This window comes from Prunus avium, chromosome 7, assembly GCF_965620075.1.
Source record: "Prunus avium chromosome 7, drPruAviu1.hap1.1, whole genome shotgun sequence".
Lineage (NCBI taxonomy): Eukaryota > Viridiplantae > Streptophyta > Magnoliopsida > Rosales > Rosaceae > Prunus > Prunus avium.
The window spans coordinates 1,986,620-2,058,708 of NC_142290.1; the positions used below are offsets into that span (position 1 = coordinate 1,986,620).

The window sequence follows — 72,089 nt, forward strand, 5'->3', positions numbered from 1 at the left end:
ACAAGATGATGTGCGAACTGTCCAAAATAGTGGAGTTTATTTACTTGCACATACTATGCAAGTTGCTAGTGTGAAGGATAAAAACCCTACTGTCTCCAATATGGGTTTTTATGGGGTTATTCAAGAAATTTGGGACCTTGACTACCAAAAGTTTAGAATCCCAGTCTTGAGGTGTGATTGGATAGATAACACTTCAGGCCTTGTAGTCGACGAACTCGGATTTACCCGTGTAGATCTGAGTAAAATTGGACATAGGAATGACCAATTTGTTATGGCTTCTCAAGTCAAACAAGTATTTTATGTTGACGACCCAATGCATCGTGGTTGGTCGGTAGTGTTATCAATGCCTAATAGAGAATATAATGGTGTTATTGGTGATGATGTGCTATGTGATATTAGAATTGAGTGTGAGCCATTTACTAGAGGGATACCAAATGTTGACACATTTGATGACCTAGTGGGTGAGTTTGGGAGTGAGAATATTAGAGATGGGTGTGAAGATATATAGATTGATTAATTGTTATAATGTATGACATTAGTTATGCAGTTAATTGTATGACATTAATTAATAGCTATGTATATCATTTTAATTCCGATCACATTTTCATTCTGCAGGCTTTGGGCACGACAAATCAACAATTAAAAATAATGGGTTAAAGCTGAAAATACGACGATCATGTTACAAAAATCGCAAAAAGAGACGTCTAAAATATAACCAACGTCGGGATTTCAAAAACAACCGCCATTTGAAAAAGAAAACACGTCGGTTAATTCAAATTAATTTAAACAAGGTTAATAAATATTAACAACAACGATGGTAAAGAAAATAATCAAAGACGTCCAATAAAGAATAACATGACGGAAGAGAGCTCAAACCGAAGAATTTAGGATACCATCGATTGATGATTACCGTCGTAAAAACAATGTTGCACGTCAGTTATAATAAAACAATTGACGTCTCGGAGAATACACACGTCAAAAAAGGTTATAAAAGAGACTTAACAAAGACTAGCCACATCATGGAATAAACAAATCACCGACATAGTAAGTTATATAACAACGTCGAATAATTGGATTCCTGGGACATAGTAAAGTTCTAACCACGACCTTCATTTTACAATAACCGACGTCAAATCCATAATTCAAGGCGTTTACTTACTTCTTAACGACGGTTAGGCTAAAAGCAATGACGTCTCAGAGATTACACACGTCTAAGTGGCTCACAAAAGAAACTTTTAAAATGCAAACCACGTCAAAGCCTATAACAACCGACGTTGTAAATAATTAACCACGTTCCAAAATGTGACTCCTAGGCCATAGTAAATGGGTTAAACATGACAGATATTTTAATTAACCGACGTGCAATATTAAATACACGTCGTTTATTTCTCTGTTCAAGCCGTCAAAACCATTTTCAACGTTTGTGGTGACCTAAAGGGTCGTGGTTATTTCGTTTTTTACGTCAGTCCAAGTAAATATGTGCCATGTTAAAGCTTTCAAACGTCACTTTTTTGTAACAAAAGTGACGTCTAATTTACCATGTTATATGTTTTAGACGTCAGTTTTTTTATTTAGTGAACGGAGTATATGTTAACCACGACGGTTTCTACGTTTTACACGTTGGTTTTCTTTCAATTAGAGACGTTGATAATCATTTTTACGTCCGCTTTGTAATTGTTCTTGACATTTAACATTATTTAAACGTCTGTGTTTTACTATAACCGTCATCTAATATAGTCGAAGTTGTCTTTTGAAGCTATTTATTTATGAATTAGACGTCGGTTTTATTTGTTTTGTGACGTGTAATATATTAACGACGTCGGTTCTTTTCCGTAGTATATGTTAACCACGACGGTTTCTATGTTTTACACGTCTGTTTTGTTTCAATTAGAGACATTGATAATCATTTTTACGTCCGCTTTGTAGTTGTTCTTGACATTTAACATTATTTAAACGTCTGTCTTTTACTAAAACCGTCGACTAATATAGTCGAAGTTGTCTTTTTAAGCTATTTATTTATGAATTACACATTGGTTTTATTTATTTTGTGATGTGTAATATATTAACAACGTCAGTTATTTTCCATCGTTATTTTATGTATTAAAAGATGGCGGTCGATTTCACGTCGGTTTTAAAACATGCTAGATGACGGTGGATTCCCGTCGTCTATTTCAATTTCTGTAGTAGTGATCTCAATCAAGCAGTTGCTATTTTCCATAATTTGAATTTGGTAGAGACCATCGATCATAGTACATTTACATATGATTCGATTGCCTTGTTGTAAAGAGCATCTCATTCTATTGAATGTGACAATTGAATCTTCATTTAGCAATGCTGAAACATATACTAAGTTCTTTAGGCAACTTGGAAGATAAAGACATTCTTTAAGTTCAAGTGTCTTCTCATGTGGTAGCTTAAGATGGAAAGTGACTACTGCTTTTGCAGATATTTGGGTACCATTACCGACACGTAGCATTATTTCCCCTTTTGACAGCTTCCTATGATCTAGTAGACCTTGCAATGTATTGCAGACATGTCTGCTAGCTCCTGAATCCATTATCCAGGTGGAAGTTTCAACTGCCATTACTGACTCAAGGACAAAATTGCTCTCTCTTCATAAGTTTTGCTCCTTGTGCATGAAAGATGTACATTTCATCTCTTCTTCCTTATAGCATCCTTATGGAAGCTAATCCCTTTCGACATTATATGATTCATTTGAGGCTTGCTTTGTGTAATGTGTTATGAATGAGGTTCTACAGAAGTATCTACAAACATAACATAAATAAAATTAGATTGTTTTGGTTAAGGCCATAGATTTAGGGTCTTTAAATTCTATGGCTCCTCCCACTATTTTAAACGATTTCCATAATCCCTCAAAAATGGAATACGAGAGACTTCTGTAAGATGTCTCTTAGCAGGATGGGAGGCTCCTTATTATTTGGATCACCACACCATAATAGGATCTAGGGATAACACAAATAATAAAGAGAGAGTCCTTCTACTCATTCACATCATGATGTGAGTTCCCATATAATTTGGCCTCTAGCAAATGTATACCACCAAATATTATCGTGAGGCACCATTGTACTAGTTAAGTATTAACCCACCATTCTTGCAAAGTATAGTGATACAATCATGAACCTCATCTTAATAGAATGTTGGTCCATGTTTGAGCTTATCCTTGCAACATCCAATGTATAAATGAATTCTTCCTAAGCAACAACATCTTGTTGTTAGCCCCTCATATCTGAGGCAAAGCCTTCACAAGGGTCAAGCCTATTCGGAATTCACCATGGTAGAAGGTCACGACTAGGCTTTCAAAAAGTCTATCGTTTTTTCTACTTAATTTAATTAATTGAGGATTTTAAGGTCTCATTATAAACATCCTTAATCCAATTAAACTACTTGGCCTATGACAACTATTATTCTAAATCATATTAGTAGTTGTACGATACTCCCACTATTTGTTTTGTAAATCAAATCAATTTCATAAAATTCTTTTATTTGAGATTTGGGAATATGCACTACTACTAACGGAAAGCCTTTGCATTTCCTTAAGTTTAGATAAATAGTCATCTATAGGCTTATGGATGATTATGGACTTGATTTTGATCTAACATGTAGCCAAGATGTCGGATCTAAGGCCTTTGGAAGGAGGTTGATTTTATTACGTGTCTTAACTACTTAAAACATTCATGGTTGTTATTGGGCGTTGGACCCATGAATAATTCAAGTAATCTTAGCTTGATTATTCCTTCTCTTAACCTTCCTTCTTCCCTATAACTATTTGAGAATAGAGAACTCGAGATAGAGAACTTAAAGCCCAATGGACTTTAAGGGAATTACATTTGAGATTAAGAGAGAGGAGAGGCATGCAAGCCCCTATTTAATTTACAAACCAATAAATCAAACCTATTCCATTCATCTAATGAATAATCGGCCAATCACATTGTGTCATGTATTTGTGTTCAGAAATCCATAATCATCTCTTTGATTATTTAATCTCATTAGATAATTAACTTAGAATCTAATTCTAAAATTTGTTATTGGATAATATGGGCTTAATTTCAATAAAACATTTATTTCAAACAAATAAACAATTTTCACAAAAGGATGAAAACACTTTGTCATTTAGTGAAACGGGGCAAAAACCGCAATTAATTAAAGTTTCGGGAAAAACTGTAATTTTTCAGCAATTGCATAAACAGCCCCTAATTTACAAAAATTGCATGAGGACCCCAAAATGGATCCTAGGGTGGGGCTGACTGACAGGACCTGACCCAAATTCCATTTTGGAATCCGAGCCGAACCTTGTGCGTGTCCAACACCTGGCGGGTGTCGAGCACAAATGCCCAAATTGCCCTTCTAATCAAAATTCACATAAACTTTAGGTTCGACTTCTGCCGAAAATTCGGTAGAGTCTCCCCTGTAAATTGACCAATCCCAAAATTTACACCTGTCAGACAAGCACAAACATACACAACCCAATTGCCAGCATGTATACAATTACAAACCAACAGTTAAATTTGAATCCTAGGGCAAGTTATCAGAGCAACAACTAAGAATTTATAGAGGAAAACAATCTGTTTCCAAAAGAAATCCTACTTCAGATAAGGATAAAGTGTGGGAAGTGGAACTGCCCTGTGGTGGCTCACTGGCGCACATCTACTGCCTGGGGGGGCAAAATATTAAAAATGTGAGTGGAACAAAAACAAAGTTGTAAGAAAATAGCATATGAACATACTAACCCCTCTATAAAAACAGTTAGAAAACTCGGTTAGGTTGCATACTATTCTCGTACAGAAAACACACATGCATATTTATATTTATACATTAATCACATGCTTACAGGAATCGTCAAACCAATTTAATTATTAAAAAGAAATAAAGATTCTCTTCCACCTAGGTGTACCCATTACATTTCCGTCAATTCCTTAATTTTCCGTCAATTCCTCGTGCCACCGTAGCGACATGTCTTCGTAGGCCTTGGGAAACACAAAGTCACCTGAGCCGCAATCCTCGCAGGATTCAGGGGACGTCTAGTCGGCTTAATCTGCATTCCTCGCTCATACGGTCCGGATATCCTTAAGACTAGTCAAGCATGCCGACATATCCGAAGGCAACAATGATAATCACGGTAAATATATTCCCGAAGGCAACATTATTATTCCGAAGGCAACCAATTTTTTTGAAGGCAACATATTGTTACCTAGGGTGGTTTGAAATAGATATTTATATTCCTGTAAGATTAATTTTAAAATGATTCCTAAATTATCTTTAAACCTTGCTGCCACTTAATCTGATAAATATTCCAATCCTTGCTTTCTATATTCATTTAGTATTTTCCCACTTGGCAGCACATAAATAAATATATTTAAAATCAACAAATCATGCTAGGAAAAACACAAGTCATTAACTACTTATTCAAGATCAAATAATGAAATTTAATTGCATAAAATCATTTAGAAAACTAAAAGTCCACTCACAGCTGGTCCGAGCTAGCTGGACCTTTTGAAGGTCCCTCTTGCGGGTCTGGCTGAGCCCGTGTGCCTAATTAAACCATCATGAATATTTTATTAATAAAATTGCTCAATATGAATATTTAATTAAAAACCTTGACCCCCGGCTCCTAGAAGTACGTGCATTACTTTTAAGGTTATTCCTATGCCCACATTAGTTTTTCCAAGGTTTAGAACGGTCTAAAAGTGCTTCGGGACTCAAAAAGCGATAAAGTCCCAAAAAGTCAACCCGGGACCCCATGGGGTCCACAACCTCAAAATTCCGATCCGAGAGTTCCTAGTGGTTCTAACATGCCTAGGGCATATGTCCCGAGAGTTTGGTCTCGATCGGACAATCAGATTGCTCACGATCGCACGATCGGTCGGTTACGGTAACCCTAGCCCTAGGGTTGGCATTTTCGACGTATCAGGGACTCCGATTCACAATCCATCGAATCCTATACGATCCTGGAATTATCTAGATCAACATAAATGAAATTGACTACGATCCAATGGTTCAAACATATTGAACCCGGAAATCGCACAATAGGCGAGATCCGTTCGAGGTTCAAACGTTGTCCGAATTGAAGTCTGAAAGTACTTACGCGCACGTGAGGACCAGGGGATCATTCTGGAACCTAAAGCCGGTCCAAATCCTGGCCCATGCACCGCCGCACGTGCCAGCAGCACGTGGTTACCGTGAGTAATTTCCGGGAGCTGGAAAAACTCCAAACCGCCAGTCAAGATTCCTACCCTAGGTGTAAAACACCATTTGGAACCACTTTTGTTTTTGGACCTACTCCGAAAAATGACCGGAAGTGGCCGGAATCTCGATTTGAAAATAGCCAAAATTCAACTCGAAAATCGAGTTGCCTACGGAACAAATTGATCAATTCCTACCCAACCATCAGCTAGAACATGAAAAATAGGTGGAAATCCATACATTATTCATCAAATTTGGTGGCCGGAGGAGGGAGAACGACGACCGAGAATTTTTTGTCAAAACCGGCGATTTCGAGCTCGTTTTCCGGCGGGTGATGTCGGGTTGAGGCGGGGAGGGTGTGGCAAGTCAAGCCGGTCCGGTCTAGGTCTGGCCAGCATCGATGGCGATGGTTATGGGGGTTTTGAGGTGGCGGCTGGAGAAGAAAATAATAAAGGGGGGCTGTTTTCTACCCTTTTTTTTTTTTTTTCTAGGTTATTACACCGACCATGTAGGAGAGAGAGTGTGTGTGTTAATATTTAAAAAAAGATGGTGTGATTTTGAGACCACAAGGTGGTACCATCTTTTTTACCCAAAAAGCATCTTCATTTTCATTGGTTTCTTTTTAAAACTTTAGGGGACAAAAACTATATACCGAATGAAAATGTCAAAGGATGTCATAAAATATTTTTTACTAACATTCAACATACAGATGTCAAGTATTAAATAAGATAAAAAATCATGCTTGACAAGAACTCCTATGAACATATCATGAACACCAAGAACATTTCAAGAACCTTCTTCAAAACTTTATGACTCTTTATAAATCACACAAAAATCCTAAATTCATGCAAAAATCATATCCATACTTAGAATTTCAAGACTAACGCAGCTATGTAAACATTTCACACATGGACACACACAAGACCCAAAAAGGCCCATCCTTGCAGCCACTCCCAGTTGTGTCATCTCTTGAACTTTTAGGCATGTGCACCATTACCACCTGAACTTTTAATTTTTATTTTTAACCACCTGAACTTTGTTAAGTGTTGTAAACCACCACCTAAGTCTAACTCCGTTAAAGTTTCCGTTAAATATGAGGGCATTTTCGACAATTCAATAGAACTAAAAAATAAAAAATAAAAAATAAAGTAAAAAAGAGAGTTAACCTACGCCACTTCCCCCACCCTTCCCTTTTCCAACGCCACTCACCCCCACCCCATCCTCCCATTTTCCAACACCACTCCCCTCCAAAACACCCTTTATATACATATAAGTCATTTTATACCTATATTCTATAAAATAGGAATTGCAAATCTTCCTTATGCATACTTGCAACTTTGTTTGGATTAGCATGAGGTTGTTGCTGTCACAATTTGGTGCCTCCCCAGTAAATATATGAAGTTATGATCCATTTCATTTAAGGCACGCCCCTTCAATTTCAACAACCCACTCCAAGAGACGGCCAAAGACAAAGACAAAGAGAAGTTAGGGGTGTATGCAGAGGGTGGGGGATTTGGGGAGAAGTGGCTTTGGAAAATGGTAGGGCTAAGGGTAGGGGAAGGCGTGGTATAATTAGGTTAACTTTTATTTATTTATTTATTTTGTTTTAAATTCTATTTTTTATTTTTTAGTTCTATTGAATTGTCGAAAATGCTCTTATATTTAACGGAAACTTTAACGGAGTTAGACTTAGGTGGTGGATTACAACACTTAACAAAGTTCAGGTGGTTAAAAATAAAAATTAAAAGTTCAGGTGGTAATGGCGCACATGCCTAAAAGTTCAGATGGTATTTATGCAAATTTCCCTTTTCTTTAATACTCCTACTCATTCATCCTATATCCCATATCCTATGAACAAGTGACATGAAAAAGAAAATATAACACATATATCACGTAATTTTGAAAACAAGCCCATATTAAAATCAATAACCAAAATAAAAGGCTCAAAGAGACTAGACCTTGGCTCTTGATACCACTTGAAGAAGGAAACATGCATCTAATACTTTAGCCACAACCTATACAACAAAAACATTCTAAATGACGGATTCATTTTGTTTATACTAGTTGAGCTAAACCTTTTTCATTTTAACCCAAGTATCTTAGCCTAGTCTCTTTGAACACAAAAAGAAAAGGGAAAAAGGGAATAGATCTTTACCCTTGATTACCTTTTCTTGATTTCTATAGAATGAACACCTTTGTTGAAATGACCTTTTCTTTCTCTTGATTTTGACTCTTTCACCTTAAGGCTTCAAGATTAGAGTCCTCTACCTCACCACACCAAATGATCCTAGAGATGAAGAGAAGGCAATCAAGAAGTATTGATGCTAGTGTACTTCTTGATTGGACCAATTTTTGGTTTATGGAAGATGAGATACAAAGATGATGATCATTCATCAACCAAAGTAGGAAACCAAAAGCCCTATCTAGGTTTTCTCCAACACTTAGCTTATATAGGACAACACAAAAAGGCAATGGGTGGGTATTTGGGGCTCCATTTGGTCCATGGGTCATGTCATTTTATGCCACTTATCCCTTGGGCCCAATAGCCTTTTGGGCTATTTTGTCCCTTTCCCTTTAAATCATATTTAAAAGCCCAATCCAATACTTTTATATGTCAATATTAATTCCATAATTAATCTTTTAATTATAATTTAACTATTAAATTATAATTATAATTTTACTTAATTGACCCGGTCGAACTATTTGACTTTGGTCAATTGCTTCGGTTCGCATTCCTCGCTCCGCACGGTCCAGGTACCCCTAGGACTCGTGGGGCAAATGTCAAGTGCGTTGACTTATCTTAAGGCAACTATTTATTCCGTAGGCAACATTTATTCTGAAGGCTACATTTAATCCGAAGGCAACATTTATTCTAAAGGCAACCTTGGGTACCTATGGTGGTTTTTAAAATAAATATATTTCTGAAAAAGATTAAAGATTATAAAACTATTTCGCAATTATCCTTAAATCCTGCTGCCATTCATGAAAACTATAATTTTATTTCTCATCAAACCATTCAATTCGGTAATCACCTCATTTCCTACTTTTCAAGCCCTTTGCGTTTCCACATAGCAGTGTATAAATAAAATATTTAAATCTAATTAAACATGCTTGGAAAGCCATAGTCAATAATAACTTATTCAAGATCAAATAACAAAACTTAATTGTATAAAAACATTTATAAAAACAAAAGTCCACTCACTGGGCTTCCGAGCTAGCCTGACCCTTCGAGGGTTCCTCTTGCGGGTCCAATGGAGCCCGAGTACCTATTTAAACCATTACAAATATTTAATTAATAAAATAGCTCAATATAATCATTTAATCCAAAACCCTGACCCCCGGCTTCTAAAAGTGCGTGCACTTAGTTTAAGACCATTTCTATGCCCACTTAAGCATTTCCAATGATTAGAATGGTCTGAAAAGACCCGAGGCTCGATAAGCGATAAATTTCCATATTAGTTATGAGAGGACCCGACCCAAATTCCACTTTGAAATCTGAGCCGGACCCTGTGCGTGTCCGATACTTGGCAGGTGCCGGACACAATTGACCTTATTGCCCTTCTAGTCAAATTTCAACCAAAACTGGGGTTTGACTTCTGCCAAAAATTCAGCAGAGTCTCCCCTGAAATTGGACCAAACCCAAATTTACACCTGTCAACAAGCATAAAAATATACACCAACTGCCAGCATGCAAAAATTTACATTCTAATAGTTATACAAGCATTCTAGGGCAATATCAGAGCATCTAATCAGAAGATTACAAGTATAATTTAATTATACGAAACCCTACATTGGCAAAGGATGTGGCAGAAGGTGGTCTCGGCCCGGTGGTGGCACGCTGACACACGACTACAGCCTGGGGGCGCAAAACATTGAAAAGGTGAGTGGACCAAAAACAAAGTTTCAGAAAATAGTATAGGAACATACTAACCCCACTGTAAAATCAGTTATGGACTAAATCATTTCTTATATATATATACTCGTACTGAAATCAATGCATTCATATTTATATCTATAGAATCATTCATACACTTAATCAAACATTAAATCTTGAAAGCATTGAAATCAACTTTAATCTACCACCTAGGTGTACCCATCTATTATTTTGTCATTTCCTTATAAAACGTCAATTCCATCCTTGTGCCATCGGAGTGACACATTCTCGCAGGTCTCGGTGACTCAAGGTCAGCCGAACAGCAGTGTCGCAGGATTCAGGAGACACTGGGTCCACCTGATTCGCAATCTCGCACCTCACGGTTCGGGCGTCCCCGAATCCCATGGGGCAACTGGTAAAACCGAAGGTAACCGGTAAAACCGGAGGCAACCTTATTATTCTTGGGTACCTATGGTGGTTTCTAAGAAAATATAATTTCAGAAAGTTAATGAGAAATAAAATGAATTCTTATTTATCTCTGAACTCTGCTGCCATTTGATCTGTTAATTATCTAAAACTCTAGTATGCCATAATCTCTAGGCACTCTCAACTCGGCAGCATACAAAATAAAACATAGAAAAGCGATAAATCAAGCTAATAAAACTCTGATCAATGAACAAACTCATTAAAGATCAAATAATGAGATTAAATTGCATAAATTCATTTATGAAAACAAAAAGTCCACTCACTGGTGATCTGAGCTAGCTGGACCTTTCGAGGGTACCTCCTGCGGGTCACCTAATGCTCGGGTGCCTGAATAATCATTATAGTAATTCATTAATAAATCTGCTCAATACTATAGTATTATATTAAATACCCTAACTCCCAGCTCCTAAAAGTGCGTGCATCCTAATAAAGGTCATTCATATGCCCACACTAACTTTCCTCTCAGTGGACATGGTTTAGAAGTAACTCGGGACTTAAAAACGATAGAGTCCCAAGTAACTCGAGACATGGTTTCGCAGTATGTTCACAATGAAGAGAAAAACCAGTTTTATTATGAATTATTCTGGTCCAACAAATTCATCTCTTAAAAAAAGTATTCCTTTCATGGATACACAATTTATATAATTTATCCTTTTCTACACATGCATTTACATAAAAGAAGTTACTTATAATCGTAGGTTTGGAGAGCACTAATAACTAAGTAATGAAGCTATATAGCTTGAATATGCACCTGATTATACTAGGCATCAAATCGCAATCTTATTATACTAACTCATTTACCATTATAGTTCGATAAATTGATTTGTTTACAAAATCCATGCATGAACAATTCGTTGAATCCAACCTCACCGAAATGTGCAATCATAGAAAATATTTTTCAAATTCGCCTATATATATTGTATTCTTTTGAAAAACTAGTGACTCCGAATTCAAGTTTTATAGCACGTAGAAACATATAATCCTTCCTAGCTTTCAACAAATTGAATATATATGGAGAAGGGTTCATTCAAGTCAGCTTTCCTCATTGTGCTCTTTCTTGTTTCATATGATGGTAAAATACTTCTCTCAATTTTTATTTTTGTTACAATGAAAGAGAAATTTATTCTTGACATACTATAATCCTAACGTTAAACCTAACAACCTAGACTAACCCCAAGGGCTGACTTCTTTGAACAATACAACTGCATATAGGAATTTTTTTTTCCTCCGACGTGGTTGACTTCACTTTTTTTTTAAATGTGGATATGTCGTTGATACATCGTTAAAATTATATACTTTGACCTAACAATTGTCGATATTTTCAGCCATAAACTCGAGTTTAAGTATATATTTTTGTAACGTCAACTTATGCATAAAGCAGTATGTTCACAATGAAGAGAAAAACCAGTTTTATTATGAATTATTGAAATCTTAATTGTGGTAGGTGTGCAATTTGGAGTCGAAGCAAGGGGTCCAATTGTTCGTTATCGGTGCGAAACATCTATTGTATGCGGCAAATGCTCATGCGTCGGGGGCTGGTGTAAGTGTCACCCAGATAAAACATTGAAGTTCATTCCTCAAGACTTCTCTGCACACCCGCAAGCACAGAAGGAAATGCCATAATCAATGCTACGTTATACATACAATATATATCATATACTTAAGATGTGCTCCAAAAATCTTATGTTCTCCCAATATGTTCTTCAAATGTTTGAATGAATAATAAATAACTTCGCCTTCTTACTTATAGTTTGCTTGGTTTGAATTTCTTGTCATAATACTGTGACGATAAAAGTGTGGTACCCGAGCAAAAAGTGAAGTGATTCTAAATTACCCAACACAACAAAAAAAAGTAATTGAAATAGTGTAACACCTAACAATTTTCGCTAATTAGGCGCCAACATGAAATTCTAAACTTTATAACAAATAGCCTTCTATTCTCAAACTGTTGTAGTAAATATAGTAAATATAAGTGGTGGTTCTAATTGACCTCTTTTAATCACTTGAAAAACAGATAAAGTTGTACATATGTGGATTACAAAAAGGGTAAATAAATAATATGAAGTTATTGTATGTTTTAGTCTCAAGCACGTAGTTCTGAATCTCAAAACAAGTAAATATTACTAATTTATTTAGTGCGTGCTAAATATTATTATTTCTTACTAGTTTAGTGTTCGATCCACCGAATTACACGAAAGACCTAAATTTTAGAAAAACCAGTATCTCTTTGGTTGTCATTTTTATTTTATTTTATCGCCACGTAACTCTGTTTTTAAAAAAACCAGTATCTCTTTCGCATACAAAAAAGTTGGTAAACAAGTTCGGCCATGTAGCGTTATTGTATTTTAAAAAATGTACCATCCAGGTCCATTAATTCGATAACATATTGGGATTTGATTATGACCTTAGTTTCAGTCAGATAATATTGAGAAATCAAAATTCCAATCTACCGTGGTTTCATCATAGATTTACTAAAATTCATACGTATGTACCAACAAACAACGCCGATATTGGAGTCATATATACTTTAATTGCAGGTCGTACTCGTTAAGGTTGCCAAGTTATTTATGGCATGAAACATAATATGCCAATTAGTTACAGTTTTGTTCAACAAATTACTCTCTTAAAAAAATCCTTTCATAAATACACAATGCATTGGATTTATACTTATGTACGCATGTACTTGTGAAAAATAAGTTACATGTATATAATCGTCGGTTTGGAAAGCACTGGTAACTTAGAAATTAAGTTATATTGCTTCAATAATTTTAAGCCACTAATTATATAAGGAATCAAATCGCAATCTTATTATGCCAATTTATTTACCATTACAGTTCGATACGTTAATTTTTTTAGAAAAGCCATACATGAACAATTCTTTGAATCCAATGCGTTCATCACGGAGTTGCTAAAAGTCATACTTTTGTACCAACAAACAACGCCAATAATAGAATATATATATACTTTGAATTTAGGTCGTACTTGTTCTGGCTTGAAACCTAATCTGCTAATTTAGTTACCATTCTGGTCCAACAAATTCATCTCTTAAAAAAAATATTCCTTTCATGGATACACAATTTATTTAATATATCCTTTTCTACACATGCATTTACAGAAAAGAAGTTACTTATAATCGTAGGTTTGGAGAGCACTAATAACTAAGAAATTAAGCTATATAGCTTGAATATGCACCTGATTATACTAGGCATCAAATCGCAATCTTATTATACTAACTCATTTACCATTATAGTACGATAAATTGATTTGTTTACAAAATCCATGCATGAACAATTCGTTGAATCCAACCTCACCGAAATGTGCAATCATAGAAAATATTTTTCAAATTCGCCTATATATATTGTATTCTTTTGAAAAACTAGTGACTCCGAATTCAAGTTTTATAGCACGTAGAAACATATAATCCTTCCTAGCTTTCAACAAATTGAATATATATGGAGAAGGGTTCATTCAAGTCAGCTTTCCTCATTGTGCTCTTTCTTGTTTCATACGATGGTAAAATACTTCTCTCAATTTTTATTTTTGTTACAATGAAAGAGAAATTTATTCTTGACATACTATAATCCTAACGTTAAACCTAACAACCTAGACTAACCCCAAGGGCTGACTTCTTTGAACAATACAACTGCATATAGGAATTTTTTTTTCCTCCGACGTGGTTGACTTCACTTTTTTTTTAAATGTGGATATGTCGTTGATACATCGTTAAAATTATATACTTTGACCTAACAATTGTCGATATTTTCAGCCATAAACTCGAGTTTAAGTATATATTTTTGTAACGTCAACTTATGCATAAAGCAGTATGTTCACAATGAAGAGAAAAACCAGTTTTATTATGAATTATTGAAATCTTAATTGTGGTAGGTGTGCAATTTGGAGTCGAAGCAAGGGGTCCAATTGTTCGTTATCGGTGCGAAACATCTATTGTATGCGGCAAATGCTCATGCGTCGGGGGCTGGTGTAAGTGTCACCCAGATAAAACATTGAAGTTCATTCCTCAAGACTTCTCTGCACACCCGCAAGCACAGAAGGAAATGCCATAATCAATGCTACGTTATACATACAATATATATATCATATACTTAAGATGTGCTCCAAAAATCTTATGTTCTCCCAATATGTTCTTCAAATGTTTGAATGAATAATAAATAACTTCGCCTTCTTACTTATAGTTTGCTTGGTTTGAATTTCTTGTCATAATACTGTGACGATAAAAGTGTGGTACCCGAGCAAAAAGTGAAGTGATTCTAAATTACCCAACACAACAAAAAAAAGTAATTGAAATAGTGTAACACCTAATAATTTTCGCTAATTAGGCGCCAACATGAAATTCTAAACTTTATAACAAATAGCCTTCTATTCTCAAATTGTTGTAGTAAATATAGTAAATATAAGTGGTGGTTCTAATTGACCTCTTTTAATCACTTGAAAAACAGATAAAGTTGTACATATGTGGATTACAAAAAAGGTAAATAAATAATATGAAGTTATTGTATGTTTTAGTCTCAAGCACGTAGTTCTGAATCTCAAAACAAGTAAATATTACTAATTTATTTAGTGCGTGCTAAATATTATTATTTCTTACTAGTTTAGTGTTCGATCCACCGAATTACACGAAAGACCTAAATTTTAGAAAAACCAGTATCTCTTTGGTTGTCATTTTTATTTTATTTTATCGCCACGTAACTCTGTTTTTAAAAAAACCAGTATCTCTTTCGCATACAAAAAAGTTGGTAAACAAGTTCGGCCATGTAGCGTTATTGTATTTTAAAAAATGTACCATCCAGGTCCATTAATTCGATAACATATTGGGATTTGATTATGACCTTAGTTTCAGTCAGATAATATTGAGAAATCAAAATTCCAATCTACCGTGGTTTCATCATAGATTTACTAAAATTCATACGTATGTACCAACAAACAACGCCGATATTGGAGTCATATATACTTTAATTGCAGGTCGTACTCGTTAAGGTTGCCAAGTTATTTATGGCATGAAACATAATATGCCAATTAGTTACAGTTTTGTTCAACAAATTACTCTCTTAAAAAAATCCTTTCATAAATACACAATGCATTGGATTTATACTTATGTACGCATGTACTTGTGAAAAATAAGTTACATGTATATAATCGTCGGTTTGGAAAGCACTGGTAACTTAGAAATTAAGTTATATTGCTTCAATAATTTTAAGCCACTAATTATATAAGGAATCAAATCGCAATCTTATTATGCCAATTTATTTACCATTACAGTTCGATACGTTAATTTTTTTAGCAAGGGGTCCAATTGTTCGTTATCGGTGCGAAACATCTATTGTATGCGGCAAATGCTCATGCGTTGGGGGCTGGTGTAAGTGTCACCCAGATAAAATATTGAAGTTCATTCCTCAAGACTTCTCTGAACACCCGCAAGCACAGAAGGAAATTCCATAATCAATGCTACATTATACATACAATATATATCATATACTTAAGATGTGCTCCAAAAATCTTATGTTGTCCCAATATGTTCTTTAAATGTTTGAATGAATAATAAATTTTCTAACTTTGAAGCTTGACTTTCTGTAGCACTTGTCTTTGTAGTTTAAGCCTCCATGTACACATCAATCTGCCAGTATAGGTAAGACATAAATTTAAAGAATTAAGAGATACAACCAATGAACACATCAACCTTGTCCAACACCAATAGTCTCATGTCATGCACATATTCATTACCAAATATAAATGCCCACTTCTTTTGATTCAAATGTAGAGAAGAACTTAAGAGGAAACTCCAATTTGTGTTGTTTAGAAAGTTATTTGGAATTCTATAATGAGAGGAAACTCAAAATTCTTACCAGCGAGAAAAATTATCAACACAATTAGCAAAAAAAGCATAAGTCCAATTCCCTGAGCTTTCTTCTTCATGCAAAAGTTGGGTACCAGCAAGGACTGGAAAATTAAAAGCCAATTTAAATATTGGCACAGAGAGTATTATAACAACAATAACCTCTACATTAAAGCATTCATAGAGAATTATAACAACAATAACCTCTACATTAAAGCATTCATTTATGCAAATGCATGAATGTTTCTCAGTAGAAGAGAATGCCAAGTTACAAGAAACGATCCTATTGAGAAATCCCAAAACCAACACATAATATCATTTAATCTGCTTAGAAACAATATAACTCTCAAGCCTCAACAACACAATCGTCATTGAAACTGAACAGAGTTTTTACACTTGAGCTTGTTGGTGATTTGGAAGCAATTAGATACTGCTGAAGTGAAAAGAAAGGGATTAGTCCCACTCATCCCCTCTTCAGCATCATAGTTTGTTGCAAGTCAAAGATCAAGAAGGATTGGCGTTGTTCTATAAACCATATCTATCGTGAGCAGAATTTTGCTGCTGATGCTTTATCTGCTAGGAACATTGATTTTGGTCCTGGGATTCATCTCTATGAGACAGTTCCTGACTTCCTGAAAGATATTTTGTATGCTGATGCCATGGGTGTGTCCAGGCATTGTTTTGTTGCTGCTTAGGTGTTGCTGTGCTGGGCTTTTAGCCCCCCTTGTTACCAAAAAAAAAAGAGAAAGGGATTATTCAATTTCTCCATCTCATATAGTCACTCTTCAAGATTTTCCTGTCTTGAGGCATATAAAATATTAAAGCATTACCCTGAGTGATACCTAGATTAGCATCTGCATGAATGTCAGCTACAACATTCGCATCATCTAAAATCTGCAAAAAAAACAAAAGTGAAAAAATTCTTGCATTATTAGAATAAAAAATCAAAAGTGGAAAACTTATTTCTGAAAGAAAATTAACAGCTCATTGAAAAAAATCCCAAAACAGCTACTTTTGCATTTTCTAAAAAGAGCAAACAAGACCAACCGTAATAAACATGAAAATGCATCTTCATCTGTGATACCCAAGGCTTCGGTTGCTTTACAACTTAATTTGAGAGTGAGGGAAATTATATGTAGCCCACACCATCTTATGTCTACGATTCTCTCTCATGACCCTATTCCTATTATAGGACAAAATGCAAAATCACTTACCAAACTTAAACAATTTCAATTCTCAGCCATATACTTGTTGGACCCAACAAATAATGAAAACTTTGAAAAAAGAAAAAAGAAAAAAAAAGAATGAGAACTAAAATTAAAAGAGGAAATGGAACCAAATCTAAAACATAATAAATTGTGAGAAATAAATAAGTTTCCTGTAATGCATTAGGGATTACCTCAAATCATTTCCATAATATTGATTTGTTGCCTTCCCAGCAAGACCTTGGAAATTAAAAAAATAAAAAACAAAACTGAAATTCGTGAAAAATATATCAACAACAATACTACCCAGCATGAAAAGAAGAATCTAACCCCCAATTCTGTCCAAAACACAGAGAATCAAGAAGAGACATGCATCAAAATGAAAAATTAGTTTTATAAATGATTTGAACAGCAGTCCCTTTTGCAAGCAATAGAACCCTGGATACATAAAAAAATTGAACACCTATAAACATCGAATTCATATCAGTGAATGAAAGCAGACCAAACATTTCAAGTGCTCTTCCAATTGGGTATAAGAGTCCTCAAACAGTAGAAATTATGCAAAGAACTGGATGTATACAAATTCATATAAGTAAAAGATAGAGCAAAGGCTAGATAAGTGTAAATGGCTTCATCTAAAACTGGATGACCGAGAAAAGAATCACAAGCATCACCATTACCACACTCTTCAACTTCAAATCCATAAAAATTAAAAAATTAAACCTAAAAAACAAATCATATTCCCAGAAAAAGACCTAGAAATTCTTTTTTTAAAAACTTCCCCAATTTCTATATAATTCGAAAATAGATATTACAAAAAACATAATTAGGGCTTACAATGGAGGAAGAGAGACTGAGTGAGGGGTGAGCGAGCCACTGAGAGAGCACGAGCTAGCCATAGCGATAGAGAAAGAAAGGCAGAGCAAGAGTGAGAAAGAAAGAGCGAAAGAGAAGAGAGAAATCGTGAGAGTGAGAAGGAACGAGAGAAGAGAGAGAGAGAGCGATAATGAAAATGAAAGTGAGAGAGCGAGAGTGCGAATGAGAACGAGAGAGAGGGCTTTTGAAAAATTGGGGTTTCACTGGTGAAAAATCAGATCCCGCTTTTATTTTTAGCGCCCGCCCACAATCGCTTCTTTTTTCTCTTATAGCGTTTCCTCTGCTATAACTTAATGCTATCTTCATTTTTTATTTTTTATATTTATTTATTTTTGGTCTGAGACTAGATTGTTTAAAGTGTCAGCTTTTGTTTTCTCTCTTTTTCTCTTTTTCTCTTTTTCCTAAGGGTGTTTTTTAGAGTGTGTCAAGTATACAATGATTTTAATTGACGTTTTTTATAAAATGTCAAGAAAAAGTGATATAGAGTTGACGTTCTTTATTAAATGTCAAGGAAAGTGATATATAGTTGATGTTTCTTGTAAAACGTCATGAAAACCTACTATATAGTTGATGCTTTTTAAAAAGCGTCAAAGCTTCATAGAATAGGTGATGGTTTTACAAAAAGCGTAACCATGAAGTGTCAACTAAGGCCCATTTTCTTGTAGTGATTGTCATTGTATAGCCCTTTATTGTGTATTGCTACTGAATTGCCTCGTATATCCTTTTTTTTTCAAGTTTATGTTAAAATAAATTTATAGGGGGAGTATGGAGTTTGTGTATTGCCATTGTATAACCCTTTATTGCTTGTGTATTGCTACTGTATTGCTACTATATATCTTTTTTTTCTTTTCAAGTTTGTGTTTGAATAAATTTATAGGGGAGTATGAAGTTTGTGTATTGCCATTGTATCGCCTTTTTTTGCTTTTGTATTCCTATTGTATTGCTTCCATAGTAGGGAAATTGGGAAATTGGCGGTATATGGGTGTAAGAATGTGATTTCATCAAGGACGTCACGTCCTTTGTTTAGAAAACACGTTATATACATTCTGTAACAACCCGAACCTTAAATAATTTTTAATTATTAATTTATTCAAGTAAAAGACTATTTTACCCCGCAAATAATTTATTAGGTTTAAAGTTGATTTTTTGACCGGGAAGGAATTTGGGAATTTCAATTGTACCACTGCGTAGATCACGTCAAAGTGAGTTCGTAGACACATAGTGGGCTCAAATCCGAGTTGTATTGAGTAAAATACGATTAAAATACTAAAAAGGGCAAAACCGTAATTTTGCAAGAAATCAGATTTTTTTAAAACCCCTCTTTCTCTCTCTTCCATGTGACACTCTCTCTCCTCTCTCTCTCTCTCTCTCTCTCTCTCTCTCTCTCTCTCCCTGACGACTCCCTCTCTCACTCTCTCTCTTCGAATTCCGGCCAACCACCCATGGCAAGCCACAAGACCAGTGCCAAAAGGACCGGCCCTACACTGCAGTCAAACCCCAGCCTTCTCCCGCCACCAGCTACCACATTTCTCGCCGGAAAACGTGAAAAACCACCTGGTTTTTGACAGAGATTTCGCCGGCTTCGTTCTCGGTCCTCCGGCCACCGTTTCCGACGAGTGAGGTATGCTTTCTCACCTTTTTTTTTTCGAGCTCTAGCTGATGGTTGAGTAGGATTTGATCAATTTCTAGCCTAGGTGGTTCGATTTGTAACTCAAAGTTTGGCCAGATTTCCAGTTGAAATTCTGGCCACTTCCGGTTATTTTTCGGGGTAGGTTGTCCAAGAACAAAAGTGACTCCAATCGATGTCCTGAACCTGTGGTAGGAATATTGGCCCTAGATTTTGAGGTTTTTCAGGCAGCCACTATTGCTTAGGATACTCACGCACTACTGGCGCGTGTGGCGGCTCGTGGGTACTGTCGCAGAGAGGCATTGTGTCCCGATGTGGTCCCCTAGTTGTCACGAGCGCGCAGGTGTGCTCAGATTCCAATTCGATACCATTTGAGCCTCGAACGGGTTTCGCCTATTGTGCGATGTCTAGGTTCAATATGTTCAAACCATTGGATCGAACTCAAACTCACGTATGTTGTACCTCATATTTTTAGGATCATGTAGGATTCGACGGATCGTGAATCGGAGTCCTAGATACTCCGAAATCGGGAACCCTACGGTGAAATTAACCATAACCGTCCGATCGTACGATCATGATCAATCCGACCATCCGATTCGGACCAAACTTGCAGGGTATGGTTATTAAAATATGTAGAACCTATAGAAACTCTCGGATTGTCAGTTAGAGGTCGTGGACCCCACGGGTTCCCAGGTTGACCAATATGGAAATTATCTCTTTAACGATTCTCGGGTCTTTTTAGAATGTTTCAATCATTGGAAATGTATATGTGGGCATAGGAATGATCTTAAACTAGGTGCACGTGCTTTTTGAAGTCGGGAGTCAGTCTTTTCAATTAAATGATTATGTGGATCTATTTTATTAATTAAACATTTGTAATGGTTTAAATAGGTACTCGGGCTCCATCAGACTCGCAGGAGGGACCCTCAAAGGGTCAGGCTAGGTCGGACGCTTAGTGAGTGGACTTTTGTATTATAAATGATTTTATGCAATTGAATTTCATTATTTGATCTTGAATAAGTTTTATTGGCTATGGCTTTCCTAGCATGATTTGTTGGATTTAAATATTTATATTTATATGTTGCCAAGTTGAAAATGCTAAAAGGGTTTGGAAAGTAAGAATTGAGATAATTATCGGATTGAATGGAAGCAGGATTTAAGGATAATTAAGAAATAGTTTTATAAATTCTAATATTTTTTAGAATTATATATTTATTTTAAACCACCATAGGTACCCAGGAATTATAAAAATGTTGCCTCGGTATAAAAGTTGTCTCGGAATGAATGTTGCCTCAGATAAAAATTGTTGCCTTCGGTATAGTTAGCGTGCTTGACTTTTGCCCCACGAGTCTTAGGGATATCCGAACCGTGTGGAGCGAGAAATGCTGAACAGGTTGACCAAATGTCTCCTGAGTCCAGCGAGGATTGCAGCTCAGGTGACTTTGTGTTCCTGAGGCCTGCGAGGACGTGTCGCTTCGGTGGCACGAGGAATTGATGGAAAATAAAGGAATTGACGGAAATGTAATGGGTACACCTAGGTGGAAGGAAATTATTTCTTTTTCGATGTTTTCCTTTGGTTTGTTGAAATGTTGAATGACGGGATGTTTATATATATATATATGTTAAAATGTTGAATGATGGTATGTTTATATATATATATGCATGCTTTATTTTTGTACGAATATAGAATCTTGAAACAATTGAGTTTTCTAACTGTTTTTACGGAGGCACTACTACAAAAAGGGCAAAAGACGACCAGTAAACAACGACGGTAGATCAAAAAACCGTCGTTGTTTTTTAAAAGACGACGGTAATAGAAACCCGTCGTAGAAACATACTTTAAACACCTAAAAAACGGCACACGTATAGATATTTTGAAACCACGACGCACCAAATTAAAAAAGCGTCGTCTTATTACAAAGGTATTTTCAGAGTTAAAATCTGAACCTAAAAACAACGACTGCATCTATGAAATCACCGCCGTAGAAAGTAAAGACAACGATATAAAAATAAGACGCCGTGTTAATTAATTAATAAACACGACCCAATTTTCTTAGTCAGCGACGCATAAATTCAAAGGAATCTACGACGGTTAATTACAAAAAAAATCGCCGCTTTAAATTAAGTTACCACGACTGTAAATATAAATTTATCGACTTTTTAATTATAATATACTACGACGGTATCCATAACTCTACTGTCGCATAATTGTACTAACCACGACGGTTTGTTAAATTAACGACGTACAAATTTTATGCCATTATTCGTCTATCATTACCAGAATGAACTCTGTTCCTCATCATAATTGAACCAGAATGAACAAAGGCAATGTTTTAGAAGTGGATGATGTGCCAATTACTCTCACAAGGAGTTTGAGGGCAAGAAGCTTGTCTCAGCCGCCAAGGAAGGTCTCAAGCTTGATGAGAGTGAAGACGAGGCAAAGAAGAAGGAAGAGTTGAAGGAGAAGTTTGAGGGACTCTGCAAGGTTGTGAAGGATGTTTTGGGTGACAGAGTGGAGAAGGTTGTGGTGTCTGACCGTCTGACCGTGCTGGACTGCCAACATGGAAAGAATCATGAAGGCTCAGGCCTTGAGGGATAACAGAGCGGCTGGGTACATGTCGAGCAAGAAGACCATGGAGATCAACCCAGAGAACCCCATCATGGAGGAGCTGAGAAAGAGGGCTGATGCAGACCTTGTTCTCCTTCTGTGCAGAAAGACAATTTTTTAGATGATGTGTGCGTGTTTGTGTCTTTCAGATACACAAACGCGCACACACATCAACATCCAAACTGAAAAATGAAAGCGAGATGAGACAGATAGGTGATGTGCCTCCAGAGAATTGAGAAAAAGTTGAAACCCTAATTGAAAAATGAAGACGACAGAAAGACAGAAAACCCATTATTTATAAACAAATCTTATATACCACGTCGGTTTTTAAAATATTGACGTTTATATATAACATACACGTCGTTTAAATTTAAAATAAGGTCGTATAAATTATTTAACAACGACGCTATATAAAAACGACGTTGTAATTTTTTGGAAAATTAATTTATTGTGTAATTAAAAAAATTACACGTCGGTATGAGTAATTAAAACGACGTGGTATTAATTTTTAACGTCGTTATTATTGAATATAAGGTCGTTGGGTAAATTGGAAAATGACGATTCATCTTTTTTGAAGAAACATGCGTCGTGTAATTCGATTTCAAAACGTCGTTTCATTAAAACATACCGTCGTTTAAAGTAATATTATAGGGCAGTGTTAACAATAGCGCCGTATAATGTATCATACTAGGGCGCATACTATTAATAGCGTCGTTGTTATGAAAAGGTTTTTTATTATTTTAAACTTTTCGCCTTCCTGACCCATACTTGCATTGGTTCCAAACCCGAGAAAAACTTTCAAGCTTTTCTCATTTTTCATTCTCCAAGAACTGTTTCAAACTTTCAAGCTTATCTCCTCTTCGTCTTCATCTCTGAACTGAAACACCAAACTCCAGAAGAAAGCTTTCATCGCAAGCAAAGGGTAAGCATTTCTGGAAGGATTTTTGTTCCTGTTTTGCATACGCATATCATTTTCGTTTTTTTAAATCTTTTTACATTTTTTCTTTCCAAGTTTGATAAAATTTGCAGACAAAGACGAAAAGTTTCCAAGTTTGAACACTACTCTGGTTCTTTTACTTCAACTAAATAAGACGACGGTGGCTTGTTATTTACGTGGTTAGATTTATAGACCACGACGGTTCGTCAGTCACCCTAGCGTCGTGTGAAAGTGTTCGTCGTTGTTTTTTAAAATGATATCCTTTTTTTGTTTTTTATTTTTAAGGATATATTCATCGCATGTTTGATTTCTCTGAACAATGGTTTTTGTTTCGAAAATCTTTTTAATTATTTTTCTGCTGAAAATATTTTACGTTGTTCCTAATTTGTTTTTGTGGTATAGACGACGGTATATTAATATTTACGTCGTTTTATTTTCAATACCACGGCGAATGTTTATTATTAACGTCGTTGTAATATTTAATACTCTGTTTTTATTATATCATAAGACGTCGGTTGTTTATTATTGATGTCGTTGTAATATTTTATCACGTCGGTGATTAATTACCGTCGTGTAAATTTATTATTACGTCGTTTGTTTTGTTCTTACGTCATTTGAAATATTATAATACGTCGTAGTTTATAAATAATCGTCGTGGTTTTTCTTAATTTCACTGATATATTTTCACTTGCAGGTTTAATTTGTCTGTAACCATGGTTTCTCAATCCCAAAGTAAGGAGTCTGGCTTGAAAAAAAATGAATCCTCGAAGAAGGAGCTTAGAGTTGTAAATCCTCAAACCAAGGCCTCGAAGAAGATGAAGTTTGTTTCATCTTCTGAGACAAAACCAGCCAGCACGGCAACTATTTCTGAGGAGGCAAAGTCAGGTCGGGGTATGAGCACAATGCCCCGTGTTGTGCAGAGAAAAATTCAGAAAATCAAGCCTGTTGTTGAGTACAATGAAGAAGGGAAACCTTATGGCCGTGCACATAATGAGATGCAGTCCTACATTGGTGTGTTGGCACGCTCCAGAGTCCCACTTGTGGACAAGAAATGGGTTCAAATATTCTAGGATATAAAAGAGCAGATTTGGGAAGCCGTTGACATGGCTTTTGTGGTTGGTAAAGGGGGCAAGCAAATGGTGCTATCTTCTGCCGCCAAGAAATGGAAAGATTTCAAGTCTACACTAACGAGGTTTCATATCCTTCCATTCATCAAGGAGCAGGATAGATTAAGGCAGCCCCCTGAAACATACAAATTCATAGAGAAAGCTCAATGGGATGCCTTTGTAGCTTCAAGGTTATCTAAAGAATTTGAGGCTGTGCTTGAAGAACAATCACAGAGGAGGGAGAAACTCGAGTACAATCATCGATTGTCTCGAAAAGGATATGTTGGTTTTAAGGAGGACTTGAAGGAAATCATGCCTGGGGTAGATATTGATCGATCTACCTTATGGAAAAAAGCAAGAGAAGACAAACATGGTAACATCCCGGATCCAAAGACTGCAGAGAAAGCAAAATTAATTGTAAGCCTACTCACTCTGTTTTAAAAATTTTATTACGTCTGCTGTTATATTTTTCCGTCGTGTGAAAAGTTTTACTACGTCGAAATATTTTAAAAGGCGACGTTAAAGGTCTGAATCTGGAATCCATGCTCTGTTTTTTGTAATTATATCATAAGACGTCGGTGGATTATTATTGACGTCGTGTTAATATATTAATAACGTCGGTATTTAGTTAGCGTCGTCTTAAATATTATATTACGTCGATTGTTATGTTATTGAGTCGTGTGAAATATTATATTACGTCTATTTTTTATAAATAACCGTCGTTTGTTTCCTTATTCTGACTTTTTATTATGTCTTTTTGTTAGGATGATTTGCAAAAGCAAGTCTCTGAAGGCACAATTTCTCTGTCAGGATCCAATGATGTTTTGACATTAGCTTTGGGTCCTGAGCATCCAGGAAGAGTTAGAGGTGTAGGGGCTGGGGTTTCCCCTAAGCAATACTTCAATTTACCTAGACAACAGAAGGTTAGGTTTGCTGATCAATTGAAGGAAAGTGTAAGACTTGTCCTTCAAGAAGAGACTTTGAAAATGGAGGCTAGATCAAGGGAAGAGAGTTTAAAGATGGAGGCTAGGACGAAGCAATTGGTAGAAGCTGAGAGGGAAAATTTGCTGAGTCAGCTTTCAAAAATCATCCCCAATTTTGATCCAAGCCTGCTGAAACTGAATACATTGTCCCAAATCCAAGGGCAAAGTCCCAAAAATCCAATGTCTGACAAAGCAAGCTGTTCTGGGGCACTTGATGTTAGAGCCCTACAATTTGAGGAGGATACTGCCAAGAATGGGGAACAGCAGGAGGAAATGGTAACGTCTTTGAACTTTGAATTCTCTGTTTCTCTGTTTATATTTACCGCCGTGTTAAAGTTATACCACGACGCTCTTTATTAAACCGTCGTTTGATGTTATTCAGACGTCTGTAATTATTTCATACCGTCGTCTGTTAATGTTTACCACGACGGTTTATTTATTTGTTTTAATTTTTCTACAATGTCATTTATATATTTCTTTATTTCTTATAACAGAAATCAGGGGAAGTTGAAAAGAGAGTAGAAGGAAAGATACTTGAGATAGTTGAACAAGTAAATTCTCATAACTTTGCTTTTTTCAATATTTTTTTTCAATAAAGGAATTACCACGACGTTTAATGAATGTTACACGTCTGCAATTATTTAATTGAATGTTTAAATTGTTGAACAAGCTTAGATACCGTCGTAGTATATGAAATACCACGACGTTTATTATTTACCGTCGTTTGATTAAATATACACGTCTGTAATTCTTAAATACCGTCGTTTGTTATTATTACCACGACGGTTTAATTTAATTTTTTTACTTTTTTTTTTTTGCCCTTTTTGTACTATGTCTTATATATATTTCTTTATTTCTTATAACAGAAATCTGGGGATCGTGAAAAGATTGAAGAAAAGAAAGATGAAAAGGTAAATTCTCTTAACTTTGCCTTTTTCATTTCTTTTTCAATTTTCAGACGTCTATATTTTCTTTCAACCATCGTTTGTTTTAAATTTCCACGCCATTTTTTATTGGGAAATAGCGGTATATGCCACTGATTTTATAATCTCAATTAAAAATACCACTGCTCCCCAATTTTTGTACAACTATCACCTATAAATATAAAATTATTGTCCACTTATTGCTGAATTTTCACAAGTTCAGAAAGTTTGGTCTCTCTTAGGTCACTCAGCTCTCTCTCTCTCTCTGGCACATCTCTCTTTCTCTTAGGTTTCTGTCTAACGCAGCTCTCTGTGTCTCTCTTGGCTCTCTCTCTCTGTAGCGCAACTCTGTGTCTCTCTCTTTGCTCTCTTTCCCATAGCGCAGCTCTTTCTCTCTCTCTTTCTCCCTGTATTCGGTCTCTTGCTCTCTGTTTGGAATCGGAACCCCTCCCTTTAGGTATGTCTTCTGAATAGCTGCTTGCAACCTTGAAGCTTTAGTGGATTGCCGACCTCGAAAAGGTAGTGTTGATGGTTATTTTCTTAAAATTAGTGGGATTATGTGAAATGGGTTATAATTTGATTGTTTGGGTTTGTGTTAAATTCGTTTTGGGTTTAATTGCTTTGGGTTAGGTTTTGTTGAATATTCATGCTCAGTCATCTGGGTTTGTACCAATTGCACTTAGATTGGTCTGGATATGTGAATCTTGAGACTTGGGATTTTCCATTTGATGTAGTATATCTGTATAGTGTGATTGCTGATGTGTTACTGGTGTACTGCTGTTGCGTTCCTCTTATTTCACTGTCGTATTGCTGTTATGTTGACGTTATATTGCTATTATATTGTTTTTATATTGTAGTTATATTGCTATTGTATTGTGTGTTTATTGTGGTTATATTGTGTTAATGAAATGTTGTTTTGTCATGGTCAGAAATGGAGACAATTGTTATTCTCGTGTGCTACAATGGAAAATGGGTCACCTCGAAGAAGATGTGCAAATACGAAGGGGGTGAGTCAAAAGGCTTAATAGTTCCACGGACCATCAAATTTGCTGAACTGTTGGACCGTGTGCATCAGATTGGTAATACAAACAGCAGCGAAGAAAAGGTTAGCTTAAAATTCTCAGTTTTGGTGGCCTCGAATGAGTGGAAGCACATAAAGATTGAGGACGATGATGATGTAAATTTTTTTATGAAGTACAATTCTGAGGTAACACCTTCAAAACTAGCTCCCTTACTCGTGAGTATAGAAGATAAAGGACTGACAAATGATGTAGTTGATAGTATGCATATCACGACAGATAGTAGTCGGATGGGTCGTTCTTCAGTTGCCATTGTTGAAAGCAATGAAGTAACTTGGAATAATACAAATGGCACTGATGTGGGAGGTGAAGTAGGGACAGATTTTATGGATATGATTGATTTTAGCGAGGTGGATCAGATGCATGGTGGTGATAATGGTACTGAAAGAAATGAAGTGTCAGTGTACTCTGCCCCTCCTATTTTGGGCTGCTTGAACACATCTGCCCAACTGCCAATAATGCGTTTAGGAGGAGAATCTGAACCCATTCGTGAACATTATTCGAATGAAATAGGTGAACAGAACCGGTACAATGAAGCCGGTGTAAATGATGGAGAAGCTTATTTGGATGGGGGGTTTTCGCGAAGTGATTGGAATCCGAAAATTACAGTTGGGCAAATTTTCTCTACTAAGAAAGCATTGTTGACGGAGTTACAGTTTATGGCATTAAGAGGCCACTTTGAATTTAAGGTGCAATTGTCTTGCACTAAGAGGTTGGTTGTGGTTTGTTGTCAACGTCCATGCCCATGGCGAGTCCGAGCATCGAGATTTGGAGATAACAGCTTCATGATTGTGAGGTGTACAACTGTCCATGAATGTGATTTGAGGGTTGTAAGTGACAACCATCGTCAAGCAACTGCAGCACTTGTAGCCACTTCATTTAAAAGGAAGTTTAAGGATTCTCGGACAATATACACACCAAGTGACATTATGAGAGATGTGAAACACAACTTTGGTTTCAACATCCATTATTCGAAAGCTTGGAAAGCAAGGGAGTTAGCTCTATTGTCCATTAGAGGATCAGCGGAGGAGGCATATTATATCCTTCCAGCTTATTGCTATGAATTGGAGCGTATGAATCCCGGCACAAAAACACACATCCAAACTGATGAGAACAATCACTTTGTGTATTTCTTTATGGCGGTTGGCGCATGTATTAGAGGGTTTCGTTCTTCCATGCGCCCAGTGATAGCCGTGGATGCCACTCATTTAAAATCCAAGTACAAGGGTGTTATGTTTGTAGCAAATGCATTTGATGGTAATCGAAATATATATCCTCTTGCTTTTGGGATCGGGGATTTGGAGACGGATGCATCATGGCATTGGTTTTTCACTAAACTTCATGAAGCCATTGGTGAGTGTCCCAATCTTGTTATTATTTCTGATCGCAATGTTAGCATAGAGAATGTGTGGAACAAAGTTTTTCCAACGGCGCAACATGGCATATGCTTTTATCATATGAAGGGGAACATGAAACGCACTTGCAAGTTGAAAAAGCATGATCACATACTTATGCACTTTGAGAAGGCTGCGAAATCTTATTCCATTGCTGAATTTGATTGTCATTTTCGCAAGATCAAGCGAAAGGAACATGTTGCTCAATATCTTGAAGAGGCAGGTTTACATAAGTGGTCTAGAGCTCACATGGATGGACGCCGCTACAATGTAATGACAACAAATATTGCGGAGTCAATCAACTCAGTCCTTAGGTTTGCAAGGATGATGCCAGTGGTTCATTTGATAGGGGAAATTATGAATCTCCTTGTGAAATGGTTCACCGAACGTCGTGACTTGGCTTTGAATTGCACAACAACATTGTGCCCCAATTTTGGAGAGAAGAAGTTGAGGAACAGGTTGGAGGATGCTGCAAGGATGAATGTGGTTAAACTAAATAATGCGCAGTATAATGTTTTGGACGGTTATATGGACGGCCTCGTAGATTTGACGAACAACAGTTGTAGTTGTAGAAAGTTTCAGCTTGAGCAGCTACCTTGCAAGCATGTAGTTGCAGTTTGCCGCTTCTTGAAAGTAAATGTATACTCAAAGGCTTCTCGGTATTACACTCGGAAAACTTGGATGGATGCTTATTCGGATAGCATCTACCCGGTACAGCCTCACGGAAGGTGGGATATTCCTGAAGATGTTCGAAGTCAAGTTGTGCTGCCTCCCATTGCAAGGGTCATGCCAGGCAGACGAAAGAAGTTAATAATTCCCTCGCAAGGAGAGGGCACCATTAGAAGAAAGTGCTCAAGGTGTGGTTCCGGAGGCCACAATAAAAGCACCTGTAAAAACAATATTCCATTGCGCAATGTATCTTAGACAATATGATTTGTGTTGCTTTGGTAGGTCATGTAAACTTTACTTTTATTTGTGGTGGTTTCGTGTTATGTTGAATGGGAATTGTTTTAAATTTGCATAATTTGGGTTGCATTGCTACAGCATGCTGTATTGCTTCCAGATTGCTATTTTATTGTACTTTTATTGCACTGGTATTGCTTCCAGATTGCTATTATAATTTGAGTGCGAAATTGAAGGGCCTGGAATGTAATTCCAAAAGGATCCAAAACATTAAAGTTCTTACAATTCCTTTATTACACAGTTACCCTGATACTCCGACTAAACCTTCTTTTCTGATTACAAATTCGGCGGATGCATAGGCCAGATGTGGGGCAAATACAAGGTGAAATGTCCTATGTGTTTGACTACATATAGTTGTTGAAGGAGCATTACGAATGTTAACCCCAATAGATTGCTCATGTCTTGCCAAGAACACTCTTGAATTTATGCAATGTGCCCAAGCCAGTCCCAAACCTGGACTCACCCGTCTGCCTGATGTGTCCAGGGACTCCAACTTTCCCAACCTCACCCCATTCACTCCATCATGTGGCCCAATAAAATCCACCACTTGGTTGGTGACAACCACCGCCAACCCAAACTTATTTGCTAAACCCTTCAATGTCCCAGATATGTTGAAGAACATTTCAGACCGCCGTTTCAAATCGGCCGGTGTTGTCTGATACTGTGATCGGAACAATGCAGCAATGGAATCAATGACAATGAGTTTGACAGGTAGGCGGGTGTGATCAATGACAATAAATGCTTCTATGTCTCCAAGGACATGGATGAGTTCTTGAGCATCATGAACACCACGAACATATATGTCTTCCAATGGCTCCAACCTTATTAAGTTGGGGTATGATGCATGATAAAGGTTGCCTAGTTGTTGCAATCGACGAAATGAGAAGCTAAATTCTGTGAATATGTAGACGGAGGAGCCCCCTAGTCCGCCATGTGAGGGTGGGAGCTGAGCTCGTACCGTAAGTTGGAGACAAAGCTGCATCTTCCCGGAACCACTCTCCCCTACCAATTCTGTTATGGAGTTGCAGGGTATCCCACCCCCCAAGCAGTGATCTAGTATTGGGCATCCAATGGATAATTTAGGGGTTGAAAAAGGAAAGAGCATGAGGTTTTGGGGTGTCATGTTTCTGTAATTTAGGGGGGGATGTGATGGTGCCACAAGGCATGCATTATATATATAGAGTTCATTTTGAAGGTCTGTAATGTAGGCCATATGTCTTTTAAGGGATGTATACTTCATCCTTTTTCCAGGTTGTAATTTTTTTTTTTTTTTTCACCACATTGTTGAGGACCAAATAATTTGAAAAACATTCTGATGCAGTACGTACTGTAATAGGATCATATTGTAACTCTATCATCTCTCTATTGTACTCTTATTGACATAATATTGCCATTATGCGCTTGTTTATTGTATATTTATTGCTGCTATATCGCCACTCAACTGGACACCGCTAAACTGTATACGCACAAATACAAAAAGACGCATGATCATTCCATAAAATCCTATTTCCAAACTTACATAATACAACAAAAGGCCACCCCATGGTTACATAATACAAAAAGAGGCCACCTCATAGTTCCATTTCCCTACTGTTGACACATTCGAAGTTTGCATACTCTTCAAGTGCGGCGACCACGATCCATGAAATTCATGACCCCGCCCACAGTGATGTTGGCCCAGTTTCCTGCCGGATCCACTATTTTTGCAAACTTACGAAATAGTTCAAATCCCCTTTCCACTTGTTCTTGCTTCAACTTGGCCATTTCTTCTGAATCCTTGAATACCATAATTGCAGTGGTAGGGGCAATTTCAATTTTTCCTTTCATTGCCTTTATATGTACGAGATGCATGCGGGCATGATAACGAGAGCGAATTGTGCACTTTTTTATGTCATCCCATCTAGCTTGGCCCTCCACAATTTTTGATACTATGTCTGCATGGAGATTTTTCCAAAACATGGTATTGCCTCGACACTGCTGCATGCCATGGACCAAGTCTACAGTGAGTGAATTGGGTGACTTGGCTTCTGTTTCAGTCTCCCCTCCTTCAGTAATTGAAAGCGTTGGGTTTGGTGTGAGGTTATGGTCCATGGTCTTCGATATTTATTGTAGGCTGGTGTATGACTTAATTGGGAAAAAGGGGGACTAAATGTGATGGGAGTGAAATCAGTGGGGAAGGTAATGGCTGCAAGCAGGAGTTAATGTGATGGAAGCTTTCATTTCAAACAGCTGGGTTTATTAATATAGGCAGGTTTTAATGACCTAGAGTAACAGAGACAGTTAGTGGCGGGAGGGATTAGGGGGAGTCATTGGCGGGAGGGATTGGCGGGAGTCTTAGGCGGGATAGTATTGGGCGGGAGTTATTACCCAGTTGACTGTATGCCTTTTTGTAATATATTTCTATTTTGGATGTTCCGAAGTTGGTAATTTTCCCATTATGTAATCCAAATATGGGATTTGCCTATTTGCATAATTGATCAACTCATTCAAATTGACCAATATGGTTATTGTCTTATGTCTCATTTCAGCAATCTCAATTCGTTTCCATTTTTCCATTATTCATATTTTCCTATTTTCCATGTGTCATCAAATAATGCAATTATGAAATTATCCATTTTTTCATTATTTGTGCCTATTTTGCAATTTCCCAAGTTTCCTTTTCTTCTATTTCCAGTTTTCCAATTTTTCAATGTTCCTATTTTCCCATTATGTAATTAAAAAAAGTTGCCTACTTTGCCTAATTGAGAAAGTAATTAAAATGGTCCAATATGGTCATTGTCTTATTTCCCATTTCCACAATTTCAATTCGTTTCCAATTTTACTTTTTTCCATGTGTCCCTGTTTCCTATTTCCATTTATCCAATTTTCAGTTTTTGTCCAATTATCCAATTGTTCTATTAACCAATTTTCTTTTTTCCAATTGCTCTATTTTCTAAGTTTTCTTTTTTTCCTCTTTCCAATTTTCCAATTTTCCAATTTGCTAACTTTCCTTTTGTTCTATTTCCTATTTTGCTATTTTCCAAGTTGCCTTAGTTGCTATTTTTCAATTATCCAGGTATCGAATAGTCCAATTTTCCAATTTTCCAATTTTCGAATTTGCCTATTTTCCAAGTGTCCTTTTTTCCTATTTCCTATTTCCTATTTCCAATTTTCCAATTTTCCTTTTTTCCAATTTTCATGTTTTCAGAGTTTCCTTTTTTTCCTTTTTCCTATTTTCCAAGTTTCCTTTTGTTCAATTTCGAATTTCGAATTTTCCAATTTTCCAAGTTGCTTTATTTTCCAATTACCCAATTTTCCAATTTCCTATTTTCCAACTGTCCTTTTTTCCTTTTTCCAATTATCCAAATTTTCCAAGTGTCCTTTTATCCTATTTCCTAGTTTCCTCTTTCCAATTTTCCAATTTTCCAATTTTCCAATTTTCCAATTTTCAAAGTTTCCATTTTTTCGTATTTCCGATTTTCCAATTTTCCAATTTTCCTTTTCTTCTATTTTCAATTTTCCAATTTTCCAATTTTCCAAGTTTCCTTATTTCCCAATTTCCAAGTTTGCACTTTTGCACTTTTGCTATTTTGCAATTTTGGAATTTCCCATTAAGGTTTGCTTTTTTCCGTTTGTAAGCCAATTTTATTGTTGTTAATCTAATGCTGTACTGCTGTAAATTACAGCCAAGGAGTTAATGGTGTAGTTTGCAATCCCATCAATTTAATGCACCAACAAAATACCCAATATATGAACCTTGGTATATATAACTGCAGCATAGGCAGCTTAATTAACGGGAAAGGTAAACATTCATATCAGTCTAACTCAAAGGCAAAGGCAAACATTCATATCAGTCTAACTCAAAGGCAAAGGCAAACATTCATATCAGTACTTCATATCAGTCTTACTCAAAGGCAAGCATTCTCCACATTCATATCAGTACTTCATATCAGTCTTACTCAAACGCAAACATTCTCCACTAAAGCTAACCATATTGTCCTTTACAACTTCAGACAGAATCTACGTTTATTTGTTTTGTTGCAGTCGGCAGCTGTGAATTGTAGTACTTCAACCAGCTTCTTTGTGGTGGTAAAATCAGAGTACGAGTCATACACAGTTGCAGTATGATTGACGAAATCAAGTTCGATTGCAACCCAGTGGGACAATTGCAGATTATATGGAAAATAGACCTTCCTAACTTTTGTCCAAGCTTGGCCATACCCGTGTTGCCACGTACCGCGCACATAGTGATGTATATTGTTCAGCTTGCTGGGTGTAAGGTCACTGATGTTTTCAGCAGCTGCCTTCTTCGCTCGACGTGTCTTGCCAGTCGCTTTGACCGGCTCTAGAAATTGCTGCACACATTGAAATGAAGCCATATTACATAATGACAATCAAAACAAAATGAAGCAGTGAATGTTAAATGGTAACATGTTTACCTGCAAGCAACAATCTGCCGTTGTCCACTGAGTTCCAAATACCAACGGATACGCGAGTTGCCTTTTCCGGATCAGAAAGGTTGCCATGTCCAAGTGCTGAAAGTTCACGTATATAATATCAGCCCAATTTCATACAACTTTACACTTAATAAAGGTTACAAAACAATTGAAGTCTCGTAATAAAGTAGAGAATTCTGTATTCTTACCCTTGAGCTAATCCATTCTGTATCATCGATCAGTTTGTAGAAAAAATCAGCGCCCACCGAACATGACTCCAGCTGCACCTCCGCACTACAAGAGGCAAAAACGTAAATTCCCGATCAGAACTTAGGTGGTAACAGTTTTCACAACATATATAAAATAATATTGTCCCATTAAAAATAACAGTTTTCAGAACTTAGGCAAATACGTAAATTCCCATTTCAAATCGTTTATATTGTAAAATAATAGGCGTATACATGCTGTCAAATTATACTATAAGCACATTCGGCCGTGAGCAATCAATAACGTGCCCGTCATGCGGAGGCCCTACGGGCATAAGTTGAAATCCGGCTACAGTCCGGCTACAATGAGGGAGTTATATATGGCCCTTACGTCAGACAAATATAGAATTAACTTATATGTAGCAATTAGGTGAGACAAATATGGAATTGTTGCTAAGTAGGAAGCTACTTCAGTGGGGAGTGGAATAATTTTGCCTCAATTGTAACAAAACTTTCAAATTCTACATATAAATATGAAGAAACATGATAAAACAGGAAACAAAAAACTTGTTAGATTTTATCTCCATGCCAATCATCTTGACTTTATTTGTCTCCATTTTTGTCCCCTTGAGCACGAATTGAGAATTCTTAGGTAAACTACTTATCTCTATTTGTTTCTCTACTTGAAATTGTAACGACAACCAAGCAATTGTATTTGTCTTCTATTTCAACTCTGTTTTTCTTCACTTCAAATGTGACCATAAGTTCAATTCTTTGTTCGAGTAATAATTTGTTTCAGATTAAGAAACTCTTTGAACACATAACCATAATCCAAGAGGTAACTGCCATATACAGTTTAAAAACATCCTCGACTGCATTAATATTTTTTGTTATCAATAGAAACGTTTTATTGATAATGAAGAGGAAAAAACATCGATTAAATAATGAAAAGGAAAACTCCAGAACAACTAAAGAAAATCTAGGCAGCTATGACTGAAGATAAAACTATAGGAAGAAAACAAGACTTTAGGTAACATCATCTTAAGACAGCAGCCATGTCTCTCAAGATTATAGAGTAATTATAATCCTTCAACTGCCTAGAACCCGATGCCCAAAGAGAAGCCCGGAATTTAACTCTATCCCATAACTCCTCAGCCCTTACTCCTAACTGACCCTGACAAAATCTTCGATTGCGCTCCATCCAAATGTTCCAGATCCTCGACTGCATTAATATCACTGAGGAAAGACACTAGCAGAGTCGAGGAACATGAGGAACATAACATGGAGGAGAAGACCAGATGCCATGGGCGGAAGGAGCCGCTATTACAACCCCTTCTAAATCTCTTTTATTGCCTTCTTTTGAGTCTAAATGTTATAATAATAAACTACAATTCAACATTTCTTAGTACCTATATTTAACAAAATACATTTAACAGCAGCAGTCAATATTTGTTTGCTTTAACAAAGTGTGAATTTTGTTCATCACAAATATACACATGTATATTAAAGCGAACTTGGTAATTCTCTCATTTCTATATCAGCACATACTAGCATAACATGAAGATTGGATTTTGAAGGTAAAGAATCCTAACCTGATCTCATTTTTCCACCCAATGCAAAACTCCATTACTGCCTTCACATGTTCAATGGGAAGGGGTTTTGATGGATCAAAACATGGCGGGGTTTCAGTCGCATCCGACACACTCATCGTCCTCTTCTTCCTCAACGGATCAGTAAATGGACTACACAAAGTGTGGGACGGACGCTTCTGTCTACAGCCTTTACCTTTCTCTTCTTTTGTTTCAACACTTTTAGACCCTTCTCCATCACCAGCCATACTCACTTTGGGTATACTTGGAGGATTGATCGGACCTCCCGATGCCATACTATCACTTATTTTCCAATCTTCTAACAACAACATCAGTCTTTTGCAAATTTCGTCACACCCGGCCACATCTTCCGGGGTAGGCAGCTTCTCGAGAAGTGCATGCTCAGCTGCTTCATGCACTTCTAAGTGAGGAACGGAAGTCACCATTTGTGCCTCTTCGACTACCAAGGCTGTGGATGGTTCGGCTCCATCACCGGGGCTTTTTGTTTCCATTGCTGCCGCTTCTATATGCGGACTACCATAGTCATGTAATGGTCCTTCATTCATATGAGGACTACGGAGGTCCTCATGTCCTTCCCCACCCTCATTCAACCCACTATTCATTTTTTTCAGCTGCTCTATCTCCCCCTTGAAATACTGTTCCATGGAAGCTAGGGTCTTGCCAAAAGCCTCCACTGACTTTTTATATTTTGCAGACTCTGTTTCACGTTTCAAGGACTCCGTCCGTACAATTTCTTCCAACTGATGCACTCTCTTACGAAGTCCTCGATTCGAATCGGCTACTTTGGCCAATTCATCCTTTGTCCTTTCAAACTCACGCTTCAAAAGGCGTAAATCAGTGGACGCGATTTTACCCTGCATTAAGTTATAACGCAAATGTTACAATATTTCGAAAATATTTCCCATCAATAGCAGTGTTTTTCCTATTGTATTATGACGTATATATTGGAAAAAATGTAATGCTTGCCTTAGAAGACGATGGACGGCTAGCAGTTTCAGCAATGTCCTCGTCTTTTTCTTGCACAGAGGGAGAAGTGCTGGTTTTCGGTTCTTCGTCATCGCCAAACAACTCAACAACTTCTTCAGTGTCGTCGACATCGTCACCCCAACTCCAATACGGCTGCTGCTTCTCAATTACAGATGGGCGGAGAGGTTGCACATCAACCTGCAATTTAGAGAGACAAAAAACATATTATTAAACCTATAATTTCAATCAGAAGCATAACATTAGTATTATAAACAGAACTAACCTCTGCATTTTCAAAGACTTGACTCATTACTTCGTGAAAACGAGGCAAACTATTGATTCTCCATTGTACTATACGAGGGACTTGGGCATTCTGTTCGCGCACAACGATATGCAATGCAGCGAATGCTGGAAACACCTCAAAAGCCCATATCTGTTTTCAAGAAAAATATATCAATCACTGTAAACAAAGTAAATGGAACTTATGCATAAACGGATATTTCCTCACCTGAAGTGCAAAGCCAAATCCTTTTATGTGGTACTCCCTTGGTCTACCACTTGCCATTGTCTTGGATTGCTTTGGTGATTTTTGGGTTTTTAAGGCTTTCTGGGGCACTTTGACTCGCTGGTACTCTGCGCACAGTGCCCTCAACAATGACGAATTTGTCTTGGCATATGACACAGCACCCCACGGATACTTCTGGAAGTCTTCAACATCTTCGGCCAATTTCAAGTAGCGCATGTCAATGTTGACATGCTTTTCACTGCCCAACAACACAAAAACAGCGAAATATAACAGCCCAAACTTGAAGACGTCCTCCTCATCACTGCAGTCGATGAAGGCTTGTTCGAGTTCGGAAAGGCTGACCGTTTTATTGTTGCAGAAATACTTCTTCTTCAATGAGTAGTTGTCATTAGTTGCAGTCGGAATGAAGGGAAGCTTTCCAAACTGCAGCCCTGTGATGACGCAAAACTGCTGCGCTGTGAACTGTATGACCTTGTTGCCAACGATGAATTTGATCCCGTTGACTTGAGAAACTGTCCTCGGGTCTGCCTTTCTCAACAACAAGCCATGGATAATTTGTGTTGTCCACTTGAGGTCCTCAATTACTAACAAATGGCCAAAACAACTGTCCTTGAACCTTTGTAACTGTTGCCCACTAAATTTGTCCGTAATTGTACAGATCGCTGTTTTTGTATGGGAAAGGGTCAACGCCTTTCCCTGGATTTTTTCATCCGCAGCAATCATCAACTTTGCTTTCGAGACCATATTTCCCTACACACCACCATTATACAAATAATTTCAAGCCTTTTGAATATACACAATTACAAGCAATAAAAACACAATACAGATGCATCTCATGGCAATATGCACTAGATATATCAGTGATAAACCTACAATACAGCCCCAATAGAACTTTATATGCATTCATGTTTGTTCACCAATGGCCCATGACAGAAAAAATACACATTCATTGTGGAATCAACCCTTATCTTTTCTCTCCACAAGTCTTGCTCTTATATTTTCCCATTTCCTTCTCTTATATTTTCCAATTTCCTTATGTTACATTTTCTGTCCACAAGCCGTGCTCTTATATTTTCCCACGTCCTTCTCTTATATTTTATCTTCAAAAGGCTTCCTACAAAAGTTTTTCCCATGTCATACACCTACAAGTGCAAAAAATGGGAAAAACGTTTGACTACAAAGTAACTACGGAGTGAAGTGAAGTAAAGCCTATCGTCCAATTTGACACAGGGGGGTAATAATGACACATTGTGCAGAAAAACATCATTTTATTTGAAACAAACAATGTAATTCATAAGCAGTGAACACTGTGGATATCAAAGATAATTTAATCCCAATTGCCATTAGTTAAACCTCAAACTAAATATGTTGTGTATTCCAGGTTGATTCAGACATTGTTACATGTCAATAAATCAAGAAGTTGCATTACGTAACCACAAAAAACATGCTGAGAAATGAGAGGCATCACAAAAAACAGAAATCTAACCTCAGGGAGTCTAACAACAAAATATTTTATGTAGTCCCGTCCGCTATTCTTTACAATATTCTCCAAAAGATAAAGTTATGGTGACTTCTGCTCACTAGAAACCTGCAAATTCGTTTCTACAATTAGATACGAAACACTAGTTACATCCAATATTGTTTGAACAAATAAGTCACTGATAAACCAACGGCCTAACACGAAAATGCTTCCCGAATGAGAAGGGAAATGGGAAGGAGCTGCTATTTCAGTATAGGCTCTTCAAATCCATTTAAAAGATAGCACAAGCAACACATCTGCAGGTACTGTAACTTCTAAACTAGCCCATTGTGCACCAAAAACTAATATACATCCCCGCATATGGTTCTTTGCCCTTTGTTTACACATTCAATATTCATCCCCAAACTGAAATTCCAAATAATCACAACAGAATATGAAAAACAAAGATAACTTATCCATATCCAATATGCAACCCTGAACCCTGAAAAACCCCTAAACCCTATACCCATTTCAGAGAACTCACTAAACCAATTTCAGAGAAAGCCCTAAACCCTAAACCAATTTCAAACAAACCCATAAACCCTAAGCCGTAATAAAATCTCGATCAACAGTACCTGGTTCAGGTAATCGATGGCATGCATCTTCAATTAACGGATTCCGCTGGCAGAGGAAGAGAGAAGAGAGAGTGAGACCTCAGCGAACAGAGACTGAGAGCGCGAGAGACGGAGCCAAACAGAGACGGAGCGAGACGGAGCCAAAGAGAGACCTGATCGCGAGAGGTGATTTACAGAAAAAGTGTTAGCTGAGCAATAAGTGTACAATAATTGTATATTTATAGATATTAGTTGTAAAAAAATTGGGAGCCGGTGGTATTTTTAATTGAGATTATAATTTTGGTGGTATATACCGCTATTTCCCTTTTTTATTTAGTTGAATGTTTAAATTATTGTACAATCTTTCTTATATATATATCTCTTTATTTATTAAAACAGCAATCCAGTGTTGGAGAAAAGAAAATTGAAAAGGTAAATTCATTAATTATGAATTTTGCATTTGAATTAGACGTCGGTTTTATTTAAACGACGTAATAAAGTATTCATTACGACGGTATTTTTTTACCGTCGTGTAACTCATTTTAAGACGACGTTTTGTTATTTAAACCGTCGTTGTTATTTATTTACCACTTCACTTTATGTTGCTTTATTTGTTCAAACAGAGTACTGAAGTACCAGATTATTCAAAGCTGGAGTTGCCATCTTCTTTACAACCCCTTTGTAGTTATGTTGAATCGACACTAAAGCCTCAGGAGAAGGCTATGAGCTTTATGATTGAGAAGGAGGTGTTTGGCATAGATCGTCATACCTTCGTCTTGCATGAAGATATTACCCAATTTGCTAGCATGGAAGAAATTGGGGCTACTGTCGTTGCAGTATATATGAGGTTTGTCCTTATCAAATATTCATTTGACACTCTCCTTTATGTTTAAAAAAAAAAAACACTCATGGTTTCAATTCATATATTTATGTGCCTGTTTGATCATCTGAAAGCTGCAAATATGGTGAATATGGTTGGCTTTATAGACCCTGCTCTAGTTAGTGCCGACGCTGGTTCATTAACTGAAAGATCACGTCTCGTAGCCAATCGTCTTCAAAAAACAGATGGTGAACAGATTTTCCTGATGCCTTACAATCCAGGGTTAGTCTCCAAACAAAAAACAGGATTTTGTTTGTATGATGCTCTGCATATAACACTATTTAACCTTTATATTTATTTTGTGCAGCCGTCATTGGGTCTTGATCATTGTAAGAGCAAAGAAGGAAACCGTCTATTTTCTGGATCCACTGCCTGGAAATCGGGTTGTGGATGAGGACGGGAAAAACATTGTGAACTCTGCTCTAAAAATGTATAATACACACATAGGCAGAGTAGGCCGTAAAACACCTCTCTGGAAAACTCTGCCCGGCACTCCAAAGCAACCAAGCAGTGTAGAATGCGATGTCATGCGCTTTATGAGAGACATCATAAAGGATACTTCCCTGGAATTTGAGAAGATGGTAAGAAGAAAATTTTCAGATTTATTTTTATGTGGGTTTTTATATTATCAATGACGGTAAATTAAAAATACTGTCGTTGAATATATATACTACGTCGGTGAATGAATAATAGCGTCGTCTGTGAGATTAATCTTTGTTTATGGACTGCAGTTTGCCAAAGGAAAGGATCAAGCGCCATACCCCCAAGCTGCCATTGAAGAAGTTAGGAAAGAATGGGCAGAGTTTGTGTGTGTTCATATGGAGTAGAGGAATTTTAGCATACTTAAACATTTTTATAAAATGTACAAATTTTGTTAGAATTAGACAAGTTTTTGTACAAAATTGGTTAGAATTCGCAAGTTTTTGTTGAAATCAACGTCCCTGTAAATTTGTTGAGGTTTTCATGTTGTGAAAAACCGTAGTTTGTTCAAAAAGACGTTGTAGACACATAACAACGTCACAGTTTTTAAAAAAGCGACGTAAAAGGTTGTTCAAACGACGCTCTTGGTTCTATAGACGACGTTGTTTTTTTGATATTAGACGGCGAGAAGTTAAGAGTTGTGGTCGTGGAAAATATTTTGTACGTCGTTTTATGTGCAAAAATGGTCATGGTTTAGAATTTAAACGACGTTTTGTTTTAAAATTAAGTCGTTTATAATAATTCAAAACGTCGTTAATTTATTAACGCCGACGTGGTTTGTGGGTTTTATTCATAATATTTTATTCCATTTCATTCAAATATTCATAATAAATTTAAAATAAATTCAAAAAATGCAACGTCAACTCCTATGAAGTCATTGAGATATTTTCTTCCCCCTTAAGCTTTAAAAGATTAAGTTTGAGTTATACAAATTTAAAATTACCACCAAAAAGAAAAATGTTTTCATGAGTCACAACATCACTTATACTTTAATGGTTTAGGGTTTAGGGTTTAGGGGGATGAAGGTTTATTTTTGGGGTTTAGGGTTTATGGTTAATATATATTAGGCCCTAAAACCATAAATCCTTTTCTATAATTATTTAAAAATATATATATAATTTATGGTTTATATTTTATGGTTTAGGCACAATAGCACTTTCATTCAATGGCTACACTTCAAGGTATATGTTATTCAATAACATATTGGACTTTTAATTTTCTTCTTTCTATGTTAGATTGAATTAAGATATGATTAATTTGCAGGTTCAAAGTGAACTTGATGAGGGAGGCAATCATGGGGTATCAGAAAATTTAAGGTGGCTAGCAGCTGGTCCAAACATGGCAGTGCCATTATATAGGAGCTATCTTATTAAAGGTGTTAAATTTAACATCAAGGCACAAGATGATGTGCGGACAGTTCAAAATAGTGGAGTTTATTTACTTGCACATACCATGCAAGTTGCTAGTGCCAAGGATAAAAACCCAATTCTCTCAAATATGGGTTTTTATGGTGTCATTCAAGAAATTTGGGACCTTGACTACCAAAAGTTTACAATCCCAGTCTTTAGGTGCGATTGGATAGATAGTACTTCCGGTCTTGTAGTCGACGAACTTGGATTTACCCTTGTAGATTTGAGTAAAATTGGACATAGGAATGACCAATTTGTTTTGGCTTCTCAAGTCAAACAAGTATTTTTTGTTGACGACCCGATGCATCATGGTTGGTCGGTAGTGTTATCAGCGCCTAATAGAGAATATAATGATGATGTTATTGGTGATGATGTCTTAGGTGATGTGAGAATTGAGTGTGAGCCATTTACTAGAGGGATGCCAAATGTTGACACATTTGATGAACTAGTGGGTGAGTTTGGGAGTCAAAATATTCGAGATGGGTGTGAAGATATATGGATTGAATGATGCTCTTGTAATTTATGAAATTATTTATGCCCTAAATAGCACTACTGTATGACATTAATTTTGCAATAAATTGTAATGTGTTTTCTTCACTTTCATTATGCAGGTTTTGGACACAAAACAATCAGTACATAAAATACTGGTTCAGTATTATAAAACGACGGTCCTTATAAAACTGTGAAAAACAGACGTCTGTTGCCATAAAATTGTCAATCAAAAACGACGTTTTGGAGCATTCAACGATGGCATTGAATTTACCGACGTCTAAAAGCGAACTAAAAGTGAAAAAAGACGACGTTATTGTGAAACAGTTATTAACGATATCACGTCGGAGAAGGATAAAGAGCCGACATGTAATTACAAATAACACGACTTCAGTACAATAATACCGACGTCTAAAAGGACAGATATCGAACCTGAACGTTACAAAAGACGACGTCTTGGATGGATTAGACGACTATTATTTTACTAAAGACGACGTATAAATAGAGAAACACGGCTGTCTTTTACATGATCACGACGTTGTATATCACATACTACGTCGTTTATAGAAATAAATATGTTGTAAGTCATGAGCCTAACATATTTTCCACGTCGGTTATGTAAATATATAAGATGTAGTAAATATTAATAACGTCGTATTTTATTTATTTAAAGACGTAGTATATACATACACACGACTGTGTTTGTATAAAATAGGTCGTCTATTCTTCTAAATGAAAATTTTTTGGTTCATTTTTCAGTATACAGACGTCGGTTGTTTTTGTAAATGACGTTGTTTATTACAACAACGACGGTGATTTACCTTAACCGCTATTTCCACGTCAATATTAATGGAAAAACTGAAGTAACAATACTATTTCACGACAGTTATATAAATATATTCGACGTCGTATGATTTAATAACGTCATATTTTATTTATTTAAAGACGTAGTGTTTTCTTTTACACGACGAATGTTGTATAAATTAAGTCGTCTATTCTTCTCCATGACAATTTTTTGGTTCATTTTTCAGTGTACAGACGTCGGTTGTTTTTGTAAATGACGTTATTTGTTACAACAACGACGGTGATTTACCCTAACCGCTATTTCCACGTCAATATTAATGGAAAAAACGAAGTGGCATTACTATTGCACGACGGTTATATAAATACATTGGACGTCGTATGATTTAATAACGTCATATTTTATTTAGTTAAAGACGTATTGTATTCTTTTACACGACGGAGGTTGTATAAAATAGGTCGTCTATTCTTCTCCAAGACAATTTTTTGGTTCATTTTTCAGTATACAGACGTCGGTTGTTTTTTTGTTAATGACGTTGTTTGTTATAACAATGACGGTGATTTCGCGTCGTGGTTTTACTTTGCAAAAGACGTCGATCGATTTTACGACGGTTTGAAAACCAAATTCACGACGGTGAATTCCCGTCGTCTTTTGCCTTTTTTGTAGTAGTGAGGGGTTAGTATGTTCATGTACTATTTCCTAAAACTTTATTTTTGTCTACTCACATTTTTCAATGTTTTGCACCCCCGGGCATTAGATGTGCATTAGAGAGTCACCACAGGGCAGATATCCCGCTTCATCCATCCTTTCCACTACATAGGATTTCTTTGTAATTATACTGTTTTATTGTAAATTCTAAACTAGTTGCTCTGATATTGCCCTAGGTTTCTATTTGGCCTGAGGCTATTTAGTTTGGTTGAACTGTTTGGACGTAAATTGAATGCATGCTGGGAGTTGGGATATGTATATATATGCTTGTTTAATAGGTGAAAATTTTGGGAAATGATCAAATTACAAGAGAGACTCTGCCGAATTTTTGGCAGAAGTCGAACTTGTAATAAACTTTGAATTTTAGCTAGAAGGGCAATTTAGTCATTTGTGCCCAGCATCCGCCAGGTGTCGGACACACACAGGGTTTGGCTCGGATTCCAAAGTGGAATTTGGGTCGGGTCTTGTCACATTCAGTGTATATTGCATGTATATTGTATGTATATTGTCTGTTTATTGTTTGTATATTGCTTGTTCATTGTCTGTGTATAGCCATTTATTTTCTTTTATTACCATTGTATTGTATGTTTATTGCCGAATTATAGCTTCTATCATTTTTTGAGGAAAAATTAATATAAACTCTTAATTTTGACAGTACAAGGGTGTAAGGATGTGATTCCATCAAGGCCTCATATATGTGCTTGTATTGCCCCTGTATATGGCTTATATTGTGTAGGTATTGCCCCCATAGATGACTTATATTGTGTAGGTATTGCCCCCATAGATGGCTTGTATTGCCTACTTATTGTGCAAAAACAAGGACTCTCAAACCAATTAATGTAAAAAATATGTAGAAAAAATCATGCAATACCACAACACTACAATGTCAATACCATGACAATACAAGAGCAATAGGCCAACAATACAATGACAATACAAAACTCCACATTCCCACTATAATTTCATTTGAACAAATAAAAAAAAGGTGATACATGGGCAATAAATGGGCTATCAATGGCCAAAAAAAAAAAAAAAAACAAGGCAAATAAAAAAAAGGTTATACGAAGGCAATTAGGAGCAATACCGTGGCAATAAGAACACAATAGGAGGCTATATAGTGGCAATACTAACACAATATGAGGCTATACAGTAGCAATACAAAAACTCTAAAAGTCCATCTTATGCAAGCAACGCAGAGCAAAACACAACGTATATAATATTCTCTCTTCAATGTATAATATAAGTAAAAGGTTTTTTTTCCATTGCACAAACTTGCGAATATATAAAAAGAACAAATTCAAGACTGAAAATTTCAACTAAATTGAACTCAATTTCATTGAATGAGGACTAAATTACATGAGTGAAATATATAGTTCCTCATAATTACAGTACATTTCCTGTAACCATGGTATAAAAAATCGATAATTTTGCCGATATTTCGGCGAAATTATCGTTTTTTTGGGGCTGCGAAATTTTAGCACAGTACCAGGTATATATCGTCATTTTATCGATATTTTCGTCGATATTTCGGGTAAGATATTTTCGTTCAATTCGGAGCTTTAAATGGTCATAATATCGCGATATATCGCGACTTGAACTTTCAAAAATTAAACAATTTAAACTCAGCGCACAGTGGGGTTCGAACCTCTCCCAACTCCGAATTTTTGCAGCCACTTAACCACCACACTGCTCATGATTTTGTGATTATAAACTATGGAATCTAGTATATATAATATCGCGACTTGAACTTTAAAAAATTAAACAATTTAAACTCAGCTCACAGTGGGGTTCGAACCTCTCCCAACTCTGAATTTTTGCAGCCACTTAACCATCACGCTGCTCATGAATTTGTGATTATAAACTATGGAATCTAGTATATATAATACTTGGGTGGCATGTTAACAATTACATGCAAAACTATTTTGGGGATTTATCATTTGATAACTACTCTTCACAATACACTTACTCTACACATAGAGATGATGAAGATAGTGAAAAATTTGAATCTCATAGGAACTCTATGTGGTACTAAGTCACTTATGTATCTTATCATGCAATGTATAAAATGTAAAATATTGTAGTAAATCATTATATATAAATGATTGTGGTGTGTTTAATCTTTTTTCATTAATTACTACATATTTTCTACACTCACGGTGTTTGTCAGCTCGCTATATAATCAACTTAAATTAGTTAAATCCATCATGCAATGCATTTCCTTCCAATTTTTTGTGATAAACTAATAGATAATTGACTAAATAAGCATCCTCCAAAGTTTCAATAAAAATTTCCAAGTTTTTCTTACAATTTCCGTGGTTTTTATTCAATTTTTATTGATATCGATAATATCCCGATATTTCCATCGAAATTTCCGTGTTTTTGGACTACCGATATTTCCGATATCACCGATATTTTAGACCATGCCTTTAACTCAATGGAATGTTGTCCCACGCCAAATTGATGATGGTTCTCAATCACAACAATCTTCCAAAAGCCAAAAATCTAGGTCCAACTGTCATGAAAAAAAATGAACCCTGACAGTGAACCCTGCAAAAGAGATAGCAAAACAAAAAAATTCCAGGTGCCTGCAAGTGAACCCTGCAAAAGAGGTAACTGATATGGTTTATGGCATTTGCCTGCAACCACCTGCAGCAATGAAACATAATTTTAGAAAGAGAAACAAGGATGGTTATAAGAATTGGAGAGAAATTCTAAAGTGGAATGAACACAGCAGTCTTGTAATTGGTGAACCCATTATCCAATTCCTCTACAAGCACAATATAACTTTGCAAAAAGTGTTCTACATTGTACATAAGTGTAATTAAAGTAAGTGGTGGACATCAAACACAATCTAGCGTTTTCTTCTTCTTAAGCTCACCATGACACCAAAATATCGCATCCAATTCATAGGCAGTAAAATTGGAAAATTGGAAAAATACCTTGCTGGGAAATTGGCAAAAGTGGAATTTAGGTAAAATTTTGAAATAATTGAAAATTTAAAACATTAAACCTATGAAAATAGGGAAATTCCAAATGAACAACATCAAAGCAATATCCAAGAGATATATCAGCAATAGAGTGACAATAGACATCTGATATGCAATACATAAGTAGTGTAAGGATTACTATTCACAAATGAGTCTCGTGACAGACAAAAAAAAAAAATTCCTTCTACCTCCCATAATTTGTCCATCCCATTTCTATGTCTCATACTTTCTCTATGTTCTCTCAATTATCAGAGCATCATTAACATGTTTAGGGTAGAACTTGGATTTTAAGCTAGAATAGCGCACGCACACGCACACAAAACATCATAACATTAAGAAGACCAATTACATAACAAAAACACAGATTGTTCATATGTTTAAGATATAAAAGCTAAAAGTCCCAAATACTTTGAAACATACCTACTGTAGCTCTGATAAATCACAAGATCATTAAGAGTACTCAAAGCTACACCTCAGAGAGCGTTGAACACTACAATCTCTCAAGAAGCAACCATGGGAAACTGAAAATGAGAAACCCAAAGTAATGAGAAAATGCCTTTTCCTGCTTCCAAAACTATAAATATGCTAACAAATAATATTGAATTTGGTATAACAGAGCAAAAAACAAAACACACATCTTTACACAAAAATCCATGTTATCGTTGGTTTTGTGATGGAATATGGGGTGCTGGAAATATGAGTTGCTTTAGCAGAGCTCTTTTGTATTCTGATTCACTTGGCCCCATTTGGTTCATGGGAAATGAGATTTAGGGATGAGAAATCAATTGCTTTCTCATGTTTGGTAAGTTCAAGAATGGGAAATTGTTGTCTAGCCCATGGGAAAGTAAGGGGAAAGTGAAGCCATCCTCCTACTTGGGTTTTGTTTTCCCTCATCATGGGAAAGTTTGGGAAAATGAGCCAATATTAAATAAATATTTTTCATGACCATTTTGTCCTCATGAACAATTTAGAATTACAATATATCATTAAATGCATTATTTTTTATTTAATTTAATATGGTTATAATTGAAAATTTATACAAACTTTGTTTTCCATTCATACTCAAAACAAATATGGGAAAGAAAATAAAGTGATATCTCTTGGTTACTTTCCCAGTGTTACCAAACGTGAGAAAGAAATCTTCAATTTCCCGTCCCTTGGAAAATAACATGGGAAATGATTTCCCCTCAAACTCATTCCATGAACCAAACAGTGTTTGCTGTCTAGAGCATTTAGCCCCCCTTCACCCAAAAAAAAAAAAGATTTCCTGTTTTACCCTTGTGCAAACAAAAACACCAAAACCCAAAACGAAACCCAAACGACATCAATCCACAAACACCCCCTACCCTTCCGCAAACTCATCTTTTTACAAAACAAATTTTAAAAAAAAAATGTTCACAAAACAAAACCACCACTACCTTGAAATTAAAAATAGAACCCATCTTTTACCCAAAAAAGAAATTAAAAAAACCAATCTCTGATTCCCTCAACCCTTCTTTTTTGGACAGAAGATTTCCTCAACCCTTGATTTCCTTAGAAAATGTCGTTTTATTTGTGGGGTTAGCGTTGGGCTTTGATAAAGTTGTGCGTTTTGGCTGTTACTTTGAATATTTTTTATTATTTTTCTTTTTCCAGATCAATTTTTCTCTCCTCTCAGCTGTATATCTCTCTAGCTCTAACCATTGTTATACTCAATCTTAAGTGGCTTACCATTGTTTTCTTTATTATTTGAAAATATTTTGGAAGAATACTAAAGAAAGTAAATGAAATTAAAATTGATTGTTGAACGATGCTGATGATATTTAAAAAAAAAAACAAATTGAAAAAAAAAGAAGATATAAAGAATCAGAAGACATAAAATTTTGTAACCTTTGATCAACTAATGGTGTAGTATATCATTAGAGTTATATCCTATTATTAGGGTCAATATGTATTTTAAAATGTAAAATAAAAAGGAAATATGAAAATTAAATAACAACTAATGTACCAACACTACTACAAAAAGGGAAAAAGATGACCAGAAAACAACGACGGTAGAACAAAATACCGTCGTTGTGTTTAGAAAGACGACGGTAATAGAAAACCGTCGTGGATAAGTAACTTAAACACCTAAAAAATTGAGATTCGCTTGGGTATTTCTAAAACACGACGCACCCAACTTAAAAAGCATCATCTTATTAAATAGGTTTTCTTCAGACTTAAACTCTCACCTTAAAAACAATGACAGCAGGTATGAAGCCACCGACATTAGGGATGACAACGGGTCGAGTAGGTGCTGAGTATGACAATACCATCCCCATCCCCGCTTTTCGTCCCCGCCTCTGTCCTCAAACCCATCCCCGTTTAATAGGTTCGGGGAATCCTCGTCCCCATCCCCGTCGGGGGACTATCCCCCATACCCACCCCGAATCCCTTTTTTTTGCATAAAAAAATATTTATCATACATTTTAACATTAAATTTCATATTAAATTATCATTCAACACATCCAAATTAACTATAAAGTTCAACTCACTATTCAAAATCACATCAATATGAAATTCCAGAGAAGATTAGGAAGAATTAGGAGAGGAAGGTTAACTTAAGGTTAAACATAAATATTACAATTATACATACATATATATATATATATATATATATATATATTTATTTATTTAAATATAAACATATATATTTTCGGGTCGGGTTCGGGGATGGGGATGCCAATACCATCCCCTCCTTGTACCCAATACCCATTTGGTCTCGAAATCGTTAGGGTTGGGGATCTGACGGGGACCTGCCCCCGCATGGATTTTTGCCATCCATAACCGACGTAGAAAGTAAAGACAAAGATTTACCAAAATAGCCGCCGTGTTAACTCCTAGATAAATATGACCAATTGTTCTTAATCAGCGTAGTATAATTTTAATGGAATCCACGTCGGTATATTACTAATTAGCGCCGCATTAAAGCCATGTACCACGATGGTAAAAATAAATTTATCGGCGTATTACGCCCCAATGTACTACGACGATATCTATAACACTACTGTCGTATAGAGTAGTAGTGAACCACGACACTAGAAGAGTAGATAACAACGTCTAAATCATTTTACCACGTTGGTTTGTTCAATGAGCATCGTATAATATTATTTTACCACGTCATTAACTGAAAAGTACCGTCGTATTTATTCAATTTATACAACTGCTCTTATCTGTAAACCATCATCTTAATTTTTATTGCTTTTTAAGATTTTATTTTTGGATTTTGGTAGCCTACGATGGTAGATCAACAAAATGACAAGAATTGAGAAAAACCTCGATGGTTTATATAGAAAACTGTCGTCACAGAGAAATTAAAATGAGATCCCAAGAGATATGAAATCTTACCAGTGGGAGCTATGTTCCTCATCATAATCGAACCACGAATATGAGAAAGACAATATTTTAGACATTGATGACGTATGTGTCTTTGAGATACACAAAGCCACATACACATCAAAATCCAAACTATTTGCCTATAAACTAAACCCGGACCTTTAGAGAGGTGAGAGAGAGCCAAGGAATGAACTGACGACAACAAGCTTTGAGAAAGATAATTTTTTGAGAAAGACAATTTTTTGAAAGTTAACGATGTGTGTGTTTTGGTATCTTTGAGATACACCAAAACACATACATCGTTAACATCCAAATTATTGCCTCCAGAGAGGTGAGAGGGAGCCAAGGCCTGAAGTGAGGACGGCAGGCAAGGGTCTGAACTGAAAATTTGGCCACCAAGGGCCAGAAGAATGCGACTTTATGTCAAGTTGGAACCCTAAGTGAAAACTGAAAGTGAAAGAACGCGTGAAAAGCCCCAATTTAAACCAATAATCTTTACTAACCATGGCGGTCCCTTTATAAATTGTATCGTCTAATATTAAAACAATCCGCGGCACTTATTTTTTTATTAAGCGCTGTATTAACCTAATTTACCACGGCAGTAGAAGTAAACTTTTGTTGTGTAAAATCGTAATCAACCATGTCAGTTTCTACTATCCTAGCATCATTTTAAAGACATACTAGGTGGGTTGTGTCTACTAACCACGTCAATTTCTTTAGTTATAGCGTTGTTAAAATTATATTCCCATATCATTACGTGAAATATATTGTCATCAATTTTTTTTTATACGACTGTTATTTCTGAATACCGTCATCTTAAATTTGTATCGCTTTTTTAGATTTAATTTTTGAATTTTAGTAGCCTACGACGGTAGATCAACAAAATGACAAGTGTGGAGTAAAACCACGACGGTTTTCTATGCAAACCCAAGAGATATGAAATCTTACAAGTGGGAGCTATGTTCCTCATCACAATCAAACCACCAACATGAGAAAGACAATATTTTAGAAGTAGATGATGCTTGTGTCATCAATATGTTGGACCTTCAGAGAGGTGAGAGAGTCACAAACACATTAACTTCCAAATTATTGCCTCCCAATCAAATCCGGACATTCAGAGAGGTAGAGAGAGCCAAGGGCATATGCTACTTGAGTTAGAGTTGGAACCCTAATAGAAAAGTAAAACTGAAGAAAAGCCCCAATTTAATTTTACATCCATTGATTTATTCGTAAAGAGCGCATGTTATTCACACTAACCATGGCGGTTTTTTTTGTAAAGAGTGCCGTATTAACACATATAACACATCGACAAAAATATTCATTCGTCCTATAAAATTGTAAATAACCACGGCGGTTTATTATAAACAAGCGACGTATTAACTAATAATACCACGTCAGCCAAAGTAAACTTTGGTCGTGTAAAATTGTAAATAACCACGTCGGTTTAAGTGACATATTAACTAATAATATCACGTCAACGAAAGTAAACTTTTGTCGTGTAAAACTGTAAATAACACGTTGGTTTCTACTACTTTTGAGTCGTTTTAACGACATACTAGGCCGGTTTTTATAAAAACCGTCGTGTTATGGAACTTTGCGATTGTATATTAACTTTTTCATCACCTGACCTAAATTTTTACGCTTTCTCTAACCGATAAAATATTTCAGTTTCATCTCAGTTCCCAAAAGCAACGTGATTGAATCTCGTCATCTTCCTCGTCTTCGTCTCCAAATCTCCAAAGTTTACGTCGGAAGCAAACTTTCTCTGCACGCCAAAGGTTTTTTCTCACACTTTTTTTTTGGTCAAAATCATTTCAAGTTTTTTTTTGTCAAAGGTTTTTCTAATTTAGATACCATGAAAGAAAGAGTCTGGAAACAAGACTCCGTTTACAAAATGATGAAATCTTTCATTGGTTTGAATAATTTCACTAGTCTCTCACTCTCACGTCGTATTAGGACGACGGTTTTGTCTTGTTTACATCATTTTAATTGACTCCCCACGATGGTAATTAACTTCGTGCTATTGCAAATAGCACAACGGTAGTTAATCATCATCGTGGTGTGATAATTAATACGACATAAACAAGATAAAGCCGTCGTCTTATTACGAGTAAATACAGAAACGATCGTGGGAGAGAGAGATTTGAGCCTTTTTTTTTTTTTGGGTATTCAGTCTTAATAAGACAATTGTTTTTTCTTGTTTACATCATTTTATTAAGAATACCACGACGATGGTTTACAACGGCCGTGCTAAAAGAAATAGCACGACGGTTGTGTTTTTCTATCGACATCTTCCATATAATATTATGTCGTTCTTTTTATTTAACCATCGTTTTTTTCACTTGCAGGTTTTATTCCTCTCTAAACATGGTTTCTAAATCTCAAAGTAAGGAGGCTCAAGTATCAAAAGGTCAAAGCAAGGACCTTGCAGTTTCAAAGGCTCAAATGAATGAAGACAAAGCAGTTCAAAGCAAACCCTCGAAGAAGATGAGATTTACTTCAACTTTCGAGAAAGACCCTAGCTCAACGACATTTGATAAGGAGCCAAAATCGACTCGCGGTATCAACACAATGAGCTGTGTTGTGAAGAGGAAAATCCAGAAGATTAAACTCGTAGTTGAGTACAATAAAAGGGGCAGACCATATGGCAAGGCTTCTGTTGAGATGCAATCTTACATTGGGGTTTTGGCACGCATCAGAGTCCCTGTTTTGGACAAGAATTGGACTCAATTGCCCAAGGATATAAAGGAGCAGATTTGGGAAGCTGTTGAAATGGCTTATGTTGTTGAGCAATGGGGCAAGAAGATGGTGCTATCTTCTGCCCTCCAAAAAATGGAAGGATTTCAAGTCTACCTTAACGAGGCAGTTTATCCTTCCATTCACAAATGACAAGGACTAGTTAAAAGAACCCCTTCAGCTATATAACTTCATAGAGAAATCACAATGGGATACCTTTGTAGCTTCAAGGTTATTCCCAGAATTTGAGGCTGTGCATTTTGAGCAGTCACAACAAAGGGGAAAATGCGAGTACAATCATAGGTTGTCTCGAAAATGGTATGTTGGTTTGGAGGACCAATTAGAAGAAACCATGCCCGGTGAAGAAATTGATCATTCTCTGTTATGGAGGAAGGCCAGAGAAGATAAATAGGGAAACATCCCCGATCCAAAGGTTGCAGAGAAAGCAAAATAAATTGTAAGTCTCACTCACTCTATTCTAAATTTCAAAAACAGAGAATTTTAATTTCATTTAGACGTCTTTTGCTTTTCTAAACGTCGTTAAAAACGACACACAACGACGGTATTTATTTACTTCCGTTTCAAATAATATAGGACGTCGGTTTTTTCAGGAAATCGATGACTAGATTAAATTACCATGACGATTTATATTTCTGAGTTAGTCGTTTTATTTCAAAAGTTTTACAACTATCTTCATTGACACACACACACACACACACACACACACACACTCCCTCTCTCTCTCTCTCTCTCTCTCTCTCTCTCTCTCTCTCTCTCTCTCTCTCTCTCTCTGTGCAATTGGTTTTTACTCTATTTCTAGTAAAGAATGCTTACTTTTGTTAATTTTTTTTTTAATCTATGCATTTGAATTATACGACAATTGTTTCGTTTACAAACATTAGAATTCATACACAACGACAGTAATTGTTTACCGTTGTTTGAAAAGACATACTACGTCAGTTTTTTCTAGTATCCGTCGTCTTCATTGAAATACCACGACAGTTTAAGTTTTTACTTTATGGTCGTTTTTATTTTTTCTGTTTTACAACTTTCATTTACTCACATGCACAACTTTTGAATCACACGACGGTCTTTTCTCCCACCGACGTTAGAATTCATACACAACGATGGTATTTGTTTACCGCCGTTTGAATAATCATACTACGTCAGTTTTTTAAAGAACCCGTCATCTTCAGTAAACACTACTACAAAAAGGGCAATAGACGACTAGTAAACAACGACGGTAGATCAAAAAACCGTCGTTATTTTTTAAAAAACGACGGTAATAGAAACCCGTCGTAGAAACTTACTTTAAATACCTAAAAAACCGGTACACGCATAGATATTTTTAAACCACGACGCACCAAATTAAAAAAGCGTCGTCTTATTACAAAGGTATTTTTCAGAGTTAAAATCTGAACCTAAAAACAACGACTGCAGCTATGAAATCACCGCCGTAGAAAGTAAAGACGACGATATAAAAATAAGACGCCGTGTTAACTAATTAATAAACACGACCCAATTTTCTTAGTCAGAGACGCATAAATTCAAAGAAATCTACAACGGTTAATTACAAAAAAATTCGCCGATTTAAATTAAGTTACCACGACTGTAAATATAAATTTATCAACTTTTTAATTATACTATACTACGATGGTATCCATAACTCCACTGTCCGCATAATTGTACTAACCACGATGGTTTGTTAAATTAACGACATACAAATTTTTTACCATTATACGTCTATCATTACCAGAATGAACTTTGTTCCTCATCATAATCGAACCAACACACAAAGGCAATGTTTTAGAAGTGGATGATGTGTGCGTCTTTGTGTCTTTGAGATACACAAAGGCGCACACACATCCACATCCAAAACATTTGCTTTCAGAAAAATGATGGCCGCAGCAGAAAGACAATTTTTTAGATGATGTGTGCCTGTTTGTGTCTTTCAGATACACAAACACGCACACACATCAACATCCAAATTGAAAAATGAAAGCGAGGTGAGACAGAGAGGTGATGTGCCTCCAGAGAGGTGAGACAGAGCCAAGGGCAAGAAGAAGTTGAAATCCTAATTGAAAAATGAAGATGAAAGAAAGACAGAAAAACCCTTATTTATAAACAAATCTTATATACCACGTCGGTTATATTAAATTATCGACGTTTATATGAAAACATAAACGTCGTTTAAACTAAAATAAGGTCGTATAAATAAATTAACAACGACGCTATATAAAAAACGACGTTGTCATTTTTTGGAAAACTAATTTATTGTGTAATTAAAAAAGGTACACGTCGGTAAGCGTAATTAAAACGACGTGGTATGTATTTTTCACGTCGTTATTATTGAGTATAAGGTCGTTGGGTAAATTTGAAAATGACGTGATTAATCTTTTTGAAGAAAAATGCATCGTGTAATTCGATATAAAAACGGCAGTTCATTAAAACTTGGCGTCGTGTAAAGTCATGTCATAGGGCGGTGTTAACCTATAGCGCCGTATAATGTTGCATACTAGGGCGCATTCTATTAATAGCGTTGTTTTATGAAACGGTCTGTTAATATTTTAAACTTTTCGCCTACCTGACCCATACTTGCACTGTTTCCAAACCCAAGAAAAACTTTCAAGCTTCTCTCATTTTTCATTCTCAAAGCGTTGTTTCAAACTTTCAAGCTTATCTCCGAGAGAACTTTTCGTCTTCCTCTCCTCTTCGTCTTCGTCTCTGAACTGAAACACCAAACTCTAGGAGAAAGCTTTCATTGCACGCAAAGGGTAAGCATTTCTGGGATGATTTTTGTTCCTGTTTTGCATGCACATATCATTTTCGTTTTTTTAAATCTTTTTACATTTTTTCTTTCCAAGTTTGATAAAATTTGCAGATAAAGACGGAAAGTTTCCAAGTTTGAACACTACTCTAATTCTTTTACTTCAACTAAATAAGACGACAGTGGCTTGTTATTTACGTGGTTAGATTTATAGACCACGACGGTTCGTCAGTCATCCTAGCGTTGTGTGAAAGTGTTCTTCTTTGTTTTTTAAAATGATCTTCTTTTTTTGTATTTGATTTTTAAGGATATATTCATCACAGGTTTGATTTCTCTGAACAATGGTTTTTGTTTTGAAAATCTTTTTAATTATTTTTCTGTTGAAAATATTTTACGTTTTTCCTAATTTGTTTGCTGTGGTATAGACGACGGTATATTAATATTTACGTCGTTTTAATTTTAATACCACGGCGAATTTTTATTATTAACATCGTTGTAATATTTAATACTCAGTTTTTTGTGATTATATCATAAGACGTCGGTTGTTTATTATTAACATTGTTGTAATATTTAATCACGTCGGTGGTTAATTACCGTCGTGAAAATTTATTATTACGTCGATTGTGTTGTTCTTACGTTGTTTGAAATATTATAATACTTCTTATTTTATAAATAACCGTTGTGTTTTTTCTTAATTTCACTGAAATATTTTCACTTGCAGGTTTGATTTGTCTGTAACCATGGTTTCTCAATCCCAAAGTAAGGAGTATGGCTTGAAAAAAAATGAATGTAAGGAGCTTAGAGTTGTAAATCCTCAAGCCAAGTCCTCGAAGAAGATGAAGTTTGTTTCATCTGCTGAGACAGAACCAAGCAACACGGCAACATTTTCTGAGGAGCCAAGTCAGGTCAGGGTATAAGCACAATGCCTCGTGTTGTGATGAGAAAATTTCAGAAAATCAAGTCTGTTGTAGAGTACAATCAAAAGGGGAAAGCATATGGCCCTGCACATAGTGAGATGCAGTCCTACATTGGTGTGTTGGCACGCTCTAGAGTCCCACTTGTGGACAAGAAATGGGTTCAAATATCCAAGGATATAAAAGAGCAGATTTGGGAAGCCGTTGACATGACTTTTGTGGTTGGTCAAGGGGGCAAGAAAATGGTGTTATCTTCTGCTGCCAAGAAATGGAAGGATTTCAAGTCTACACTAACGAGGGTTCATATCCTTCCATTCATCAAGGAGAAGGAGAAATTAAGGCAACCCCCTGAAACATACAAATTCATAGAGAAAGCTGACTGGGATGCCTTTGTAGCTTCAAGGTTATCTGAAAAATTTGAGGCTGTGCATGAAGAACAATCATAGAGGAGGGAGAAACTTGAGTACAATCATCGATTGTCTCGAAAAGGATATGCTGGTTTGGAGGATCACTTGGTGGAAACCATGCTCGAGGTAGATATTGATCGATCTAACTTATGGAAGAAAGCTAGAGAAGACAAACATGGTAACATCCCGGATCCAAAGGTTGCAGAGAAAGAAAAATTAAATGTAAGCCTACTCACTATGTTTTAAATTTTTATTAAACTGTATTGCCGTGATAAGTCTTATTACATCTTTTGTTATATTTTTGTGTCGTGTGAAAAATATTACTACGTCGAAATCTTTTAAAACACGTCGTTAAAGGTCTGAATCTGGAATCACTACTATGTTTTTTGTAATTATATCATAAGACGTCGGTGGTTTATTATTGACGTTGTGTTAATAAATTAACCACGTCGATATTTAGGTAGCGTCGTCTGAAATATTGTATTACGTCGATTGTTATGTTATTGAGTCGTGTGAAATATTATATTACGTCGATTTCTTATAAATAACCGTCGTGTGTTTTCTTATGCTGACTTTTTATTATGTCTTTGTGTTAGGATGATTTGCAAAAACAAGTCTCTGAAGGCACTCTTACTGTGTCAGGAAGCAATGATGTGTTGACATTGGCTTTGGGTCCCGAGCATCCAGGAAGAGTTAGAGGGGTAGGAGCTGGGATTTCCCCTAAGCAATACTTCAATTTACCTAGACAACAGAAGGTAAGGTTTGCCGATCAATTGAAGGAAAGTGTAAGACTTGTCCTTCAAGAAGAGACTTTGAAAATGGAGGCTAGATCAAGAGAAGAGAGTTTAAAGATGGAGGCTAGGACCAAGCAATTGGTAGAAGCTGAGAGGGAAAATTTGCTGAGTCAGCTTTCCAAACTCATCCCCAATTTTGATCCAAGCATGCTGAAACTGAATACTAACCCCGGTCAAATCCAAGGGCAAAGTCCCAAAAATCCAATGTCGGACAAAGCAAGCTGCTCTGGGGCACTTGATGTTAGAGCCCTACAGTTTGAGGAGGATACTGCTAAGAATGGGGAAAAGCAGGAAGAAATGGTAACGTCTCTAAACTTTGAATTCTCTGTTTTTCAAAAAGACATTAGACGTCGTTATTGTGAATTACAGTCGTGAATATTAAAAAACAACGACGGTTTATATTTACCGCCGTTTTAAAATTTATACCACGACACATTTTTTTATTAAACCGTCGTTTGTGTTTCATACCATGATGGTGGAAATAATTGAGTTATTGTAGTATTTAGTTTACTTGTTTTACAAGCTATCTTCACTTACAAAATCCCACTCTCTCTCTCTCTCTCTCTCTGAGATACAACCTTATAGACCTTTTTTGAGGGTAGTTTCTTTGTCGGAAATAAATTTCAGTCCCATGACATATTTCCGACGGATAACATTTTTTTGTTGGAAAAAACACTTTTACCGAGAGAATTTTGAGGCCCTAAGAAAAAGTTGGTCGGTAATGACACTTTTTTTTGTAGAGCTCTCTCTCACTCTTTTCTCTGCAATTTCTGTTATCTGTGTTTCTGCTAAAAAAGGCTGGTACTCTCTGGAATCTGAATTTCTGAAAATTTTTATGTGATTTAGACGACGGTTTATTATTTATCGTCGTTTAATGTTATTTAGACGTGTGTAATTATTACATACCGTCTTCTGTTATGCTTTACCACGACGGTTTATTTAATTGTTTTTACTTTTTGTACAATGTCATTTATATATTTCTTTATTTCTTAAAACAGAAATCCGGGGATGTAGAAAAGAGTATAGAAAAGATAGAAGGAAAGATAGTTGAACAGATAGAAGGAAAGATAGTTGAACAGGTAAATTCTCATAACTTTGCCTTTTTCATTTGTTTTTCAATTTTCAGATGTGGATTTCCACGGCAGTTTTGGTTTTAATTGAATGTTTAAATTGTTGTACGAGCTTTCTTACCGTCGTAATACAAGAATTACCACGACGTTAATTATTTACCGTCGTTTAATTCATTTTAGACGTCTGTAATTCTTACATACCGTCATCTGTTATTTTTTACCACAACGGTTTACTTTAATCTTTTTTACTTTTTAATTTTTTTTTACTTTTTGTACAATGTCTTATATATATTTCTTTATTTCTTATAACAGAAATCTGGGGATCTAGAAGAGAAAGATGAAAAGGTAAATTCTCATAACTTTGTCTTTTTCATTTGTTTTTCAATTTTCAAACGTCGATATTTTCTTTAAACCGTCGTTTGTTTTAAATTTCCACGGCAGTTTTTTTTTAATTGAATGTTTAAATTGTTGTACAAACTTTCTTATATATATATATATTTATCTCTTTATTTATTAAAACAGCAATCTAGTGTTGGAGAAAAGCAAATTGACAAGGTAAATTCATTATCTATGAATTTTGCATTTGAATTAGACGTCGGTTTTTATACGACGTAATAAAGTATTCATTACGACGGTATTTTTTTCCTGTCGTGTAAATTATTTTCAGACGACGTTGTTTTATTTAAACCGTCGTGTTTGTTTATTTACCACGTCACTTTATGTTGCTTTATTTCTTCAAACAAAATACTGAAGTACCAGATTATTCAAAGCTGGAGTTGCCATCTTCTTTACAATCCCTTTGTCGTTATGCGGAAACGACACTAAAGCCTCAGGAGAAGACTATGACCTTTACAATTGAGAAGGAGGTGTTTGGCATAGATTGTACTACCTTCGTCTTGCATGAAGATATTACATAGTTTGCTGGCATGGAAGAAATTGGGGCTACTGTGGTTGCAGTATATATGAGGTTTGTCCTTATCAAATATTCATTTCACACTCTCCTTTATGTTGAAAAAAAAAAAAACACTCATGGTTTCATTTCATATATTTAGGTGCCTATTTGATAATTTGAAAGCTGCAAATATGGTGAACATGGTTGGCTTTATCGACCCTGCTCTAGTTAGTGCCGACGCTGGTTCATTAACTGAAAGATCACGTGTCGTAGCCAATCGACTTCAAAAAATAGATGGTGAATAGATTTTCTTGTTGCCTTACAATCCAGGGTTAGTCTCCAAACAAAAAACAGGATTTTGTTTGTATGATGCTCTGCATATAAAACTGTTTAACCTTTATATTTATTTTGTGCAGCCGTCATTGGGTCTTGATCATTGTGAGAGCAAAGAAGGAGACCGTCTATTTTCTGGATCCACTGCCTAGAAATCGAGTTGTGGATGAGGACGGGAAAAACATAGTGAACAGTGCTCTAAAAATGTATAATACACACATAGGCAGATTAGGCCGTAAAGCACCTCTTTGGAAAACTCTGTCCGGCACACCAAAGCAACCAAGCAGTGTAGAATGCGGGTATTATGTCATGCGCTTTATGAGAGACATCATCTCAGATACTTCCCTGGAATTTGAGAAGATGGTAAGAAGAAAATTTTCAGATTTATTTTATGTGGTTTTTTGTATTATCAACGACGGTAAATTAAAAATACCGTCGTTGAATATATATACTACGTCGGTAAATGAAAAATAGCGTCATCTGTTAGAATAATCTTTGTTTATGGATTGCAGTTTGCGAAGGGAAAGGATCAAGCGCCATACCCCCAAGCAGCCATTGAAGAAGTTAGGAAAGAATGGGCAGAGTTTGTTTGTGTTCATATGGAGTAGAGGATTTTTAGAATACTTAAATTCCTTTTATAAAATGTACAAATTTTGTTAGAATTAGACAAGTTTTTGTACAAAATTGGTTAGAATTAGACAAGTTTTTGTGCAAATTTTATGTATAATGTACATTCTTTTTTTCCCTATGAATTTAAAATAGGTTTTCATTATTTAAAAAAAAAGGAAATTGCGTGACCGACGTGTAATAAAACTTGCAACGACATAATTATATCGAACACCGTTGTCCTTATATCTATTTAATTCAAAATATATCCAAAAAATGCACCGTCAACCTCCCTGTAAATTTGTTAAGGTTTTCATGTTGTGAAAAACCAAAGATCATGCTGAACCAAATTTGTTGAGGTTTTCATGTTGTGAAAAACCCAGGGGCACTTTCTAAACCGTCGTTTCTTTAAAAGGACGTTGTACACACATAACAACGTCATAGTTTTTTAAAAAGAGACGTAAAAGGTATTTCAAACGACGCTCTTGGTTCTATAGACGACGTCATTTGGTTGATATTAGACGGCGAGAAGTTAAGAGTTTAGGTCGTGGAATATTGTTTGTACGTCGTTTTCTGTGTAAAAATGGCCATAGTTTTGCCTTTAAACGATGTTTGATTTAAAAGTAAGTCGTTTATTATGATTTACAACGTCTTTAATTTCTTAACGCCGATGTGGTTTGTGGGTGTTATTAATAATAATTTATTCTATTTAATTCGAAATATTCATAATAAATTTAAAATAAATCCAAAAAATGCACCGTCAACCTCCCTGTAAATGTGTTGAGGTTTTCATGTTGTGAAAAACCAAAGATCATGCTGAACCAAATTTGTTGAGGTTTTCATGTTGTGAAAACCCAAGGGGCACTTTCTAAACCATCGTTTCTTTAAAAGGACGTTGTACACACATAACAACGTCATAGTTTTTTAAAAAGAGACGTAAAAGGTATTTCAAACGACGCTCTTGGTTCTATAGACGACGTCGTTTGGTTGATATTAGACGGTCAGAAGTTAAGAGTTTAGGTCGTGGAATATTGTTTGTACGTCGTTTTTTGTGTAAAAATGGTCATGGTTTTGCCTTTAAACGACATTTGTTTTAAAAGTAAGTCGTTTATTATGATTTACAATGTCTTTAATTTCTTAACGCTAACGTGGTTTGTGGGTTTTATTAATAATATTTTATTTTATTTAATTCGAAATATTCATAATAAGTTTAAAATAAATCCAAAACATGCAACGTCAACTCCTATGAAGTCATTGAGATATTTTCTTCCCCCTTAAGCTTTAAAAAATTAAGTTTGAGTTATACAAATTTAAAATGACCACCAAAAAGAAAAATGTTTTCATGAGTCACAACATCACTTATACTTTAAAGGTTCAGGGTTTAGGGCTTAGGGTTTAAATAAATTTAGAAAAGGGATTAGGGTTTAGGGTTTTATGGATGAGATATTTTAGGCCATAAAACCCTAATCCCTTTTGAAAAATGATTTTTTTAAAAAAAATATATAATTTAGGTTTTATTTATTAGGGTTTAGGGTTTAGGGTTTAGGGTTTAGGGTTTAGGGTATATTTGTCTATTTAATTTTCTAATACGTATGTTTTTTTTTTTACGTCTTATGGAGATACCACGACCCAATTATTTTAATAGGCGTCATATTTCTTTTGACATTTTAACGACGGTAGTTTGTTTTTGTGTCGTAAGGATATTTACAACGACGTCTTTTTTTAAATAAGCGTCATGTTTAGGTTGAAATTTTAACGACGGTTGTGTTTTTTTTTTTCCGTCGATGTTTTTTAAAGAGCGCGCTTTCTAAAAATTTCACCGCGACCTAAAATTTTCAGATTTCACTCTAACTCTTATACTTTTAACCCTGAACCAAGTTGGCCATAGTCTGTGACCTAAAACATTTCACTCCGCTCTCTCACTTCAACTCTAATTCAAAGTTGGGCTCTCCGTCGAATCCAAGTTGGCCAAGTTTACAACTCCGTTGAATCCAAGTTGGCCATAATCTGTGAGCTCTGCCTACCTGTAAGTACAAACCCTAATCTCATGCTTGTAAATTCATTGAATGATATTCAGTTTTGTGGTAAAGGGTTTTGTGATTTTTTAATGTTGTCGGAGGTATGGGTTTATGGATTTAATGTTTAATGTTTTCATGAATCGGGAATGGATTTAATGTTGTCGGATCTTTTAATCACTCTCTGTTATTATGAATCGGGAATGAATTTAATGTTTTCATGCTTAGTATATGTTGGTTTCGTGCTTAGTATACGTGTTCTTAATACCCAACATAAAAATTAATGCATATATTGTGTTCTTAATATATTTTGGGTTCTTGAAAATAAACTGGGATTTCGATATCTTTTTAAGGCATACGACGACGGTTTTTTAACAAACCGTCGTCTATATTTTATACCACGACGCATTTTTTAACTACCGTCGTGGTTCAAGTTCGTTGGCCTCCGTTTTTTGCTAGCATTAGACGACGTTTTTTTAAAACCCGTCGTCTATATATGTGTAATACGTCTGTTTTTGTTTAAAAACCGTCGTCTGTATACTCTATTACTTGCTATTAAAACCTTATATAATCTGCTATAGTGATGGTCATTGCTTGTCTTTTCACCTTATTATAGATAATAGGATATAATGTTGGAGATGGATAAGTCATGGATGCAATCGGATAGAAGATCGAAGGCATATGAGTTAGGGGTGGAAGCATTTTTGCAATTTTCTGTAGAAAATCTTCTAACTACAACGCATATCTGTTGTCCATGTGTTAAATGTGTGAATTTGAAATTGTTTGGGGTTGGAATTATAAGGGATCACTTATACTTTAATGGAGTTGACCAAAGCTATAAGAATTGGACATTTCATGGAGAACCTTGGGAAGCAACTACTAATGCTAGTAGAAATGTTGAAGAAGATGATGACCATAGTAGGTACAGTTTTGTGTCTAAAGAAATAGAGATGGATGATAATGATTTTGGTGATTTTGGATCCGATCCTTATGAGTTTGCTAATGTGATTAGGGATGGAGATCAACCATTGTACCCTGGTTGTAGAAAGTACACCAAGTTATCGGCATTAGTGAAGTTGTATAATTTGAAGGCAAAACATGGGATGAGTGATGTCTGTTTTACAGAATTATTAATACTTCAGGGCGAGTTGCTTCCAGAAGGAAATACAATACCGGCCTCTATGTATGAGGCAAAAAAGACTTTGTGTGCATTGGGGCTGAGTTATGAGAAAATCCACGCATGCCCCAATAATTGCATCTTGTATAAGAAGAAGTATGAAGATTCAACTAATTGTCGTACTTGTGGTATCTCAAGGTGGAAGGAAGGCAAAGATTCAATCTTGAAAGAGGGTGTGCCGGCGAAGGTGGTGTGGTATTTTCCTCCAATTCCAAGGTTTAAAAGGATGTTTCAATCACATGAGACAGCTAAGAGTTTGACTTGGCATGCTGCTAGAAAATCAATTGATGGTCAGATGTCTCATCCGGCGGATTCCCTGTCTTGGAAACTTGTTGATGATAAATGGCCCGAGTTTGGTAATGAGCCGAGAAACTTGAGATTGGCTCTTTCATCTGATGGATTCAATCCCCACAGTTCTCTAAGTAGCAGGTATAGTTGCTGGCCAGTTATCTTAGTTACATATAATCTCCCACCATGGCTGTGCATGAAACGAAAGTTCATGATGTTGACTTTATTGAATTCCGGTCCTAAACAACCCGGAAATGATATAAACGTCTACTTGGAGCCTTTGATTGATGATTTAAAATCTTTGTGGGATGAGATTAGAGGAGTGTATGATGCACACATAGGAGAATACTTTACACTCAGAGTTGCATTACTGTGGACAATTAATGATTTTCCTGCCTATGGAAACTTATCTGGTTGTGTTGTTAAAGGATATAAAGCTTGTCCAATATGCGGTGATGATACACCTAGTCACAGGTTGAAAAATGGCCACAAAATTTGTTACATTGGGCATAGAAAATGGTTACCAATCAATCATCCATATAGGAGGCAACGTGCAGCTTTTAATGGGAAACCTGAATATGGCAAGCCTCTGGAGCCATTAACGGGAGAAGAAGTACTGCATATGGTTGAAGATATTAATTACATATGGGGCTCGAAAAAAGGGGGAGGTGGAGGTGAAAATGATGGTGACAGAGTTTGTTGGGAGAAGAAGTCAAAATTCTTTGATCTTGAGTATTGGATATATCTTCCAGTGAGGCATGTCCTAGATGTTATGCACATTGAGAAGAATGTTTGTGATAGTATCATTGGTACATTGCTAGAGATCCCTGGAAAAAATAAAGATGGGATTGCTAGTCGGTTAGATTTATTGAACATGGGGGCCAAAACTGATTTGCATCCCGAGTATGGAGAAAGACGTACTCGTTTGCCTCCAGGGCCTTGGAATTTGTCAAGAGCAGGGAAGAGAGCGGTTTGCAATTCTTTCTATGGTATGAAGGTCCCTGAAGGTTATTCTTCAAATATAAAAAATCTTGTATCTTTACAAGATACAAGACTTCTTGGCCTTAAATCACATGATTGTCATACCTTAATGCAACAATTGCTCCCTATGGCAATTCGTTTTGTTTTGGAGAAGCCTGCAAGGTATGCAATAACTCGTTTGTGCTTCTTCTTCAATGCTATATGTGCAAAGGTGGTTGATGTTTCCGAGCTAGATAAGTTGGAAGAGGATGTAGTAGTTACTTTGTGTTTGCTTGAAAAATACTTTCCACCTTCATTCTTCGATATCATGGTTCATCTAGTAGTACATCTTGTCAGAGAAGTTCGTTTATGTGGGCCAGTATATTTTAGATGGATGTATCCATTCGAAAGATATATGAAAGTTCTAAAGGGGTATGTTCAGAATTATACTCATCCCGAAGGTTGCATTGCTGAGCGTTATATAGCTGAAGAAGCTGTAGAATTTTGCACTGAACATTTATCTGATATTAGTACAATTGGAGTGCCATCAAGTCAGAAGATAGGAGTTTCAAAGCCATTATCAGGTTGCACAGTGAGCTTAGTTGATCGGGACCTGTTGAACCAAGCACATCTATATGTCTTGGAGAATACAGAGGAAGTCCTACCTTATATTGTGTATGAGCTTTATTCTTTAAGTTTCCATTTTAAATTATTCCTTATGTTTATCTTATATGTTTGGGACCGTAATGCTTAAATTTTTCATGTCATGTAGGGAACATATGATCCACATCAAGGCCGCTTATCCAAAATTTAGAAAGAGAACAAAGTGGCTGCAAGATAAGCACAATAGCACTTTCATTCAATGGCTACGCTTCAAGGTATATGTTATTCAATAACATATTGGACTTTTAATTTTCTTCTTTCTATGTTAGATTAAATTAAGATATGATTAATTTGCAGGTTCAAAGTGAACTTAATGAGGGAGAAAATCATGGCGTATAAGAAAATTTAAGGTGGCTAGCAGCTGGTCCAAACATGGCAGTGCCATTATATAGGAGCTATCTTATTAAAGGTGTTAAATTTAACATCAACGCACAAGATGATGTGCGGACAGTTTAAAATAGTGGAGTTTATTTACTTGCACATACCATGCAAGTTGCTAGTGCCAAGGATAAAAACCCAATTATCTCAAATATGGGTTTTTATGGTGTCATTCAAGAAATTTGGGACCTTGACTACCAAAAGTTTACAATCCCAGTCTTTAGGTGTGATTGGATAGATAGTACTTCCGGCCTTGTAGTCGACGAACTTGGATTTACCCTTGTAGATTTGAGTAAAATTGGACATAGGAATGACCAATTTGTTTTGGCTTCTCAAGTCAAACAAGTATTTTTTGTTGACGACCCGATGCATCATGGTTGGTCGGTAGTGTTATGAATGCCTAATAGAGAATATAATGATGTTATTGGTGATGATGTCTTAGGTGATGTGAGAATTGAGTGTGAGCCAATCTAGAGGGATGCCAAATGTTGATACATTTGATGAACTGGTGGGTGAGTTTGGGAGTCAAAATATTCGAGATGGGTGTGAAGATATATGGATTGAATGATGCTCTTGTAATTTATGAAATTACTTATGCCCTAAACAGCACTACTGTATGACATTAATTTTGTAATTAATTGTAATGTGTTTTCTTTACTTTCATTATGCAGGTTTTGGCCACAAAACAATTAGTACATAAAATACTGGTTCAGTATTATAAAACGACGGTCCTCATAAAACCGTGAAAAACAGACGTCTGTTTTCATAAAATTGTCAATAAAAAATGACGTTTTGGAGCATTCAACGACGACATTGTATTTACCGACGTCTAAAAGCGAAGTAAAATTGAAGAACCACGACGGTATTGTGGAACAGTTATTAACGATATCACGTCGGAGAAGCATAAAGAGCCGACATGTAATTACAAATAACACGACTCCAGTACCATAACAACGACGATGTCTTAGATCATGAACTCGTCCGTAACAACTTAAAAATCGTCGTCTTAAAATTTTACCACGTCGCTTGTTATGTCATAAACGAAGTGAAAAATTAACAATTCACGACGTTATTTGAAATCCAGAGGAAAATTTGTCAACGTAAACTGATATTTGGACGTCGTTCTTTTACAAAAACAATGTTATATGGGAATATCCGCGTCTCTTTTTTATTCTTATGTTGTTAAAAAAAATTTCCACGGCGATTGGCTAACAAACTTCGCCGTCTCAGATAGATTAGACGACTATTATTTTCGTAAAGACGACGTATAAATTTAGAAACACGGCTGTCTTTTACATGGTGACGACGTTGTATATAAATACCACGTCATTTATAGAAATAAATATGTCGTAAGTCATGATCCTAACATATTTTCCACGTCGTTTATTTTCAGATCATGTCGTTAATATAAATTTATACGGCGATCGACTGGAAATTTGTACCGTTTCAAAAATATTAGACGACGGTTTTGTGTTTAAAGATGACGTATAAATTCTGAAACAAGGTTGTCTTTTAGTTGTTGACGACGTTGTTTATTAAATATAACGTCGTTTATAGAAATACATGTGTTGTAAGTAATTACCCTAACCGCTATTTCCACGTCAATATTAATGGAAAAAACGAAGTGGAAAATTATTTCACGACGGTGATATAAATAGATGGGACGTAGTATGTTTTAATAACGTCGTATTTTATTTATTTAAAGACGTATTGTATTTATTTACACGACGATTTTTGTATAAAATAGGTCGTCTATTCTTAACCTTGACAATTTTTTGGCTCATTTTTCAGTATACAGATGTCGGTTGTTATTTGTTAATGACGTTGTTTGTATTAACAACGATGGTGATTTACCGTCGTGGTTTTACTTTGGAAAAGATGTCGGTTGATTTCACGACAGTTTGAAAACCCGATACACGACGGTGAATTCCCGTCGTCTTTTGCCTTTTTTGTAGTAGTGAAATACCACGAAGGTTTAGATTTTTGATTTAGGGCCGTTTTATTTTATCTTCATTTACTCACACACACACACACACACACTCTCTCTCTCTCTCTCTCTCTCTCTCTCTGCAATTGTTTTTAACTTTATGTTGATTTTCTGTGAACTTTTTTTAATTGTGCATTTGAATTATATGACGGTTTTTTCCTCATGCCGGAGTTATAATTTTTACACGATGACGGTTTTAATTCACCGCCGTTTGAGGATGGAGGCAGTCAGAGAAGAGAGCTTGAGGATGGAGGCTAAGACAAAGGAGAGTGTTTTGGAGGCAGTCGGAGCAGAGAGGGAATATATGTTGAAACATTTTAATTAACTAATTCCCAATTTTGATCCTAGCATGCTCAAAACTCCAATTACCCGAATTCCTTTACTGCCTCAAGAGCAAAGCCCCAAATATCCAATGTTTGACAAAGCAAGCTGCTCGAGTGCCACGAATGTGAGACCCCTTGTTTTGGAGGAAGAAAATCCCAAGCTTGATGCTCATGCTGTTAAACAACAGCAAGATGAAACGATAAATTCTCTGACATTTGCGTTTTTCTGCTTTTTAAATTTTAATTAGACGTCACTATTTTTCATCTCCGACGTTAGAAATTTTTTAAAAAATCTGAAAAATAAACCGACAACTACTATGCACTCATTGAGAGATTGTCTTTCCCCCAAAGCTTTGAAAAATGTAATTTTAGTTATAAAAATTACAAATGATAACAAAAATCAAAATTGTTTATAGACAAAGCACGATAGTACTTATACTTTCGTAACATAACCCTAAGGTTTATGTGATCCATTGGTGGCAATAATTACAAATATATGAAATCCTGATTTAGCCTGCTAATATAGAATGCATTGTCCTAAGGAGTCCGTAGCAATTTTCGGTTTATTTTTCTCATACTTGTGTATTTTTTTAATTGTTGTAAAATTTAGGGTTTAGGGTAGGGCTTAGAGCACTTCTAGCAGTTGGGTTTGGGGGGGGGGGGGGGGGGGGTGGGGGCGGTTTGGGCTAAAAACTGATTCTAGTAGCTCAGGCTGGCCCGAGCTGGAGGTGGGGGCCACGAAGAAGGCTGGCCCAAGGGCAGGTCGAGCCCGAGATCCAAAATGAGGGGGGGCTGACATCAGCGCGTGGAGTTCAATTTTTTTTTTACAGTTGGCACGTATAAAATTTGAACTCCGCGCGCTGACGTTAGCCCTGCACTGCGCCAACGGCTCTGAGACACATGGCGTCGTCTGGGCGCTCCGATCGTGATTCTCTCCTCCAATCCAACGGCAGCCAATATTTTTGCAATAAAAATATGTAAAAAAATCCGAAATTTTTTTTAAAAAATAACAAAAAATATTGGAATTTTTTTTTCTTCTATAAATACCTACCAATACTCTTCACTTTCAACACCAAATCCTCATACATTTTCTTCTACTTCTACTATTATTCACTTTTTACTCAACATTTTATTCACTTTCAAGTTTTATTTTTCTTTATCATCTTTATGGCTTCTTCTATTGACGGTGTTGGGTCCAAATTTCTCATTGTCCCGTAATGATAACCAGATTTAATTCTTTCAAATGTGGAAAAAAATTGATTCCGAATTTTGTGAAAGATCGGGTTCGACACGTACGGAAATGGCATTGTCTAGTAGGTGGAAAATTCTCAATAAAGAGTTGGGCAAAAGCGATGCACAACTGTAGAAGCGGGGAAAATCTTACCGATGAGGTAAATTATTTGTAATTTTTGTTTTATTAATTTTAATGTCCTAATATTTTTTTGTTAATATTTCATAAATACCCAATATTTTGTTAATAGTTCTTGCATTGCCAATATTTTTTTAATGTTTCTTGCATTGCTAATATTTTTTAATGTTTCTTGTATTTCCAATATTTTTTAATGTTTCTTGCATTGCCAATATTTTTTTTAATGTTTCTTGTATTTCCAATATTTTTTTTTATAAATAGATTGTGCAAGCACAAATGTGGTTTGGTGCTACTGGGCAAGGAAAAAAATCTTTAACCATCAAGAATGTTGGGAGGTAGTAAAAAATTGCAAACGTTTCAGAATTATTCCCACGGGTCCGACCGTTGTGTTGAACGAGACGCCACTCTATAATTCAACGGCATCGAATTTGCCTCTCGATTCCCCGATGAGTGAAGACTCACCCAACTAGAAGGAGCCAAGTCCTATTGGGAGAAAGGCGGCGCAGGCAAAGAGAGGGAGTAATTCTACTAGTAATACATCTAAATTTTTGGAGGAAATTGCAAGGCAAAACGCCTTGAGACTTGAAATAGACAAGAAAAACCAAGAAGATGAGAGGGCATTTCAAGTGGAATATGCAAAAGAAAGGGAGTATACACGTAATCAAAACATTGAGAAGAAGGATTGGGAAACCATGGCCATGGATACAAGCCATATGTCCCCTGAAACAAAACAATTTTGGAAGCAAGAATAAAAGGATGTTATGAGACGAAGACTTTTTCGTGACGATGGACCTAGCAACACGGATTGGTTAAATGATAAAAACCATTAAGTTAGTTTGCTTACCTTTTATTTTCATTGTATTTTAATGTTTTGTTTTGAAAATTAGTTGTAATTCATGTATTTTATTTCATTAGTAGTATTGGTTTTATTTGAGTGAATAAAGAAAGCATTCAATAAAATACCTTTTTATTCAAAACATTCCATACATAAAAAACAAACCACATCAAAGCATTAAAAATAAACAAACCACAACCAAAGCATTAAAAAAACAAAGCATAACTAAAAATAAAACTTAAACATAATAAATAAAACAAACTTCTTCACTTCACTTCATTCACCGCCCATAAATGCTCTATCAAGTCAACTTGACGTCGTTCATGAATATAAGACGATTGCATCTCCGTATATCGATCAATCATACGGGTCATTACACGACTGTCCCTAACCAACGGTTCATGCTGCACTGGTTCTCCATTTGGCCCCATGGGTTTTTCATAAATTCTTGTCAAGGTCGTGTTCATTGGATCCGGTTCGTACACGTCTTCAGAATCATAATCATACTCATCCTCCACAATCATGTTATGGAGGATGATGCGTGTCATCGTTATGCT

The 72,089-nt window shown here is 36.0% G+C and overlaps 2 protein-coding genes, 1 long non-coding RNA gene and 1 pseudogene across 4 annotated transcripts; 1 reads left to right on the plus strand and 3 right to left on the minus strand.

Moving 5' to 3' along the window:
- Positions 1 to 16,600: 16,600 nt before the first annotated feature.
- On the minus strand, positions 16,601 to 18,750 carry LOC148292797 (uncharacterized). 2 transcript variants are annotated; one of them, XR_015837145.1, is made up of 4 exons: positions 18,455 to 18,750; positions 17,812 to 17,857; positions 17,243 to 17,306; positions 16,601 to 17,135 (listed from the first exon to the last, which is right to left on the minus strand). It is a non-coding gene; the product is annotated as an uncharacterized LOC148292797 (long non-coding RNA). The 2 variants fall into 2 exon arrangements; XR_015837146.1 differs by having other exon boundaries at positions 17,255 to 17,306; positions 18,455 to 18,749.
- An 8,821-nt stretch (positions 18,751 to 27,571) lies between these two features.
- On the plus strand, positions 27,572 to 30,283 carry LOC148292798 (uncharacterized). Its single transcript, XM_088244426.1, has one exon. The coding sequence runs from the start codon at positions 27,609 to 27,611 to the stop codon at positions 30,072 to 30,074; it is 2,466 nt and encodes an 821-aa protein (XP_088100552.1). The 5' UTR covers positions 27,572 to 27,608; the 3' UTR covers positions 30,075 to 30,283.
- Positions 30,284 to 30,354: 71 nt separating this feature from the next.
- On the minus strand, positions 30,355 to 31,269 carry LOC148292799 (DNA repair protein XRCC3 homolog pseudogene; annotated as a pseudogene).
- A 6,005-nt stretch (positions 31,270 to 37,274) lies between these two features.
- Positions 37,275 to 38,580, minus strand: LOC148292800 (uncharacterized). Its single transcript, XM_088244021.1, has 3 exons — positions 37,819 to 38,580; positions 37,594 to 37,743; positions 37,275 to 37,508 (listed from the first exon to the last, which is right to left on the minus strand). Exons 1-3 carry the CDS (start codon positions 38,578 to 38,580, stop codon positions 37,275 to 37,277), a joined length of 1,146 nt encoding a protein of 381 aa, XP_088100147.1.
- Between the last annotated feature and the right edge of the window lie 33,509 nt (positions 38,581 to 72,089).

What these genes read in the sequence shown, in the direction of transcription:
- LOC148292800 (XM_088244021.1), bottom strand. Translation starts at nt 38,580, where the DNA reads ATGGTCTCGAAAGCAAAGTTGATGATTGCTGCGGATGAAAAAATCCAG. An exon ending in GATTTGGCTTTGCACTTCAG is followed by an intron (nt 37,744 to 37,818) that starts GTGAGGAAATAT and finishes TCTTGAAAACAG; the next exon opens with ATATGGGCTTTTGAGGTGTT. An exon ending in AAGTCTTTGAAAATGCAGAG is followed by an intron (nt 37,509 to 37,593) that starts GTTAGTTCTGTT and finishes TCTAAATTGCAG; the next exon opens with GTTGATGTGCAACCTCTCCG.
- LOC148292798 (XM_088244426.1), top strand. Translation starts at nt 27,609, where the DNA reads ATGGAGACAATTGTTATTCTCGTGTGCTACAATGGAAAATGGGTCACC.